We start from the raw sequence: 72,089 nt of genomic DNA on the forward strand, positions 1-72,089 counted from the left end.
TCTGCGGAGCCAGCCCTGTTGACATTTCCGGCTGCAAGTGCCCAGCCAATTGGCGAGAGCAGGCAGCGCGCTGGAGCAACGACACATGAAATATGATAATTTTCTGCTGAAGAGCCGTGGAAGGGGGAGGGAGGGAGAGAAAGTTGGAAGGGGGGGGGGGAGTACCGCTTGATTGCAATGGTTTGTCCGACAGGCTTTGCAGATCCAGGACTATACCGTTAACAGAAGCGTGGTGGGTGCTAAATGAGAGCGCCCCGGGGAGAGGCGTTTCTTCCCCCGCCGCCGAGGATGCTGCTCCTACTGCCCCTCAGGTGGGCTGGATGATGCATGTCGGCAGGGGAGAAGCGGGTAGCGGCTGGATGAATGCACGGGGCATGTGTGTCTGCAATGGATGGCAGCGATTGTTTCCCTAGAAGTACGCGGGGCGCATCAGCTGCGTTCACACGCTGAGATCCGGGGGCTGGGTTGGTTCGGGGGGTTTCTTTTTTGCTAAAAAGAACCAGGAAATGTGCTCCGGAGAGGTTTAGCTGGCGCTTCGTCTTCTTCCTTTGAAAACGAGGTATGGAAGCGAACCAGGGATGGGATGGTCCGAGCCAGTAAAATTGTGTATTAGTGGAGGGTTGGGTCTGTTCATTTATTGTTTTGTTTTGGTCAGAGTATTTTGGAAGAATGCTGTATTTCATGCCCGAAACGGCCCATTTAAAACTTTGAGCCCTCGTCCTTAGTTGTGATGGTAAGTACTTGACAGGGGCTGTTCTCTGCCTATACTTAACCCTGTCATAGCAAGTGGGGAGAGTAGCGGCTTCAGTAACTATTTGGTCCAAAGATTCAATAGCAGTAAAAATAATATCAGTAATGAGAGGCTGTATATTGAGAATTCAGTGTGTATTGTAACTAACCGCTCTTTAGTTTTGTTGTGACTATTCAGCAGCTGAATGGCAAGTTTATCAGTTTATTTTTATTACCCAAGGCAAAAATGACATTCTTAAAGTCTGTGATGATAATAACAACATTTATTCAGAAAGATCATTAGCCCAAACAATGGCTGTTCTCTCTTCTTGGGTTGTGTGGACAGGGTTTTTTGAGCACTGAGTGACAGCTCTCCTAAAGTGATAATTGGTGTACTGTATCTTTAAAAGGTTAAAACCCTTTTCAAAAAGGCCTAGACTCATAGTGGGAAAAGACAAGAGAGGCTTTGGCTGGCTGTGGATCCAGAAAACAGCTGCTGATTAGATTCTGCATCTTCAGGCTGAATTTATTACAGATTTTTCAGCAGCAGGGATTCTAGGAGGACGCTTCCGTTTGGGTTTCTTGACCATGGTTTATTTTTATTCAGAGGAATAACAGAGAAAGGATTTGTTCCGGCTGGAGCATGCTCACAACCTGCAGGATCTCCCATTATTAAACTGCCTAGTTTGGGGCTTTAATATATATGTTTTATCATTGCCATTGTTATTATTTGGCACAGTCAATCTACTAATCTTATTTTTATTTTAAAAGGAAGCTGATCTCATAATGAGCTTTTCCCTTCCTTGCTTGAAACAGGTGCTAATGAAAGAACGCAAATAGCATTGGTTGATCAGAACACTTCATAAAGAAGGGCACAATCACCAAGCCAAACAAGTACAGAATCTGCCTGCCGTCAGACAGCGAAGGTAGGCACTGGGGTTTTGCATTCTGCGTGTGTCTGCGTATGCGTGTGGGGTGGTGTAGTGTTTTTGACTATTGCTGCAGTTGGAGAACAGCACAGCGAGATTCCATTTTGCCTGCGCTTTCCTTACGAAAGGTGTCAGGTTGCTGTTGAGACAGCCGGTTGGGCTGTGCTGCTGTGTGCTGTGTCTGTGTGTGTGAGTCTGTGTGTTCCCTGGGTGGGCTGAGCTCACTGCTCTGCATGGCGTGATGGGTGAGAGCTGTGAGCCTGAAGTAACCTTAGCTGTGTCAATCAGCATACATCGAGAGTGTAACCCTATCTGTGCCACGCTGAGACATCCACACTGCTGTTTGCTCTTTTTTAATTAGCTTTGGCTGTCGCCTGAATTCATCGTCGATTGACAGCAACTTCATTTTCTCCCAGTGTAGCCATATTTTGCTCGTGGAACAGAGGAGGCCAATGTGGGTAGAAGTAAAATGCCTTGTCGGCCGGCTAAGAATAAGATTGACATACTGCTGTTTGGGGCATTTACCCCTAGCAGAGGTCCTGACCATTGCATTCAGGAAAAATGAGCATGTTGCTCTCTGGGAAGCCTCATCCTGCTAGAACCAGCGTTGTGTCACCTCTCACGGCTATGTTGAGTTGGTATGAAAAGGCCCCGTTCTGTTGTCATGTCTGGTATTCGTACTCTGTCTCTGGTGAATACTCAGAGCTACTCATTGATGTGCCATCTGATGTAAAAAAAGGGAGATTTGACCCATCCCTCATTTTCACAGGCAAATCCCTGACCATAATTGAATTTGAATTTCCTCTCTCCTACACAAAGCCTGGTCACCGGCAGTTCTACTTATACCCTGCCAGATAATATTTGGATACAGTCAGTGTTAGGATTTTCTTATCTTCATAGGTTTGCCCTTTTCTATGAGCCTTCTTAGATTTTGGCGGGCTATTCTGACATTGTTCTGCAGATGCTGTACAGCAACCTCATGCAGTACCTGGCTGCGTGTCTGGTTCATGCACTCAGTTTTCGGCTGTGTTTCACAGAACTGCAAGACTGGAATTGCAGCAGCGACTGCAGAGGGCTCTTTTGGGGCCAGATTCTGTCCTCATCTTATGTATGATCTCCTGTTGACTTCAGTGCCATGAACCTCTGAGGGCAAAAGTTAGCTCTTAGCCTGGGAATCTGGGGCTAGATCTTGATGTCTTTAGGGAGTTTTGTGAACAGTCGGGATTTTGTTCTGTGTGATAGAGAATAGCTGCCTATTGTAGAAATGGCCATTCATTTTGAACCAGGTATTCAGGAAATGGTCTGCAAGAAGTTTGCCATTGATTAATTGTAAAAGCCAAGAGCGTTCAGCGCATGACACATGGTGTTTCATAGGAACACCCTAGTGAGTCCCCTAAAAACAATTGTTGTGGATATATCTCCCCCAACTAATTACTTTAATTAGGAATTCATAGACATGGGTGAATAATGTGCATGCAGTATGATTAAAACAAATTGTTGGCTCAGTGACTGTGTTGATCTGAGACTATTCCTACAAGCCCAGTTTCTTTCTCTGAGTCATTTACCACGTGTCTGAACTGTCATTAAGTACTCTTCCGCCAGTCCTTTACCTGTGCAGCTGCTGACTCTTTGGCTAGTCGGCCCCTGGAGATTCCGAGGATTGCTTCTGCAATGTGTGTGTGCACCTCTCTCTCCCTCTCCCGTCCCTCCCCTTCCTGTCCTTTCCTGAAATGGCAACTCTATCCTGATGTGAACTTGTCACCATCCAAGTCCATACTGCGTGGAGAAAATGTAACCTGTACTTTAACAACTCTGGCATACCCCCATAGCAGACCAATACACCTCAGATCACTTAGTTATGGGGCATTGTTTCTGCAGAGATAAGAGTCTGTCTCTGGTTTTACTCTAGGAGCACGACCGTCAGTGAACCGAAGCTGTAGCGCTGCTATTTAATAGATTCTTTTCAAGATTTTGTTTCCACTTAAGGGGGCAGGAATCCTCTTGGCTGGAAGCAAACGAAGTGGGTTTATTTATTTATTTTGTTGTAGCCAGCTTGTTTGCACAGCTTGTCATGTGAAGCGCTACCATGTGAGAGACCCTGTTCATTTCCAGTCTTTGGGCTTCAGTAAATTCAGACTAGCAGGGGTTGGCAGGATGGTTGAGATACAGTATTTGGATGAGAAACCTCCAAAGAAAACTCTAGGAGCTGCAGGAAAGTGGTCTTGGTGACTCACTAGGAGCTGCTCTTCCTACTGAGTCACTTTAGAACCATTGTTCCATCATGGTGTCAGGGGGTGATGTGCTGCTGACAGGATATTAACATCAAGGGCCTCATCTCTCTGTGGTCATTAAAGATTCCATGGCTTTTTTTTTTCAAAAATAGGGAAACCTGAGTGTTCTGGCCAAATTCCAGTTGGGGTAACTTCATTGTCCCTCCCAAAATTCCCCCTGTAGTTTCATTTGGATGTAATTAACTTTACTTCCTGTTGTGAATGGTTATGTGGGATTGCTGCGTGCTTCTAAATAGCTATCTTATTCCACCCCAGAGGTGTCTGCATTCAAATGGTATATGCAGTAACTCTTGTACAATACTGTATATAGTTTCTAAAGTACTTCAGGATTTTGTGGGAATTTATGGCCCTCCATAAATGAGATTATTGTTATTCTCCAACTCCTGGGGATGGAAAGGGGAAGATAGGAGTAGAGTTAATCATTCTGAACACCTTTAGAAGCTGGGTCACAGAGTAGCACCACAATCTCATAGGAGACTACTGGTCCTTTTGGTTGTCGTGTTTGTAAAACAGCTATTAATGTAGATGTGTACACCCACACACTAAGAGATAAGTGTATAGAATAGTGGTTTACAAGATACTGAAAATTCTGAAATGTGACTTGGACCAGCCTGATAGTCTAAACTGATGCCTTGGAAAGCAGAGACCGTTCTGGGCAGATGGTCATTACTGGGTGTGGAAATCAAGGCCTTTGAAAAGAGATACCTGAGACCCCTTGAATGCCTCTGAATACACCACACTGGGCTAATGTGGTGTATGGTAATTTTTGTACTTAGCCGTAGTTAAGACCAGTGGTTTTCAAATATCCTGATACCTTTTTTGATTTTTGGAAAGAAGTATGGTTGTCCTGTTAAAAAAAAATTATGTAAATGTAAGAAATTTTCTAAGTAAAATCCAGACACTTTGTGGATGTGGCAAACATGGTGAATCCAGTTTGAAAAGCTCTGGTTTAGAGAGTGTTTTGCCTTCTCCTCATCCTGTATTTCATTTGCTTAGTTCAGGATTTGCACCTAGATTTCAGTTGGTTCAGTGATTACTATGAGTCTTAGCTCTCTTCATTCATGATGTGAAGCTGGTGAGGAATGGAACAGGGTGTGACGAAGTGAGAATTTTCTTAATGTTTTGTCTGAGTACTCTGTGTGGGCCTCAGTTTCCCCTGTGTGTTGGTGGTGTGACAAGGGTGTGTGATTTTGCAGAGACCCCTAGAGGGCAGGTGTGACTGCTGTCTAGCTCCCTGGGCCCAGACAATGGCCAAACATTCTGCATGCTGGCACGTGATGCTGGAACCCCTCTTCTGCAAGAGCCAGCCAGAGGAGTTGGAGAACTGTGAGAGAGTTGGAGGCCAGGTGACCGGTTTGTCCAAGAAACAGACAAAGGACAGAGGAGTGGCAACTGGGCGTGACTGAGTGGGGGCGGCTGGAAGCTGGTCAGTCTCTTGGTTTGGGGCTCGGGGAGGGGGCACATCCCAGGGCTCTGGGTCTCCCCAAGATGGACTTTGCTGTAACTTCCTGCTTTCTGAGCTAACGAGATCTGTTCTACATTGTGTTCCAGACAACGAATAAACCCTTCTGTTCTACGGCGCTGACTAAGAGTCATTGCTGACTAGAAGTTGGGGTGCGTGGCCCCTTTGGGGGCACATAAGACTTCGCCAGGTGTCCTGTTCAGGTGGACTTACTGTGGGGAGCTCACGGCATGAAACAGGGTGCTGAATGCTCCGAGGTCAGACCCAGGAGGTGCTGAAACCAAGGATGCTTGCCCTAGTGAGAGTGTGCCCTCAGGGGTGTCACACTACAAGAGGGTCCTGTCTGAACTTCATTCAGAGCAGTTCCAGAGCATTGAGTCTGCTCTTCCGTGACACAGGGTCAGGACAATAGTAATACAACACTGACCCAAAACTGTCATTTGTAAATGAACCAGCTGGGAGCAAGTCACTTTCCTCTGTATAGTGGTAATGAAAACAAGTCTATGCTGATTTGAGGCTAAAAACATCTGGCTGGCTCAACACAACAACTAAGCACCTACAGCTGGTATGACTGAGAAGCATGTGTGTCACCTATTAGCATGGATGTCCCAAGGACTGGGCAGGGACTCTCTTATTCTTCAGTGTTTGCCTAGCACAATGGGGCCCTGGTCTGTGACTGTGGCTCCTAGGTGCTACGGTAATACAAATAATTAGAAAGGAATCTTAAGCCCTAATGTATTCCTTTCTTTGGTGGCCTAGTCAGTGTTGCCTCTAGTTTGTTGGTAGCAAAGTGAGATTCAGACAAAGGTCAATGTGCTGCTTAACCATGTTTAAAGATTACTAATCGTACTCCCATGGAGATGTCAGAATTGATAGGTCCCAACATCTTCACCTGAATTTTTGAAAGACTCAAAATATCTGTGCTGAGGGTAGAGAGGTACCAACTGCTTAACCCATGTATTGGCTCCCCTTTGGGCTCATTGTGTAACTGCTGTGGGAGGAAGAGGTGATATGGATTTTTGTTAACATTTAGGACTCTCTCTTCTTACTCTGTGGAAAACGAGGAAGATGGGGAAATGACTTGGCCAAGATCTCAGTACGAGTTGCTGGCAGAGTTGAGAACAGAAATGAGGAGTTCCAACTGCTGTAGACTCCAGGCTTTCTATTTATTTATTTATTTATTTCATGACTGAGCATTCACCGGTCACTAGCAGCCATAAAAAAATACTTGGAGGAATGTGTTATTTTATAAATAATCCTTATGGTTACATACATAAGAGAAAACCTGGCTCATGACTGAATCATTCTGTTGTTCACGTCTTAAGTAATTTATATTACTGAGAACTGGAATAATGTTCACCAATCAGATTGCCTAACTCTTGGGCTCCCAAATATTTTCATGGCATGGACCAATATTTAGTAGATAGATTGTCTCTTGGATACTTCCACTCCCATTTATGATCTCATAACATCTGTGTGGAAACTATGGCAACTGCTTATATGGAAGAGAGGTATTTCGGAAGTGGTTAATGTATCTGTTAAAGATGTTTAGCAAGTGGAAACAAAAAGGAAGAGCAAGCACCCCATGATCCACCAGGAAGGACTCCCTGATGTACTGGTGCTTCACAGACCACAGGTTGGGGACCACCAGTCTAAGCAAATGCGTGATTCTTGATTTCACAGTGATGTCCATGAAAAATAATAGTCATCCCTAAATTAATCAAACGTGCTCCACCCATAATAACATAGATATAATCTCAGACAAAAGCCTTCCGCATTTATTTATGTTAACAAACAAAAAATGTCTTTACCTTCTTAACAGGTTACAAGTTACCCGCAGAGTTGAAACATACGCTATGTATGCCAAGGAATGTTACTGTTAAAAGAATCCTCTTTTATAGGTCTGGAAATAGTTTAGGGAAGGTTGATAAATAGTCAAATGTCCTCACAGTTCAGACAATCTCTTAAAAAATTATCATGTATAAAATATCACAGTGAGTGTTCCAGAGACAACATTAACTCTGCAAACACATCCCTTCACTGCCTCAACCAATAGATCCAAAACCCTCCTACCTCTCCCACCCTGGCTCACACACCTGTGCAATATGGGTTACAAATCCCTGCCTATCCACAGGCCATTTTCCAAGTCACTTACTCATTATGGTCACACTTCAGGGTTTCAGTCAGCCACCTGCAGGGGTCAGGAAGGGATTCCCCACCCCCTACCCCCCTCCAGCAGTGTGTTCTAGGTTTTTTGTTTCCATCCTGCTTCCTCTCATGTATCAGGGCTGTCCATGGCGGGAGATGGGACGTTGGTTGAGGTGGGCAAGGGCTCTGAGGTAGCACTGAGTATTCTATCTCTTTTGGCTGGTTGGTTCTTGCTCACATGCTCAGAGTCTAACTTGTCGCCATTTGATTGGTTGAGAAGGAATTTCCCCCCAGGTCAGGTTAGCAGGGACCTTGGGCTCTTTTTTTGTTTTGTTTTGTATTTTTGGCCTTCCTCTGCAATGTCATGTGACAGGATTATCTGGGTATATCTCCCTTAATCATTTCCCTGTCATTGCAGGGGCCTCAGGCCTGTTGCACCTCAGTCCCTCCTCTTCTCTGCCTGTGACACATAATGGTCTAGTCTCCTGTCAGCTGTGATACTTTGATCTCATTTGGGTTGTTGGGTTCAGTGTGCAGGTGCTGAGTGGTGTTGGTGGCCTGTGATATACAGGAGGTCAGACTGGACGGTCTGCTGGTGCCTTCTGGCCTTAGTGAGTCAATAGACACCAATTCCTCACTTCTCAGTCTGTATACAGATTCGCCCCCTTCCTGACTTCTCACAATGGTAAAAAGGCCACATGTATCTCACTGTAGGGGGAACATTAGTAACCACTATGGTTCAGGTTGCAGGTGTGTTTCCATTCTATTCCCCTATATTCATTTGCTTGTAACTTCCTGAAATTTTCAGTCTGTCTTTTTCCAGTCTTGGTGTACACCTGAAAGTGAATGTTATGGGAAAGTTTGTGCAAAAATGGTTCAGGTTGCTATTCAGTGGCTCCATAATCAGGTGAATTTTAATGGCCTGCAACCCCAAAACAGCTTAAACAGTTTTCTTACTGTATTTTTTTAAAAAAAAATGTTGATTTCAGTCTGCCAAGCATCTGTTGCTAGAGATGAATAAACAATATGATTGCTAATTCAAATCACATTCCTACAGAGCAGGGACAGCTCCAAAAGGCATGGACCACTACCACCTTAATTGTAATTAATCACAGTTTTAGTCAAATATATTATGATCTGTTACAACGTAATTTCTTTATATTACTTATGGGAATAATGAGCCTGATACCTGGCCAGATGGTGTTAGGTGAAGGGAGGAAGTGCTTTGTGCTCAAGGCAAGTTTGGAGGAAGGCCATTAGAGTGGCTTCATATTCTGATGTCTCTGATGGAGGTATGTCCTAATCCCACCAAGAGACAGAGTGGAGGTTTTATATGAGAAATTTAACAGTTGGATCAATGAGGCTGTCTCATTGGACAGATTGGAGAGTCATAAACTTCGGAATAGCTTTGACAGTGATGAAAAGGATGTGTTAATCTATGAAAGCAGACTGCTTCCTGGAGATCGCACATTGCCTACAGGGTGCATAGATATATGGCCAGCAGAGTTGGGAGTCCCAGGTTTGTGGAAGATGTGTCAAGAATGAATTAAAAGTGTAGCCCTGTCACTATATGTAGGCAAACCTGCACAACTATGTAATATGATTATTGGGTTTTATTTTTCCACGATGAGTCCAATGCGAAACCTATCAACACCCCTGAATTCTGGGGATGGTTAGATTCGGATCTTGATGTTTGTGGCACAGGCCCAACTGTCTTTTTGTTAGGTACGCAAAATCGTAAGGACTGAGTTTTCCAAAGCACCTGAGTGACTTTGGAGCTGAAGTCCCATTGAAAGTCATCTGTGCTCTCCAAACCCATTAACTACTAGTCACAGTTTTGGAAGGACTATTACGTTAGCTGGACTGGAATTACACATGTTTTCCAGTAGATTCATTGCATTACATGTAATAATACATAGAATAACGTCTTCTTTCAGTGATTACCACAATTTATCATCCCTGGAGAAAATACTGAGATACACTCTGCAGATGCTGGTATTCTGATTATTTCAACAGCCCCCGGGGCTTACAGACAAGGAAAACACATTGCCCCAGCCCTGGGGAGCTTACACTCCTACATAGGAATATGATTATTGTATTACTGTTATTATCGTTTGGAAAACAAAAATGTAGTCTGAAAAGGTGGAAGGATTATGGTATTGTGCTTACCAGTCTGGGACAGATCTAGATTCAATTCCTGGCTGCCACTGACAATCTGATTGACCGTGGGAAGTTACTTAATCTCTGCATCAGTTTTCTGTAAATAAAAGGGGATAATAATACATTTTTTGTCCCACCCCTCGTCTGTCTTGTGCAGTTAGATTGTTAGCTTTAGAGGGCAGGAATTGTCTGTCACTATATATGTTTGCAGTGTCTAGCACAGTAAGGCCCTGGTTTTGATTGGAGCATCTCGGCGCTACATAATACAAATACTAGATGATAATAATGGAAGGTATGTGTCGTTTAGAAAATTATACAGAGGCAATTAGCTTTCACTTATTGGACTTTCAGTCTGTAGGGAAGAAAAATGTTTGGAACCGTCTGGTAGCTGGAGGGAAGTGCACTTTTGAACTTTATCATACATCTGATGGCTTTGGCTCACAGACTTTTGCACCAGTTCCAATATCTGGCATTATTAAATGGTTCAGAAGTGGTAGTGTGTTTAGTTGTAAGGGTGTGTGTGTTGTTTTTAACCAGTACATGAAGTATGTGGAGTTGTAAGAACTTGTGTATGCCTGATTGTTTAAGTGACCATTCCAGTGGAGGTGTCGCTGGCTGATTCGAGTCACCATTTATTTCACCCCTCATTCACAGAATTTGCATTTCTGTGTTCTGATTTGTAACAGCCCATGGCAACTGGCACTGGTTAACGTTCCTTCAGGTTGACCAGTATTGCAAATGCAAATACATTATGAATGACGACATAACTCAGAAGTGTGCTAGAAAACAAACTTTTAGTGGGAACACTAGGAAAATAACTAAATCCCCAAAGTACTTAATTTAGTTGGAATGGTTTGCAAGTTTATTAACACAAGGGTGAAGCATGTCATGACAAAGCTGCAGAAAAGCTCAGTGATCTGTGCATTTTGAATTTTCATTGCTATGTTGTGTAACAGAAAAGCTGCATGAAAAAACAGCAGTAACTGCACACAAGACTCATGCTGCCGGAGATCTGCAGGTGGAACTTCCATTATCGGAGGGAAAGTTTCTAGTGGTCAGGTCAGAACTTTTGGGTTCTATTCACAGCCCTGTGACTGACTTGCTTTGTAACTAAACACTAGACGCTTCACATGTCTGTGTCTCAGAGTATAATGGTACCTATCTAACAGAGGTTTTGCAAGACTTAAGTAATTATTGTTTGGAAAATACATTTTGATCGACAAGTGCAAAGCAATGCATCAGTGGAAAGTATTATTACTTGATATTTATAGGAATTCCATACATTTTTTCGGGGTGCCACACATTCTTATGAATGTGAATGATTGCTACAGCAGTTTTTCTCTCTCCTGCCCCTTAATGAAGAAAACATAATGGATGGATCTTTGGATGGAGTGTAAGTCTTTCCTTGGATAGGTGTATACAGTAGGTATCTATAGGTACCCCTACTTCTAATACTCATTCCACAGCCATTTATATGGATGTGTGTTCCTTCATGATCATTTGTGGTTTGCTCAGCATTTGCCATTGTGAATGCTGTTCATGTACATGAGCTGTTGCTAATGAAGCATACTCCTGATTTACAGAAATGGGGTGAGGGGAAAAAGTGGGTTATCAAAAAGCCTCTTTCACTTTCCAGGACTGAATACTCTCGTCCTCAATCTGGTACCAGGCAATAACATAATACAAATTCAAACAAAGTAAGTCTGTGTTAATGCAGTGTTAAGTTTGCACAGTTAAGCAATGCAAAAGTTTAGCATGTAACCTTAATTCTTCCCCTTGTGTATCTGTTATTTCTCATTTAACATACAATATGGTGTTTTCTACAGCCTTTGGTACATATGTAGCTAAGGGCCTGTCTTCCAGGGGTGGGAACAGGAGTGCACACCAAAGTGCTGCAATGTAACTCCCCCATGTGGACACTGCAGATACAAACTTAAAGGTTCCTAGTTTACACTGTTGTAATCCTGTTTGAAGAGGATTACATTAGTGCAAACTGGGAACCTTTACATTTGCACCCACAGCATGCACATGCACTTTGGTGTGCACTGCTATTCACTCCCCCAAAGGGGGCAGTGTAGACATGCCCTAAAATAAGCCATGATCATGTAAACAGCCTTTAATTACATGATCATGGCTTATAGGGGGATGGGGGATAGTCTGGATTTATGTTTGTGTAAAAGTGAGCAGAGCATGGCTCTGTATTTTAGTGCATATATGCAAATAGATGAAATAAGACTGGATGTTCAAATGTAACTATAAACCCGAGCTAGAAGGCTTAGAAGGGTGGAACACTCTGCTCCCTCTATAGGGGAAAAGGGGGAAAACCAGTTTGCACCAGCCTCTTTTCCATGAATTACAATGTTGCTTACCCGTAGTTCTGCATCCGATGAAGTGGGTTCTAGCCCACGAAAGCTTATGCCCAGATAAATCTGTTAGTCTTTAAGGTGCCACCGGACTCCTTGTTGTTTTTATAGTTCTACATAGTGTGTTTTGTTGGGATTTGTCTGTTCTGACTGTATAAATGATAACTGTTACTGTAACCGTACCCACAAGAGGGCATAAGAATTGTAGGAGGTGAGGCCTGGAGTAGATGTCACCCTTACTTTCAGGTAGTGGTCTCTGGTTTGGGAATGAGGTTCAGGTTCATAAAGAAGAGGGGTAGAGGGCTCTGTTGTAGAGACCAGGGGCTGGGGAGTGGGGATTCTTACCAAAGGTTATGTTTTGCTCTGGATTCCCTACCCGGAGATTCTGAACCATGTATGGAGTGAGACAGAATGGGATTAGACTAGATTGGACCAGGCTAGGCTAAGCACAACTGTGGTAGTAGATCAGAGTTAGCTTTGCAGCAGAGCCAGACTGGAATGATGGTGGTGCACAGCTGACTTCCCAGCCCAACCCCAAGTTAAGAACACATATTTTTCTTGCAGTGAACATATACACACAATCCCCATCCACTTAAACCCCACTCAGGTATAATTAAGGTGACCCAACAGGTTCTATTTTGATTTCTCAGATCTAGAAGTAGCAGAATGGCTCTGGGTGGGGGGCCCAAGCTTAATTTTATTTATTTTAGAAAAGGACCCCACGACAGATTGAGCCCAGCCCTTGTCGCTGCCATTGGCACCTAGTTAGAAGGGCTGCAAAGCTGTCACATTTATTTTGTTTGCTCAACTATGCAGCCACAGTTTGGCATTAATATAGTTTTTACATTTAATTTCCCAGGTTCTTTAAAACCCATGGATAGCGAGAGAGACCAATCATGAAAGGCCAACTGATGCCAGTTGAAGTCATTAGCAAGCTGAGTATTTGTAGACTTAGCATGTCCCACTTGACCAAAGGTTGACTTTATCTTTTAGTATTGCAAGCAAAATACACTTTTATATACCTGTACACTCATATACACTTGCAAGTACACAATTAAAAAAAATATCCTTAAGGTGGCAGGAGCATCCCCAGACTCCCTGCAATTTCCCCGATTTGCTTTTTTGGGGAATGTTCCTAGCAGTTTAAACCTTTCTAAAGCTTTAAATAAGCTGCATAAGCAGCTTAAACCAATCTTAAGTCTTAGATCATTTTAAACAGGTTGTGCCAATATAAGGACTTAAGACAATCTAAATACCTTAAACAGATCTAAAGCTTTAGTATGAGGATTTGGTCAGTCTCAGCTTTGGTTGACTGGTGCATAAGTCTACTGGTGTGTGGCTTCCCAGTGACCTGATCAACACTAGTTGGCCTTTTCCATCTGATGCCTGTTAGAAGAGACCCCATTTCCATAATTCTGGTTTTCTAAAGTTGGATATTTAATCACTCAGGAATAAGGAAATATAAAAATTAAGGATGAACACACAACCTTAACTCTGCCTCCTGTTATGCCTTTGTGTTCTGATAGTCTCTAATTACTGCATGTGATCACAGTTATTGTAGACACCTATGTGCATGTGATGCAGTAGTACAATGAATGAGAGTACATTTTGGATAGGATTTGAAAGGATCCAAAGGGAGTTAAGTGCCAATTAAATTGTCAGTGCCTCACCCCTTATATGCCTTTGAAAATCCCATCCATATTATTTAAACCATGTAATTAAACACTCTTTCATATGGTCGTACATTTCATATGTTGGTACAAGGAAGAATGATTTCATGCTATGTGGCTAACATTAATGTTTACATTTTCTTAATTTTGAGTGCTATCTCTGCAGCCTTATCATTGTGCTAACATAGGGCCTAATTATCCTCTCATTCCTTCCAGTGACAACTGGAAATAACCCACTGGTTTCTGTGATAGCAGGATTGTGACACTTTTGTCTTTTACCCCCAGTTGAAAACCATGAAGTGGCAACAGCCCCTGCACCTTTTCCACCGAAGGTCGCTGGATATGCCAGCCCTAAAACTACAGTACCAGTAAAAGCAACAGTCAGGGAAATTTTCCATTCTTACCTTCTTACCTACAGGGGCCAATGCCACTTCTCCCATGTCCAGCCCTCAGATGCTGTGTTGCAGTTTGCACACCCGAGTAGATGTACGCAATCTGAGCTTTGGTCTCCAGGGCAGGGAATCAGCAGTTAAGCTATTTTAGCCATAGCACAGCAGCTCATGAGTCCCAGGCTCCCAGATTTTATTCACTTAATAAATTAACGCAGTGTATTTATTAACCAGAAAATAGCATCCGAGTATTCGTGTGAAGGGAACTGTTTTTGTTTCAATATGCTAAAGCCTGAATTCTTTTGCAGTTGTAGATAGTATCAAAAATACGTAAAACATAATAGAAAGCCTAAATGCTGTTTTAATAGCTGGCAAATCATCTGCTGGGAGAACAGAAGCCCCTGAACTCAGGTCTTGGTAGATATGTTGAGGGGGAAGTGATTTTCATTGACAGTATTTTGCATTAAAATGTATGCATTTGTCTTTTCACAATTTGCCTATATTTCTGTTAATGAATGTGACTGATTTTTTTTGAATAAAAAGCTTGTCTGTTTAGAAACAAACAGTCTACACAGAAGGAATGCCATGAGTGTCCAGAAGCACTCTGGGATTGCACAGTGCTATAGATTCAGTCATAGGTGGAGTTCTTGGACTATAGGCTATAGATGCAGGCATCTAGTTCATAGTAAAAAAATTACCCCTCCTCCTTAGAATGTCTGGTCCAAGGAGGTCAGTAGTAACTTCTCTAGCAGTGTAAAGACATTGCAGCTGGGTAAATCCCAGAGCCAGGGCAGAGAACCGCATCACCATTTTAAAACCGGTTATTTCCATTTTGACTGGAAAAATAAAAACTATGTATAAAGTGTTAGACCAGGATGTATCACTGCTTATGATACTCTTCAATAAGCATTGTAAGGCAGTGGATCTTTGCTGCTACTGACTATATGGCCTTGTCTGCACAAGCGAAAAGTGCATACCTAATCACTGTTTGGACCTCCTAGCATGCCTGTTGCTCACCATGCATCCCCATATGAAATCATTACCAGCAGTGCAGAGCCATCCTACCACCATCTGGATTGAGGCTGGGCATTGAGCTAGGCTAGCCACTGTGTCCGTCGACACTGCTGCAGTGGTCCAGCAGCTGCCCTGGCGCAGTTGGTCCTCCCCGTGGAATCCCAGAATGATCCTGCTCTCTCTATAGTGACAGCTTGGAGCCCTGGCTCTCTTACCTATCCAGCTGGCAGCATGCAGGCCTAAGAGCTATCTGGGCACTGCCAGGCCTCCAACGCCTTGTTCAAGGGAAGAATGAAGCAGCCAAAGCAGTGCCTGGCTGGTCTCAGCTTTGCCCCCCTAAAGTGACCCCTCCTTCACTGCGCAACTCCCCTGTCAACAAATGTCACAAACATAGAATGAGAACACAAACATCCTGAAACCATCCTCAGTAAAATCTAATCCTCGTCTGGGATTTCCGTAGCCACACAAAGTACACTCTGGTTAGTTGATAGGCAGGTGGACACACACATACACATAGACACATGCATATACTTCACTAGGGGTCACCATAGGTGTCCAGTTTCTGCCTCAGCAGCATCTCCCACATGCCTGAGCTCTGAAAAAGAGCCTGCAGAACATGTACATTATTTATGAAATATGCAGTTAAGCTGCCCCCGGTCCTTCATGTCCCCTGGTAAAGCAGTGGTGCTCAAGCACTCACTTATCATCCCATGCCTCCGCTGAGGACTGATACATACTGGGGGCCCAGTAAGGGGAGAGGGAAAATGGGAGCCGAGACTAGTTTAGCTGCATGAGAGGGCCCTGTGCAGTAGACGATGGTATCTCTCTTTTCTTCAGTTATGTGAAGTTGGTGCATAGGCCAGTTGCTAAAAGGGATAAGTGAAGCATTGGTAGCAACAGAGGTACTGTAAGGGCTTGTCTACACTGGCACTTTACAGGGCTGCAACTTTCTCGCTCAGGGGTGCAGCACCCCCCCGAGCACAGCAAGTTACAGTGCTGTAAAGCGCCTGTGTAGACAGGGCAGCAGTGCTGGGAGCTGCACTGGTAGCTACGCCCCTCGTGGAGTTGGGTTTTTTAGAGCCGTGACCACGCAAGCCATGTTAAAGCGCTGTTGCGGCAGTGTAGACTAGCTGTAACATTAGTAGATTTGTGTAAGGATTAGCAGAAGAATTCCCAGCTCTCAGCTGTTTGCTAAGACTCTTTAGCCCTGTTTGATCTGAGATTTAGTCAGCAATTTGGCATTTCTTCCACAATACTTAGAAAACGCTAGGTGTTGAGTGTGTCTAGGCACTTACGTATAGATAAGTATGTACTGCATAGATGTAAAGCAAGTGTATAAACCAAAGGGTCATATTCTGGCAGGATGCTCTATTTTGGCACCTGTCGGAAAATCTGTGTACCACAGGGGAACATAAAGGCAGATGGTTTCCATTATCAACTCTGGCTCCTCCACTTGATGTGAAAACTTGGGGATATGTTGCTTTGTGGGCCCTCTGTGACACGAGCTGTAAGGGGGTGTTCTGGAGTGGGTAGCTAGGTGTCAGGGACCATGGGCCAAACATTGTGTGCATAAGCCTCTTTACTAAGGCTAGTGATATCTTTGCACCTGTTTCCCTTCCCTCCCTCAGCCATACAGATTACTGTGGCAGAGGGCTTTGCGTAGGGTCGCTTCCAGCCAGAACACTAGCTCACATGAAAACTGTCTTCCATCCTTAATGTACTTCTGTTTCAGAGCCATGTGGCCTGTTTCCACACTTTGTGCCGATGGGAATGGGACTGTGCAGGGTAGGTAGACAGGGTTTTGCTCCAACAAAATTGAGCCGCTTCTGAAAAATAGGGGCAGGTGGCAATGCTGGCACCAGCTCCAGATCATGTGAGTATTGCTAGAATCAGCTCTATGACCATCATGTACAAAGTTAAAACATATGCCACAGCATAGACTATGGCTTCTTTTCTATATAAAAGGAAATTTTATAATTTTTTATAATTGGGGTAATTTATGGTTGGTACAGACACTTCAGCATATGAAATCATGTCCATTTGTCTTTGCAAAAAAAGGAGACCAAGTGGGGACCTTATTCAGGTGGTGTTAAATTCCGAAGCAAATAAACAGAACAAAATCATTTCCCTAAGTTACTGGGCCAGAATAGTAAATATGGCAGGCGACAAGCTTGGCTTAATGGTGAAATCCTAGTGGATCTTAAACATAAAAAAGAAGCTTACAAGAAGTGGAAGGTTGGACATATGACCAGGGAAGAGTATAAAAATATTGCTCGGGCATGTAGGAATGATATCAGGAGGTCCAAATCGTACCTGGAGCTGCAGCTAGCCAGAGATGTTAAGAGTAACAAGAAGGGTTTCTTCAGGTATGTTGGCAACAAGAAGAAAGCCAAGGAATGTGTGGGCCCCTTACTGAATGAGGGAGGCAACCTAGTGACAGAGGATGTGGAAAAAGCTAATGTACTCAATGCTTTTTTTGCCTCTGTTTTCACGAACAAGGTCAGCTCCCAGACTGCTGTGCTGGGCATCACAAAATGAGGAAGAGATGGCCAGCCCTCTGTGGAGATAGAGGTGGTTAGGGACTATTTAGAAAAGCTGGACGTGCACAAGTCCATGGGGCCGGATGAGTTGCATCCGAGAGTGCTGAAGGAATTGGTGGCTGTGATTGCATGGCCATTGGCCATTATCTTTGAAAACTCGTGGCGAACCGGGGAAGTCCCGGATGACTGGAAAAAGGCTAATGTAGTGCCAATCTTTAAAAAAGGGAAGAAGGAGGATCCTGGGAACTACAGGCCAGTCAGCCTCACCTCAGTCCCTGGAAAAATCATGGAGCAGGTCCTCAAAGAATCAATCCTGAAGCACTTGTATGAGAGGAAAGTGATCAGGAACAGCCAGCATGGATTCACCAAGGGAAGGTCATGCCTGACTAATCTAATCGCCTTTTATGATGAGATTACTGGTTCTGTGGATAAAGGGAAAGCAGTGGATGTATTGTTTCTTGACTTTAGCAAAGCTTTTGACACGGTCTCCAACAGTATTCTTGTCAGCAAGTTAAGGAAGTATGGGCTGGATGAATGCACTATAAGGTGGGTAGAAAGCTGGCTAGATTGTCGGGCTCAACGGGTAGTGATCAATGGCTCCATGTCTAGTTGGCAGCCGGTGTCAAGTGGAGTGCCCCAGGGGTCGGTCCTGGGGCCGGTTTTGTTCAATATCTTCATAAATGATCTGGAGGATGGTGTGGATTGCACTCTCAGCAAATTTGCGGATGATACTAAACTGGGAGGAGTGGTAGATACGCTGGAGGGGAGGGATAGGATACAGAGGGACCTAGACCAATTGGAAGATTGGGCCAAAAGGAATCTGATGAGGTTCAATAAGGATAAGTGCAGGGTCCTGCACTTAGGACGGAAGAACCCAATGCACAGCTACAGACTAGGGACCGAATGGCTAGGCAGCAGTTCTGCGGAAAAGGACCTAGGGGTGACAGTGGACGAGAAGCTGGATATGAGTCAGCAGTGTGCCCTTGTTGCCAAGAAGGCCAATGGCATTTTGGGATGTATAAGTAGGGGCATTGCCAGCAGATTGAGGGACGTGATCGTTCCCCTCTATTCGACATTGGTGAGGCCTCATGTGGAGTACTGTGTCCAGTTTTGGGCCCCACACTTCAAGAAGGATGTGGATAAATTGGAGAGAGTCCAGCGAAGGGCAACAAAAATGATTAGGGGACTGGAACAAATGAGTTATGAGGAGAGGCTGAGGGAGCTGGGATTGTTTAGCCTGCAGAAGAGAAGAATGAGGGGGGATTTGATAGCTGCTTTCAACTACCTGAGAGGTGGTTCCAAAGAGGATGGCTCTAGACTGTTCTCAATGGTAGCAGATGACAGAACGAGGAGTAATGGTCTCAAGTTGCAGTGGGGGAGGTTTGGATTGGATATTAGGAAAAACTTTTTCACTAAGAGGGTGGTGAAACACTGGAATGCGTTACCTAGGGAGGTGGTAGAATCTCCTTCCTTAGAGGTTTTTAAGGTCAGGCTTGACAAAGCCCTGGCTGGGATGATTTAACTGGGAATTGGTCCTGCTTCGAGCAGGGGGTTGGACTAGATGACCTTCTGGGGTCCCTTCCAACCCTGATATTCTATCATTCTATGGTGCCAACACCAGTGAACCATCCAGCTGGGCTTTCTGCAGTGCGTGTGGGTCATGTTGTTCCCCTAGACCAGAGCCCATGGTTCACGTAAATCCTCTCTGGCCCAGAGAGCACAGATCAAAGTCACCTCTTGAATGGAGATCTCCCAAGTCATTGTGTAGCTTGCTGCTGCTGTGGCGACAGACCAACCACACGGAGAGCAAAGCAGGCTTAACAAGAGGAGTCAGACTTTCTCCAGGAAGCTCCAAGCATTTTGTGAGATGGTAAGGTCCAGAAAAGTAACAGGGATCAAATGAGTGAAATGCAGAACCAACAAACAGCAGCAGTGTTCAGAGCCATTTCATGTGAAAAATACAATGTCCCTGGAATGGCTCAGATTGTGTAATGCCTGGACTGTGCAATTGATGAACACTGAAGCAAACCACAGAAGGAGGATGCAACCATTTATGTTCCCCATGCCCAAACCCTGAGCATGTTCCTGGTCCCGTTGAAATCAAAGGCAAAACTTCCACTGACCTGAGTAGGAAAGGATCGGACCCACTATTACTGACATTAAAAAAATAAAAGTTATTTATTGGTCCTTGTTTCTGTATAATCTTCCTTCTTGTCTCATCCTGCCTATACCAGTGGCAAACAGCTGAAGGTTCAGAGGAAGGTGAAGGTCTAATGCACCTGGCCAGCAATGCCCTCCTGTATACAAACCGGCGGGGGAAAATTCCTGCCTGGTCTTTGCAGCAACCAATTTATGCCCCAAAACACAAGATTTGAATGTGCCCATCGTTGCATGTTTAACTATAAATATTGGGCCCACTCTTAACCCCACTGAATTCAATGGGATCAGGACCAGGCTTATTACTGCAGATAAAATTAATCAGGTCCAGTTTTAAGTGGAGCCACAGCATTTGATTCTGCCCTCCTGCAGCAGCAAATCCCACACATTGGTTCTGTGCTGTGGGAAGTATTTTCTTTCACTGATTCTAAATGGACCACCCATTAATTTCTCTGAGTGACTGCTCTGTTCCAGTATTATGGGATAGCCTAAAAAGGAGGGATTGAGCAGTTTCCCTTTACACCCTTCATAATCCTAATACTCTCTAACTCTTCCCCGTCCAGATTAAATATTTGTGTGGGGAGGAAGGGGGGCTGACATAACATGTAAATCGAGTGAGACATCGACCCACTCTCTCCCTGGAGCTATCAGCTGCAACCCACATTTTGTCCTTATTTCCAAACGCTTGAGCAGTGTTCTCTAGAACAACTCTTATTAGTTGTTCCCATTGATTCCCTTAGCATTTGCTTCACACATTAACCTGCCTACAGAAACCTCTTCTCAATCTCTTACCTGCCCAACCCTTCCATAAATTTGTGGCCATTTTTTCTAGTGTTCGTTTCATAGAATCATAGAATGATAGAATATCAGGGTTGGAAGGGACCCCAGAAGGTCATCTAGTCCAACCCCCTGCTCGAAGCAGGACCAATTCCCAGTTAAATCATCCCAGCCAGGGCTTTGTCAAGCCTGACCTTAAAAACCTCTAAGGAAGGAGATTCTACCACCTCCCTAGGTAACGCATTCCAGTGTTTCACCACCCTCTTAGTGAAAAAGTTTTTCCTAATATCCAATCCAAACCTCCCCCACTGCAACTTGAGACCATTACTCCTCGTTCTGTCATCTGCTACCATTGAGAACAGTCTAGAGCCATCCTCTTTGGAACCCCCTTTCAGGTAGTTGAAAGCAGCTATCAAATCCCCCCTCATTCTTCTCTTCTGCAGACTAAACAATCCCAGCTCCCTCAGCCTCTCCTCATAACTCATGTGTTCCAGTCCCCTAATCATTTTTGTTGCCCTTCGCTGGACTCTCTCCAATTTATCCACATCCTTCTTGAAGTGTGGGGCCCAAAACTGGACACAGTACTCCACATGAGGCCTCACCAATGTCGAATAGAGGGGAACGATCACGTCCCTCGATCTGCTCGCTGTGCCCCTACTTATACATCCCAAAATGCCATTGGCCTTCTTGGCAACAAGGGCACACTGCTGACTCATATCCAGCTTCTCGTCCACTGTCACCCCTAGGTCCTTTTCCGCAGAACTGCTGCCTAGCCATTCGGTCCCTAGTCTGTAGCTGTGCATTGGGTTCTTCCGTTCTAAGTGCAGGACCCTGCACTTATCCTTATTGAACCTCATCAGATTTCTTTTGGCCCAATCCTCCAATTTGTCTAGGTCCTTCTGTATCCTATCCCTCCCCTCCAGCGTATCTACCACTCCTCCCAGTTTAGTATCATCCGCAAATTTGCTGAGAGTGCAATCCACACCATCCTCCAGATCATTTATGAAGATATTGAACAAAACCGGCCCCAGGACCGACCCCTGGGGCACTCCACTTGATACTGGCTGCCAACTAGACATGGAGCCATTGATCACTACCCGTTGAGCCCGACAATCTAGCCAGCTTTCTACCCACCTTATAGTGCATTCATCCAGCCCATACTTCCTTAACTTGCTGACAAGAATACTGTTGGAGACCGTGTCAAAAGCTTTGCTAAAGTCAAGAAACAATACATCCACTGCTTTCCCTTCATCCACAGAACCAGTAATCTCATCATAAAAGGCGATTAGATTAGTCAGGCATGACCTTCCCTTGGTGAATCCATGCTGGCTGTTCCTGATCACTTTCCTCTCATGCAAGTGCTTCAGGATTGATTCTTTGAGGACCTGCTCCATGATTTTTCCAGGGACTGAGGTGAGGCTGACTGGCCTGTAGTTCCCAGGATCCTCCTTCTTCCCTTTTTTAAAGATTGGCACCAATACTATGGCAAGTCCTGTTCAGTGGTCCACGGCCTAGGGTTGAGTTCTGCCCTGGTGAAATGGTGCTGGTAACAGAACTCGGTATGTAGAGAGAAATAGGCGAGAGGTAGCACAGGTTGCCAGCAACAATAGCTCCACCAACAGCGTTGGGAAAGACCTCTCTGACTACCCCAGCTGTGTACAGCTGGAGCTGAGCTTTCACAGCAAACAGCGAGAACAGTGACCTGCCCTAGCTGAGATTTTTTCTGTCACTTAGACTGTGTGTGTGTGTGCCATAAGTGCAGCGTCATCTAGTTGTTTCTGGAATGCCTTTAAGCAGCTTCTCTTGAGTGGTCCAGTCAAATGCTGCACAGCTAAGCAGAGCCACCCGCCGCTCCAGACACACGTCTCTAGAACTGGGCGCAGTCACTTGCACTTGCTGCAGCCCCCGCTGTGATTTCCTTCCGAGCGCCAGGGCAAAGCAGTATCGGTGATAACAGTCAGGGTTCCTGCTGGCAGTAGAAAGGTATCTTGGTGCTGTCAACGTGCAGTGCGGAAATCCTAAGGGAAACACCTGACACTCAGCTGCAAATTGGGCAGAGTTCTTTTGTTTTTTAATGGGTTAAAGGAGAGAGAGAACTGCCTTGGATATATTCACCGGTGAAATAGCACATCTAATCTTTTCATGGTTTTTGAGGTGGGGGTGTCTCGTAGAAGTTCGCACCCGCCAAAATTCCCTGTCACTGGATGAAAAGCAGCCATCAGAGTGGAAGATGGAGAACTGGGGCATGGAGAGGTGAAGTGAGCACACGGCGAGTCTGTGGCTGAGCTGGGAATTTAACTTTCATCTCCTGAGTCCCAGTTCAGTTTCTTAACAACACCCCTACCCTGCCTCTTGCTAGATGTGCACAGAGCACACAGGAGCTGGACTAGAACCGAGTGGAAGAATTCAGACCTTGCAAGACAAATAACCAGGCTTTTGTGCTGTTTGCTGTTACTTTCAGTTCCTATGGTGGATCCTATCTGAACTCTGTGCTCTCACGCAGCAGAGTGCTGCATGGGTGGACTGTACCACTTATTTCACTTGAAATAAAATCGCATTCTCCCTTCATTGGCACTGTCGAAATCATTTGCCCTTCTGCAGCCTCTGTCTTTGAGCGCTTTCCCTAGGAATGTACATACAATCCTTCATTCCATGACTGCACTACGCAGGGCAATATGACGTTATTTGGCCAGTAATACAAGATATAAGGAGCTGCACCCTTTATTTCTCTTCCAATAGGCAAATTGAATGGTGTGCTGCGCTATGTTTCACCTGTCCCTTCGCGTAAATGCATGTAGTATTTTTTATCTTTCATAAATGTTTTGTTATCATATAAGTAAATGAGTAAGTCTGAGTATGAAATGGCCATCTCAGCTGGGTGACTTCCTCCTTTGGGGATCTCCCTCATAAGGGATACTTATGATGATAAAGCTCAACAGTATGATCTCTGCTGTAAAGAAAACGGTTTTGTGTAGCTTGTATTTTCAATGTCCAGTGTGCTTTGTGGAGATAAATTGTAGGTACATTGAGAGGCAGCCCTGTAGCCTTTGATTTGTCTATGAACTGAGCCTAGAATATTCATGCTAAAGCCTCACTATTCTTGTTTATCAGTGGGAGACCCCTTGTGGTTGGTTAGTTCCAGGCAGAAAGCTGAAGCACATATGTATACAGTATTTAAAAGACGCAGTTATTATAAGACATCCTTTCCCTTTTGTTTGTGGAATGTGAATCCTGTGAATAGTTGCTATTAGTGGGTGTTGAGAGAGATGCTGACCTGTAAGTTCAGTGTTGTTTGGATTTTGTGATTGCTGCTTTCATGTTCTGTGGATCAAAAATGGTCTCCAAAGCCTTTTGGTGTTGACGTATTGTCCCTCTGGGGAGCATTTGGCTGGAAGGGGTCAGATGCCTTGTAGTGCTAGACTCAAATAGTTCAATCTATTTAGCTTAACAAAGAGAAGGTTAAGGGGTGACTTGATCACACTCTATAAGTTTCTACAAGGGGAACAAATATTTAATAATGGACTCTTCAATCTAGCAGAGAAAGGTCTAACTCAATCCAGTGACTGGAAGTTGAAGCTAGACAAATTCAGATGGGAAATAAGGCATACATTTTTTAATAGTGAGAGTAGTTAACCATTGGAACAATTTAGCAAGAGTCATGCTGGGTTCTGCATCAATGACAATATCTAAATCAAGAGTGGATGTTTTTTCTAAAAGATCTGCTCTAGGAATTATTTTGAAAAAGTTCTCTGGCCTGGGTTATACAGGAGGACAAACTAGGACGTGAGGCACATTGTTCTCTTCTGGCATTGGTATCTATGATTTCATTAGGTAAGAAGCAGTGCATTATATTCTCTGATGTTTTCAAAGGTTGGGTAGAATTTTACACCTTTCTGAATGGTACGGAAATTATTATTTACTTAATATTTATGTTGCAGTAGCACCTAAAAACCAGTGAGATTGGGGCCCCATTCTTCTAGTCACTATGACAGCCCCTACCCCAAAAAGCTTACAGTCTAAAGGATAGCAGGTGGATGAGACAGGCAGTCTGTGGTGGGAATGACAAGGTAACAAAAATAATAAGATGTGTGCAATTCTTAGCCAATCAGGAGCAGTCTGGTTGGGTCAATTGGAAGCAGGTGTAACTGCTCAGATACTGTGTTGATAAATTATATAGATGGGTATAAAAAATAACCTGAAGTGACTTGTCACATCAGAAAAGGAAGGTAGGAAGTGCTCTACCAGATAAGACTAGCTAATCTAGCTCAGTATCCTATGACAGTCGGCAGCATGGAAAGCTTAACAGAAAGTTGCAAGAAAGCCCATAGTGGACAGTTATGGAATTAGTTGCACATGGGGGTAGAGTTGGTTTAAAAACATTTTTTTTCCATGAAAATTTTTCATGCAAACAAAAAGCTTTTTGTTTTCATCGTAAAACTGAAAACAAGTAATTTTTTTTAAAAAAATCATTATTTCTGCAAAAAAAAATTAATCTAATTGATTAAAAAATTTTGGTAGAATCAAATGTTTTTGCTTGACTCACTGAAACATTTCAGTTTTCAGTTGCCAAAAAACAATTTTTTTTAAAAAATGGTTGGGTTTTCGGTTTTTCAACATAAACCTGAAAAACTTTGTATATTCCAGCAGATATTTCCATTTGACAAAATAGCCATTTTCTCCTAAAAAATTTTTGGGGAATTTTTCTGCCACAGAAGGAGTTGTTTCAATGCCAAGAAGCTAGTGATTGCTTTTTGTCCTTTATTGGTGTTTTTATCCTATGACAAGTAATGGTGGGTATTGCTTTTACTGTATTCATATTAATGTCTAATCTGCTTCTGAATCCTGTTAAACTATCGGATTCAGTTTGATCTTGTTGCAGTGATTACGTACAGGGTAATTATGCATTTTGTGAAAAAGTATTTTCTTTTTAAATGCTTAGTAGAACTTGCTGTCTCCTTGCAAGGTGAAGACTTTGAACCTAGTTCTCCAGTGTGTTGCACCATGTGTTGTCATTGACACCCATTCAACATGAAAGCAAAATAGGTACAAGCCCTGCTAAATTAGAATTAGAGTATTTTAAACACTGCACAGTTGTCGGTAATTACATAAGGTACAAGGCAGTGAAAAAGCAGGTTCTTTGTTTCTATGCTCTTATCTGATTTAGGAGTTCACAATTTTGTGGCTCTGGATATAGTGATCATTCAGATAAAATATTGGGAAGATGGAGGGATGAAAGACAAATTGACAAGTTTCCAGTGTGCTAAAGATGTTGGTGCAGGTTAAACAAATTCTATTCTGAATCCTCTTTGGATCAGTTTTTTTGGGCAAATACTTAGTCTGTCCTCCAAATTTTCAAGGCTGTGAGCTCTGAACTGGGCCTCAAAAAAAAAAAAAAAAAAAAAAAGGCACTTTGCTAAAGTGTATTTCTGGAACAACACACATTTCCTCCAAGATATAGCATGCCATGGTAGTAATTAGAAATTTTACATGCACACAAATGTGGAGCAATAGCTCAGCCTGCAGACTGTGTCTGTTACCTTCTCATGCCAGTGGGCATGAATCTCCTTCCTGGCATTGTGAGCATCTGCAGGACTAATTAGGTAGAAAACAGGCCTGGGGAAAACCCCTTTCTTTCTTTCTTTCTTTCTTTTTTTTTTCTTTTCCAGTGCAGTGAGCAGAAATTTGCAAGACAAAAGAATTTGCTTTGCATTGTTCACTTTGCTTTCTGTCTTCCGGTTACATGGAAACACACCTGCCATTTTACTGCTTCCTGCAGCAGATGCAAATAAAGCATCCTCATAGGAAAATGTTATATCCCTTAAAATAAACTGTTCTGCTCAATGGTGTGTATTGTCTCTGTTTCCCTGCTGGAATGTGTCTGCAAAAACAGAAAACCACAAGATAAAAATACAGGTGCCCACCAGTAATAGAGAGGGGTTCTGTCAAAGGTGTGGTCAGACTCACGTCTAGTAAGTTTCATTTTCCAGTGCAGCAAATGTTTTTTCTTTCTTGTCTCTCTTTTTCCTTCTCTCTCCTTCCCCCACCTCCTTTCTGTGTCTCAGAAACTGCTTCACAGGCTCTGCCCACAAACAGCACCCGCTGGGTGTGACAGTCAGCAACACTGCTCCAGGCATTTCCTTGGCACAGGATCGCTGACAATTGTGCAGCAGCAGCAGCGGGGGGTGTTCTGGTTTCTTGCTCTTTGCTCTTTCAAGGATAGAGCAGATGCAACTTTGAGCATGAATGGGTGTTGAAGTGTTTTGCTGTTTTCCCCCTTTGCTGTTATGTCTAAAAGCCCCAGTAGAAAAGAGTTACGGATTCTTAATGGGTCAGAAATCTTCTTGTTCTTGGTTCTCTCACCCCTGAGTCAGACTATGTCTGGTACACGGAGACCTTGAAACCTGTCTGATGTAGCAGTTTCATTCTCCGTCATTTAATGAAGGTCTCTCAAGAGTAAAAACACCTCACCCCCACCAAGCCCCTCCTATATGAAACTCCTGTGCCAATAATGAGTAAATTGTGTGTGTGTGTAGGGAGGTATCTATACCCTGTAGCTCTGTACATGGTAGATCCTTTAAGTGAAGATCTCAAAGCACCAGTCATTGGCTCTGCTATGCAGTAGCAAAGCAGTGCCTTTGGTGTGGTCTGAACAGCATTGCTTGGACATGGTGGCTTTACCTTTTTTAATCACTATGTTGCTACTGAACTAGGGTTGCCAGGCATCTGGTTTTCGACTGGAACGCCTGGTCAAAAAGGGGCCCTGTTGGCTCCTGTCAGCACTGCCGACCAGGCCGTTAAAAGTCCAGTTGGCGGCACAGCTGGGCCCCAGGGCTAAGGCAGGCTGCCTGCCTGCCCTAGCTCCACATGGCTCATGGAAGTGGGTGCCAGGTCCTTGTGGCTCCTAGGCACATGGGCGACCAGGAGGCTCTGTGCGCTGCCCCCGCCCCTAGTGCCAGCTGTGCAACTCCCGGTGGCCGGGAACCACGACCAATGGGAACTGTGGGGGCAGTGCCTGTGGGCACGAGGGCACTAGCGCATGGACCCTCCCTGGCTGCCCTTGTGCCTTGGGGCTGCAGGGACCTGGCGGCTGATTCCTGGGAGCCACAGTAAGTGCTGCCAGCACCCTGCACCCACCCATACCTCAACCCCCTGCCTAAGCCTAGAGCTCCCTCCCGGAGCCCGCACCCCTTGAACACTCCAACACTCTGCCTCAGTCTGGAGCTGCCTCCTTCACCCCAAACCCGTCATCTCTGACCCCACTCCAGAGCCCACACCCCAGGCTGGAGCCCGCATCCCTTACCCCTCATCCCCAGCGCAGAGCCCCCTCCTGCACTCTCAACCCCTCATTCCCGGCCCCACCCCTGAGCCCGCACCCCCCAGTCAGAGTCCTCATCCTCTCGACACCTCACCCCGCTACCCCAGCCCAGAGCCCTCTCTCTCACCCTGCACCCCTCACTTCTGGCCCACTCAGAGCCCACCCCACAGCCCATACTTCTCCCCCTCCCCGCACCACAACCCTCTGCCCAGCCTGTAGCCCTCTCCCGCACCCCAAACCCCGCATCCCTGGCCCCACCCCAGAGTCCGCACCCCCAGCCAGAGCCCTCTCTCCCCTCCCTCACCCCAACTCCCTACCCTAGCCTGGTGAAAGCGAGTGAGGGTGGGGGAGAGCGAGCGATGAAGGGAGGGGGGATGGAGCAAGCAGGGGAGGGGGCTCAGAGAAGGGTCGGGGCAGGGGTGTCGGATTTCTGTCATTAGAAAGTTGGTAACCCTAGGCTGAACCTCCACCATCCTTAATCAATACATAAGAGTTGTTCTTAGCATTGTTTCAACATGGAATGTTGAAACAGAAAATTAACATCTCCACATGAATTGTCTCCAGGGCTATTGGTTGGACTTGGTTTCAGAGAGTTGAGATGACTCTCTGTCATCAAAAGGTGAAGTAGTTGGGGGTTGCAGAGGGAAGGAAAGGCCAGTCTGAGGGTGGGCAGGGTCAGGATGGGCTCTGTGGAAGCAGCGAGGAACTGGAAAATGGAGTCTATGCAGGGGATGGTTGTGTTCAGTCTTCAGTGGGTTTGTTTCAGAGAGAACAAGGCCAATAAGAACAGGACGGGAGTGGACTCGGGGGTCTGTGCAAGGGTGGGGTAGGTTTTGGGGGAGCTGGGAGGCATAGAGTGAGGGAAGAAAGTAAAAGTAAATCAGGGACTCTGCAGGCAGGAGGAGAAAACACCTGGGGGAAGACTGTATGGGTAGTGGGAGGGAAGGAATGCATTGACACAGCCCAGATTGATGAAAGATTCAATTCGATTGATTCAAAGATTCACTGCAAGCTTCTCCTGCTAGGAAGGCGGAGGGGAGCAGAAAAATGGGCTTCCCCGGTGAATTAAAATCATGCTCCTCAGGAATAACCTGGCACTTTTGGCCCCTGGTAACATGAACTGCTTCTAAAAGAAGCCCCTTTGCTTGACTCCAGCTCCCAGAAAATGCAGGTGAAAGGAGCTTGCTATCAGTTGGTGCCGTTCTGTTTCCAGTTGATCAGTGCTGCAGAACCCTATAGAGAAAGCTGCACTAGTGTAAAACCAGTTACCTAAGAGAGTGCCCAGTTGTGACTTTCACATTTCCAGTTTTAACAACAAAAGAATTTTTTCTGGGCACACATTTTGGTGTGAGGGCATTGTACAAGGAGATGGCTCTCAGTGCTGACACGAAATAGTTCTGAAGTTTTCAAAAGTCACTTGCTTCTTGCCTGAGTTGCTATTAGAATCTTGCTGGTCTCTCCTCCATTTTCTCTCTCTCATTTTTCTTCCCGCTTGGCAGCTACTAAGTTTTACTTGTATGTGTCCCCATCACAGACAAGGGCCTGGATCCACTGAGAGCGGTAACACTGAGCCCCTGATCCATACAGGTATTTAGACAGCTAACTCCCATAGATTTCAGTGGAAATTAGGAGCCTCAATGATTTTGAGACCCTGGCCTATACTGCTTTTGGTTCTGGATTGATATGGTGTGATCTCTGCTCTGAGGCTCCCCTGTCCATAGTAAACAAAGGGGGGCAATATACATTACCGATAAGAGGCCTAGATTCTGCTCTCTTTTACACTGGTGAGAATTCAGAGAAACTAAACTGACTATAATGGAGTAACCCTGGATTTACAGTGGTGTAAGTGCGAGCAGGATCTGCCTACCGTTGTTTATTTCTATAGTGCCACAGCAGTGCATGGTGCTGTGCACTGAGCTAAGACGTCAACATTCTTGTGTGTGAGAGCTCATGTTGACCAGCTGTGTCCTTCAGGGTTGTACCTGGGCCCTCGTCCCCCACCTGAGGGCACAGAGGGTAGAGCAGGCCCACACGTCCCATGATTCCATCTCACCACCCAGGTTGCGAGATGGAACCCTTGACAGCTTCTATTTCTTTTGGGCACTGTGTGACTTAAATCCCTTTTGTGTAGGGGACAGGTTCTAGCGAGCGTCCCCTCGCAGACATCTATGGTCCAGCAGCAGAGTGGGAGCTATCCAGTTTATTGCACTGGCTGAATGCAGCAGGTATGGTTATCTGTCTTGTGGGCAAGTTGTGTATGTGTGCATTTGGTGCAAGCAACTCATGGCCCTCAGAGACCCTAGCATGGGCTTTTGAGGCTAGACTGGCTGAGCTAGAGGAGCTAAGGGAGACAGAGAGGTACACAAAGGAGACTTTCTGGGACACAGTAGAGTGGTCCCACCTCCAGTCTCACAGCCTCTGTGCTATTAAGAAGGATGAAAGTCTCAGGGAAGGAGAACATCAAGCAGGAGCAAAGGGAAACAATCTCATAGTTAAGGAGTACTTGTGGCACCTTAGAGACTAACCAATTTATTTGAGCATAAGCTTTTGTGAGCTACAGCTCACTTCATCGGATGCATGCAGTGGAAAATACAGTAGGGGGATTTTATATACACAGAGAACATGAAATAATGGGTGTTACCATACACACTGTAATGAGCGTGATCACGTAAGGTGAGCTATTAACAGCAGGAGAGAAAAAAAACCTTTTGTAGTGATAATCAAGGTGGGCCATTTCCAGCAGTTGACAAGAACGTGTGAGGAACAGTAGGGGGGAAAAATAAACACGGGGAAATAGTTTTACCCTGTGTAATGACACATCCACTCCCAGTCTTTATTCAAACCTAAGTTAATTGTGTCCAGTTTGCAAATTAATTCCAATTCAGCAGTCTCTCCTTGGAGTCTGTTTTTGAAGTTTTTTTGTTGTGATATTGCCACTTTTAGGTCTGTAATCAAGTGACCAGAGGGATTGAAGTGTTCTCCAACTGGTTTTTGATTGTTATAATTCTTGACATCTGATTTGTGTCCATTTATTCTTTTACATAGAGACTTTTTGGTTTGGCCAATGTACATGGCAGAGGGGCATTGCTGGCACATGATGGCATATATCACATTGGTAGATGCGCAGGTGAACGAGCCTCTGATAGTGTGGCTGATGTGATTAGGCCCTATGATGGTGTCTCCTGAATAGATATATGGACAGCTGGCAACGGGTTTGTTGCAAGGATAGGTTCCTGGGGTAGTGGTTTTGTTGTGTGGTATGTGGTTGCTGGTGAGTATTTGCTTCAGGTTGGGGGGCTGTCTGTAAGCAAGGACTGGCCTCTCTTCCACGATCTGTGACAGAGATGGATCCATCGGTGATCTTCCTGAAAACACCGTCCTAGCCACTATGGATGTAGAAGCCCTCTACACAACATTCCACACAAAGATGGACTACAAGCCATCAGGAACAATATCCCCGATAATGTCACGGCAAACCTGGTGGCTGAACTTTGAGACTTTGTCCTCACCCATAACTATTACACATTTGGGGACAATGTATACCTTCAAATCAGCGGCACTGTTATGTGTACCCGCATGGCCCCACAGTATACCAACATTTTTATGGCTGACTTAGAACAACGCTTCCTCAGCTCTCTTCCCTTAATGCCCCTACTCTACTTGCGCTACATTGATGACATCTTCATCATCTGGACCCATGGAAAAGAAGCCCTTGAGGAATTGCACCGATTTCAACAATTTCCATCCCACCATCAACCTCAGCCTGGTCCAGTCCACACAAGAGATCCACTTCCTGGACACTACAGTGCTAATAAACGATAGCCACATAAACACCACCCTATACCGGAAACCTACTGACCGCTGTTCCTACCTACATGCCTCCAGCTCTCACCCTGACCACACCACACAATCCATTGTCTACAGCGAAGCTCTACGATACAGCCATATTTGCTCCAACCCCTCAGACAGAGACAAACACCTACAAGATATCTATCAAGCGTTCTTACAACTACAATACCCACCTGCTGAAGTGAAGAAACAGATTGACAGAGCCAGAAGAGTACCCAGAAGTTACCTACGGCAGGACAGGCCCAACAAAGAAAATAAGAGAACGCCACTAGCCATCACTTTCAGCCTCCAACTAAAACCTCTCCAACGTATCATCAGGGATCTACAACCTATCCTGAAGGTTGACCCATCACTCTCACAGATCTTGGAAGACAGGCCAGTACTTGCTTACAGACAGCCCCCCAACCTGAAGCAAATACTCACCAGCAACCACATACCACACAACAAAACCACTAACCCAGGAACCTATCCTTGCAACAAAGCCCATTGCCAACTGTGTCCACATATCTATTCAGGAGACACCATCATAGGGCCTAATCACATCAGCCACACTATCAGAGGCTCGTTCACCTGCGCATCTACCAATGAGATATGCCATCATGTGCCATCAATGCCCCTCTGCCATGTACATTGGCCAAACCGGACAGTCTCTACATAAGAGAATAAATGGACACAAATCAGATGTCAAGAATTATAACATTCATAAACCAGTCGGAGAACACTTCAGTCTCTCTGGTCACTCGATTACCGACCTAAAAGTGGCAATATTACAACAAAAAAACTTCAAAAACAGACTCCAAGGAGAGACTGCTGAATTGGAATTAATTTGCAGACTGGACACAATTAACTTAGGTTTGAATAAAGACTGGGAGCGGATGTGTCATTACACAAAGTAAAACTATTTCCCCATGTTTATTTCCCCCCCCACACACACTGTTCCTCACATGTTCTTGTCAATTGCTGGAAATGGCCCACCTTGATTATCACTACAAAAGGTTTTTTTTCTCTCTTTTTTTTTTTTCTCAGCAGTGAGGCTACACCCTACCCTGGTAATAGCTCACCTTACGTGATCACTCTCGTTACAGTGTGTATGGTAACACCCATTGTTTCATGTTCTCTGTGTATATAAAATCCCCCTACTGTATTTTCCACTGCATTCATCCAATGAAGTGAGCTGTAGCTCACGAAAGCTTATGCTCAAATAAATTTGTTGGTCTCTAAGGTGCCACAAGTACTCCTTTTTTTTTTAAGTAAATCTGAAGCCGGAAGCCTTCCAAACTATCAGTGGGGCCACTGGACAATAAAGATGCTAAAAGAGCACTTGAGGAAGATAAGGCTTCTGAGGGGATGCAAAATGATTTCTTTGCTTTGGTCTTTACTGCACAGGGTATGGGGGAAGATCCCCATATGTGAGCCATTATTTTTAGGTGGCAGATCTGAGGAACTGTCCCAGATGCAGATGTCAATAGAGGAAGTTTTGGAACAAATTGATAAATTAACCACTAATAAGTCACCAAGACCAAATTGTATTCACCCAAGAGTTCTGAAGGAACTCAAATATGAAACTTTAGAACTGTTAGCTGTGTTATTACTCCTGAGGGCATTCTGCACCAAAAAAATTAAAATTCTGGGCACAATATTTTAAAATTCTTCAAATTTTATTTGTCAAATAAATGTGGAGGCTCCAGCATGGCATTAGGGTGCACAGGCCACTGGCTGCACGGAGGTGGGAGATCACTGTGCACCTCCCACCCAGGACACGGACTCAGCGGTTAGGCTACACCCAACCCTGACACAGTGCAAGGACTCAGCCTGTCCCAGAAACATCCCAGGACCCTGCCCCTCTGTGTGGACAGGCAGGCTCAGCAAGGCAGGATCCAAGTGTGGAGGGGCTTAATGTCGGGGAATCCAGATGTGCGTTGAGAGGGTTCTCTGTGGGCAATCTGGGAGCAGGTGGCTCAGTGGGGTATCCAGGTGCAGGGCGATCTGGATGCACAGGGGCTTGTTGGGGTGTCCAGGTGAATGTGGTTGGGGTTCAGCGGTGGGGAAGGGTCTGGGTATGGAGGGGATAGAGCTTGGTGGAGCGTCTTGGTGTGGGGGACTCAATGGGGGGCCCAGGTACAGGGGAGTGGGGCTCATCGGAGGGGGAGATTTCTGAGTGCAGGGGGCGTGAGGCTCGGCAGGATGGTCTGGGTATGAGGGGGTCTGGATGCATGGGGGTTGGGTGGATGGGGGAGTAGCTCCCTGCACAGGGATACCTCCCCCTGCAGCTGAGGAACAATGGGTGCAGGAAGTGGGAGGCGGGTGAGGGAGTTTTCAGAGCTTCCTGCAGCTGTGGGAGAAATCTGGGGGCAGGTCTGACCCAGCCCTGGATGCTGTGCAAGGGAAGAGGCAAGCCGGGACTAGCAGCTGAGCCCGGCGCAGAGTAGGAGCCACCAGCCGGGTCTTCCCTAGTCCTGCCTCCTGCCCCAGAGTGATTTACCTCTCTGCTGGCTGCCCTGGGCACCGGAAACATACTGCTGGGGAGGGTCACATGACCGCTCTTGTAGCTTCCCTTTGCTTCCCCATCAGAAAGTCATTTTTCTGTGGGGAAGCAAAGAAATCTATGGGGGACATAAATTCTGTGCATGTGCAGTGGCACAGAATTCCCCCAGAAGTATGGAATGTAATCTGTTACTTAAATCAGCCTCTGTACCATACAAGGGATAGTGCTGACCTTGCCTGGATCCTTTGTGGTAAAAACTATAGGTGCCTCTTCTCCGTGTTATGGTGGGGAGCTTACCTGGGCCACCTTCAGACCCAAGGACTTTGGACTTCCAAAGAGGCTTACCTTCACATACATGTTCTGAAGAGCAGAGGTGTTCATCTAGCCTACACAGCATTTCTTCCCATTTTGTGCAGACTGACAGCCCAAGTCTCAATGGACAACACAACAGCAATGTTTTATGTCAACAGACAGAGAAGAACGTGACTGTCCTCCCTTTGTGAAGAAGCTGTTCACCTCTGGAAATGCTGCATCTTTCATCAAATCACATCAGTAGCTCAGCATCTGCCAGGATTACAGAATATTTTATTGGACCAGTTCTTCAAGCAATTTGCAAGTGACTGAAAATGGACCATGAAGGACTCCATCCCACAGAACATATTCCACAGGTAGGGTCACCTCTTGGTAGAGCTGTTCACCACAGGCAAGAATAAAAAGTACCAAATGTTCTGGTCGAGCCCAGATTTTTGGTCAGATGCTTTCCTCATCTCATGGACTCAGTGTACATCTATCCACCAATCCCATTAACGCAGAAAGTTCTGGGGAAACTCAGAGAGGGCTCATCTGTAATGATCATGCTGGTACCAGATTGGCACAGACAGTTCTTGTATTCTGACCTAATGATCCTGTCAATTCATCCTCCAGTCACATTACCTATCGTACCTGACATAATATCCGAGAAGGGCAGATCCTGCTCCTGGACCTGATGTCATTGCATTTGACACCATGGATGATAGATGGTTAATTACCATGGAAGAATGTTGCTCCACTGCAATCCAGAATATATTAGTACACAATAGAAATGAGTCTACCATGATGATCTATACAGCCAAGTGTAAGAGATTCTCTATTTGAGCGTACAATACAACTCCTGTAGAAACTCCAGTTCCTGTTATTCTGGACTATCTGCTATCCCTAAAGAATCCAGGACTATCTCTCAGCTCTGTAAGGGTGCAGTTGAGAATGATATCAGCTCCCCATCCCCCCATTCAGGGTCACACAATATTTTCCTGCCATCCAGTTGCTAGATTCCTAAAGGGCCTTCTATTTCCCCCAGTCTGGGAGCCCTGTGAAATTGGTGAATGACAGGTACCTCCCCTTTGGCTTTGGTCTATAATAGGGGTTGTGAATGGCACAGAATATTAACGGGTGTTGTTAGAGAACTGGGACTAACTTGGTTTCTAGACTTGTAGTTTAGTGCACATTCCCTTTGGCTACATTGGGGGATTGTCTCCCCCTCTCTCTGGTTTTATTTCCCCAACATTGAGCGATGGCTGTAGATTTTCACGTCATTGGAAACTGCCTGCAGCAGGGGCCAAAGTCACATTACTTTTGATAAATGTGTGAGAGTTGGCAACGCTGTTAACAAGACCATCCTTCTTCTCTCAGATTCATTGGTTTCGTAGGGGCCGTTGTTATTTACAGCCACTCTTCTGTGGGTTGTGGATATAAGGGCATGTCTTCACTAGCAACGTTAAAGTGTTGGCCGTGGCAGCACTTTAACGTGGCTTGTGTAGTCGTGGCATAGTGCTGGGAGAGAGCTCACCCAGCGCTCTGAAAGGGGAATAGCTCCCACCGCTGGCACACTGTCTACACGGGCACTTTATAGCACAGGGCTGAAACTTGCAGCGCTCAGGGGGGTGTTTTTTTACACCCCTGAGCGAGAAAGTTGCAGCCCTATAAAGTGCCAGTGTAGACGAGCCTTTAGTCTGGAACTGGGTCATGAAGGGCAGGCACTTAGCTAATCTTCTCTGCATTTTAATACACTGTCAGGTTTGTGAGAATATGTTTGCATGGCATGGGGAGTGTTTTTCATTTGTTGAGTTAGGAGTGTATTTGCGGGCACAGGATAAAAGCAGGGTGACCATTAATCTGTGCTAAAGCTTGATTGGTTAGCTTGGGAAAGCTGTGTTTGCTGGAGGTCAGAGTATGGGTGTACGGTATCTAACCCGAACTCTGTTACGGTCATCCTACACTCCAGTTCAGCCTCTGCAGAAGGCGGAATGCCCAGTCTGGCTTCCCTGACTGTGTACAGAGCAACAGGCTGCCACTGTGCCCGTAGGCTAGCCCCAGTTGCCTGCATGTTATCTGAGTGGAGATCAAAGACATCATTTGAAGAACAAATGCAATAAATACCTCACATTTGTGTTGTTTTTTGGAGGGTAGGGGCAGGAGGTGGTGAAAACAGCTTGTCACAACAAACTCCTGTTAATCCTGTGGATTCTGCATAAAGAGCCAAGGATGTATATGTAACAGTGTTACCAGAGGTATCTCAGTTTGCATGAATCGGCATGATTTTTCTAGGATACTGTTGCCTGGTTGTGTAATTCTTAATTCCATGCCTTGGCTTTTCAGTGAGGATCTGTGTGTATTCTGTGAATACTCAATCTCTGGGTACTAGAGGAATTATGTAAATGCTGTTTTCATCACTGAAGAACTGGCTCAGAAATTAAAGTACTTTTTTTTTATTCTAGGGATTTTTTTTTAGATTTTCCTGAGAAGTTGCAAACCTGTAACACAAAAAGCAAAGAGATTCCTGTTCAGAGTCTATTAATGAAATGATTACTCAGGGTTAAGCTAGCACTTTCCTTTTAAAGGCATTTCTTTCAATATGCGGTAGATTTGTTCCATGGAAACACAGCAGGAAAATGTAATATTTTTGAGAGAAAGTAGAAATGAACTGCCACTCAGCATAAATTCCCTCCCTCTTTCAGGATCCTGTTTTCCTGCATTCTGGAACTGGGACAGTTGTTTGCAGGCAGTACAGTACGTTCTCTGTTAAAAGTACTGAGTACTTGTTTTTATATGCTGAATATTAAATTTGGTTACCAGCGTGATCAGGTAGGAGTGAGAGGGAGGGAGAGTACACATGTAATATTACATACAAAGAAAACCATGTTAAAATAACATTATGTACATTACAAACTTAAAGACTCAAAATTAGGAACCGCTAGATTTACAGACGCCCATGCCGCCTTAATTCTGCCCCCCTTGTGGCTCCATCTTGTGCACTGAAATGGAGCATGGGTGCTGGAGAAAAAATAGTACATGATTGTGTGATTAAAGACTACGTGATAATGCATATGCCTGTTGCAAGGTGCTGAGTGTCCTTAACCTCCTCTGATGCTGATGGAGAATCACAGAGGAAGTGCTGACAATGAAACTCCCAACAGCATGTGACATCTACCAACATGATGGGTGCCCCACAGTGGATTTTCAGACCAGGGAACAAGATGAAGAGAGCCCCCAGAGCACTCAAAGCTAACCCCCTCGTGGTTATAAATACAGGCAACCTCTTCATGCTCATGCTACTCGAGCTCGCTGCTACTTTTGACACAGTAGATCACAAGGTACTGCTAGACTCCCTATGTGACATGGCTGAAGTCGACAGTGCAGCACAACAATGGGTCCAAACGCTCTTTTTCAGTGGACCTCAGTGAATGGTGGTGAATAGTTGCTACACTTTTCCCTACAGTGCCTTCTCTTCTCTTCTCTTCTCTTCTCTTTCTTCAGCATCTACATGAGACCAGTTTGGAGGGTCATAAGAAATCACCTCCTGGATGAAGAGCATCTGGCTCAAACTCAACCTGGGCAAGACTGAAGCAATGCTGATTGAAAGGGGGAAACATTTTGAAGAAGTAGCCAAGATTCCCTTCCACTGCATGTGTGTACCTCCTATTTGTCAAAGTGCTGTGATCCCTCAGGGTCCTCTCTGACTATTCACTGACCCAGATGATCAGGTTTCTGCAGGTATAATAGAGAAGACCTTGGCCCTTTGTTTCTAATAGGACAGCGCCTTGATCTGGAGTACTGTTGATGGCACTCACGCCTCTCTTCAGCTACTGCTCTTCCAGCGTCTACATTTTATCCTTATCTTATCAAATTTTGCTAATTACGAAGGATTTCTTGTACAGAATTCTACTCAGATGTTCTAGAATATTTCTTTGACCTAAATGGATGTCTCCATAAGAAAGACAAATAAAAACATGGAAGTTGTATTTAGGCCAGCGGAGCTCTTATTAAAACAGATAAAACTGGTCAGTTCACGGTGATCTCTGTATGGGTAACATGGGTGGCAAGAAAGACTCTTAATTCTTTTAAACTTTTTTCATTCGTTTGTCTTTCCACATACGGTCTTGGTGGTGATTCTAACCATCTCAAAGAGTAGTGCTTTCTACCAGTTAAGGAACCAAAGATATTTAAGTCCAAGATATTGATACAAAATGTTAATAAACAGAGATTTTGTTGTTTACATATTTGAAGTACCTAATGTTTCGATAGCATTTGGATCCTGTAAATGGTTCAGAACACAATTTTATAAATATATTTTTGCAAATTTAGAAAGCAAATTCCCCGTTTCTTTGTTGGCCAAAAAACCAGCTCAGCCTTTGGTTATTTAATGAGGAATATATTACCTATTATATGTGTACCTGTAGAATGTATTGTATACCATTTAAACAGTCAGTCACGCTTATTATTTAATGTGTGGAGTTCCATTCTTAGATTCTGTATTGTCAGACTGTACTATAACCATTGGGCTATTGTGCCCCTTTTAGATCCCACTTATTCTCCTTTGTTCCCACTCTACGCACTATATTATTTTGCTAAGTTTTTAAATTATTATTATTTTCTCTGTCAAGGAGGCATTCTCTATACTTACTTAAATTGCCATGGTTATTCTTGTCAATCCTGTTGCTTTAATACCTCTTTCTTGCTGACATGCATACTTGTATTATGTATTCTTTCTGCATGAATTAACAAAACAAAAAAGTTCATAATTACAGAGTGCACTTATTACTTAGAAATTCCATTGGTGGCCCTTGGAGCAGCAAGTGTAAGCAAATCTGTACCCTGCTGTGCCACAGATCGACCTACAGCTAGTCCCTATGGGAGGAGGTGCAATGTGCTGTGTAGCCCTATTGAAGGCTGCCAGAAATCAAACATCCCAGATTATTTTGGTAGTAATCTTTCCTTTTTAATCATCTACCTTTTTCACTGGTTTCACCTCCATTAGACTGAATGACTTGATCTGAGGGCTTGTCTACACTGTGTGATAATGCACTATTGTATGTTGCAAAATCATGAAGATGGTTTCAAGGTCTATATGTGATCTACCTAGCACAGAAGAATCTTAGATCTATAAATGCTGAGTGGCTTTTCACCTATTGAAATGCCAATTTGAATCCAGGTTGAAGTCCTGAATAAAAGAAATTCTCAGCTTGTTTCAGCCTAACTCTTCCCCAGGAACAGGACAGAAATACTTACTGCGGAGCCATTGCACACAAGGTACCACAGCTAGGGGCTCTAATCTCACTTGTAAACTAAACAGTGTTAGGTCAATACTTGGTCAATACTTGGATGGGAGACATCTAGGGAAATCTCTGGTGTTGCAGGCAAGCAGTATCGATAACTCAGTGGGAAGTACTCTATACCAGCTGTGTTGAGGAAGTTGGATAATGTATAAAATGGAGTTCTTAATCACTTGTGGTCATTAAAGCTCTGGTGGCACTTTGCACAAGAGTAGGATTGTGAACCATGGCAGCCTGGCTTGATTCTAATCTGGGTATATTCTACTTGCCTAAATTCCAAGTTTTTACATAATATTTCACTTTCTAAGGATGGGATTTTCAAAAGTGCCTGTGTTACTGAGGAATACAAGTGTCACTGACCTTCATGTAGGTGCTTTCAAAAATGCCACCGTACAACTTTTGTGAAAACAGCTGTCATATTCTATCCCAGATTGCAGCATTTCATTGGGCATGAGTCGATTCTTTCTGTAGTGCAGTGGTGCTCAAACTTATTTGGTCATGCCCCCCCCACTTCTTTGTGTCTGTAGTAATTTGTGGCCCCTTGCCCTGTCACACAAGTACATATACTGTTAAAAAAGAAACCAACACGCAACTCTCACTAAATATTAAAAACAGTGAGGCAGTGATTCAAATAGAGCCAATGATCCATTGTAATAAGACCAAAAGCAAAACTGCGATTGTGGTCAATGCTTACAATTAAATGTGCATTAATGTACAGTTGGCAACGACTTTGTATAATGCTCTGCAAGCTTGTCAGAAATCCGTCAACATGCACAACGCCATCTAGAGTCGAATGTACGGCGCCTTCTGAGGACCTGGTATGTCTGGAGCAATCCGCTTTGCAAGTTATTCATTTCTGTGGGTAAAATGTGTGCAGTATGTCTTTTTCCACCTAAGCTTCTCCCGCCCCTGCCGCCCCCGAATACATTCTGTGCCCCCATTCCTCCTCCGTGGCGGTCCGCCACCCAATTTGAGAACCTCGGCTCTAACGTGTAAATTGCTTTGAGGTCCTTCAAGATGAAAGGAACTATGTAAATACATAATATTATTAATACAGAAAATTTGATATAGTAAGGCAGATGCTTGAGAGTTTGCAGTATATATACTTAATGGTTGAAAGCTGGAGTCTTTGACATTAGTTGACAGTCTTGCTGTTTATAGACTTTAAGTAGTCTCTGGATCTTAAACAAACCATTGTATAGTGAAAAAAAAAGCAGGATAAAAGGGTCACCTGTGATCATCAGAAATGTCATGTCATATATTCTGGCTGATCTGACATTGTCTATGGGGGGAGAGGGGGAAGTGTGATTTTAAAAATATAGAGCCTTTCTAAAGAAAAGCACATGCAAGTCACTACATTTGTATTAATATTTCCCAAGTGGTCCTCCTTTCAAATGTCTGTGTTTTCAGTGGTGCCTTTTTCAAATTAAAAAGGGCCTGAAAGCCTTTAAACACAGCAAGTGTCCAAAGTGTGGAAAATTCTCTTTGAACAGAGACGGTATTTAAAAAAAAATACCTAGGAAATGCTGGATAGTGTGTGCTATGAAAGAGCGGCAGGCAAGCATTGCAAAAAGAAAAGGAGTACTTGTGGCACCTTAGAGACTAACCAATTTATTTGAGCATAAGCTTTCGTGAGCTACAGCTCAGCTCATCGGATGCATAAAGTGGAAAGTACAGTGAGGAGATTTTATACATACACACAGACCATGAAAAAATATACATTGTAAGGAGAGTGATCACTTAAGATGAGCTATTACCAGCAGGATAGTGGGGTGGGGGGAGAGAAAACCTTTTGAAGTGATAATCAAGGTGGGCCATTTCCAGGAGTTAACAAGAACATCTGAGGAAGGGGGGGGGGGGGTTAGGAGAGAGATAAACAAGGGGAAATAGTTTCACTTAGTATAATGACTCAACCACTCCCAGTCTCTATTCAAGCCTAAGTTAACTGTATCCAATTTGCAAATTAATTCCAATTCAGCAGTCTCTAGTTGGAGTCTGTTTTCGAAGTTTTTTTGTTGAAGGATAGTCACTTTGAGATCAGAAATCGAGTGTCCAGAGAGATTGAAGTGTTCTCCGACTGGTTTATGAATGTTATAATTCTTGACATCTGATTGTGTCCATTTATTCTTTTACATAGAGACTGTCCAGTTTGACCAATGTACATGGCAGAGGGGCATTGCTGGCACATGATGGCATATATCCCATTGGTGGATGTGCAGGTGAACGAGCCTCTGATAGTGTGGCTGATGTGATTAGACCCTATGATGGTGTCCACTGAATAGATATGTGGACAAAGTTGGCAACGGGCTTTGTTGCAAGGATAGGTTCCTGGGTTAGTGGTTCTGATGTGTGGTGTGTGGTTGCTGATGAGTATTTGCTTCAGGTTGGGGGGCTGTCTGTAAGCAAGGACTGGCCTGTCTCCCAAGATTTGTGAGAGTGATGGGTCGTCCTTCAGGATAGGTTGTAGATCACTCTTCTTACAATGTATATTTTTTTATGGTCTCTGTGTATGTATAAAATCTCCTCACTGTAATTTCCACTTTATGCATCCGATGAAGTGAGCTGTAGCTCACGAAAGCTTATGCTCAAATAAATTGGTTAGTCTCTAAGGTGCCACAAGTACTCCTTTTCTATTTGCGAATACAGACTAACACGGCTGCTACTCTGAAACCAGGCAAGAGTTGTTTTTTTCAAACAGAGAATTTCTGATTAGACATGGGCTTAACGTTACTGGTGTTTCTCTTCACCCTGTGCTGTGTAAGACTAATACACATGTGTATTTGTTTGATCTAGACTATGTTAACCTTGTCTATTTGAGTGCATGCCCTGGATGCATCTTCTATAGTGGCTGTAGCCCTTTGGTGCTCAAAGGGTTATAATTTTATTTAGTGAACCAGATAAGGCCAGTCTTTCTCTGAAACTGTATGGCTGAAACAGAAGTGACCTGTGACCCTCTTGAACTCATGAGGAGGGAAGGGAGGAAGAGAGAAAGAAATCTAAATAAAATGTGGTAATGAAGTTTTGACAGTAGTTTCAGGTGTAACTTTATTTAAATTCTCATTTGAATGTGCATAGGCAGAAGAGTAAAAGTGCACTTTTTTCCCATAGGCATCTTACCTATAAAGTTGCTATTTTGTCATAAAACTATATCTTTAAACTTTATCTAGAATTTTATTAAATGTCTGATTCCTAATTCTTCAATGGGGCTATGAGCAGGTGCATTGGAATTGCAGGCTCGGGGTCTAGCTCACTTTTGTCAGGGTCCTTCTTTCTAAGAGATTTCCACTTTATTGCTGGAGATGAACACGCTGGTTAGAATATGCATTACATTATGGCCTGCCAAAACCAGCCATGATCTAGAGAAGTCTGTCTGTCTGTTACTACTATCCCAGCATCGATATTAAAGTTGTTGAACTGATTGATTGCTCTGAACTTTCCAGATACACCAAGGAAGATGTATACGTGCTGAATACTCATCTTTCCTAATGTTCAGTTGATTTCAGCAGAGCTTGAATATGTAGGCTCCAGCCAATAACGTGTGCTGAGATCTAGTCATATCTCACAAGCCAAACTGGTCACGGACTTGGATGGAAGGCCTCACCCTGTTCTCAGGCTAGCTTTGAACCACAGTTGCAAAAGAAAGAGCGCTTGGTGCATTATCCATTAATCTATGCTGGCCTCTATAATTTACAAGGAGATGTGCCCTTTTTAATCTATGTAAAACTTTCCTGGGAACCAGATTAAGTAGTTATTTGGAGTGTACCATTATCTGATTATCAAAATACTGATTGATGGGCAGTGAACATGGTGAACGTCCGACCCTGTAGATGCTGCAGTACATGTTATATGGAAAACTTATGTTTTAAAATGAGCCAAGGCCAACTGATCTATTTTAGCTGGCAGTTCAAAACCTCTGCAGTATCTAAGCAGCTTCCAGGATAAAATGGGACTTTTTCAGACAGTCTCTTTATTATGTTCCTGTGTGTTTGCTGTCAGGTTTTTTTTTCTTTTTCCGGCCTGTGGACTGAGTGTGCGGAAAAAGAAGCTCCCTCCCTACTTTAGATAATTCAGAACAAAGAGGTACCTTTTTAATACTAATCTTTACTCTTAAAAGAGGAGCAAGGGCAGAATTTGGTACAGTCGTGGGAGACCAGAAGCAAGTAAAATTACTGTATTTAAATTAAAATAATTTCTTTACTAGGATCTGTATGAATAAAATAATAGTTTGACTTTGCACCATCATGCCTTTTACCAAGAAGTCTGAAAGCACTCTACAAGCATGAATTCAGTCTCACAACCATATTATAATCATACACTCATGGGGAAACTGAGGCACAAAGCAGCAAAGTGACCACGGATCAAGAGGTTGGCATAGGAATGCTGATTGCTTATCCTGGCTTGGAGCTAGTTCACAGATGGGAGAGGAAGGGTGAAATTTTTGCCTATCTTGGGGCTGCAGAGTAGGGGGAAAGGAGAAATAGGCCAGTAGGGAGTATCCACTCCTTTTAATATTTCTCTTCTTGGGCTAGGACTAGCTTGTGGAATGAATAAAGTCTTCCTTAGCGTGATCATCTACTCTGCAGGACATTTACACTTGGCTTTTATTAGCTAGAATCACCAGAGCTGGGAAGCTAGAGATAGAAGAGGAGGATATTAAAGGGCGAAGGGAGGAGATGGGGAGCTCTCAGGGAGAGGGAATGGGTCCATGCCCCGCACTGCCCTCCCCTCTCTAGTGAGTCTGTGGTTTGGGTGTGCAGGGAGGTTTGGAGTTGGCGCTGGGGGACACTTTCAGCAGAGAACCTGGAATCGTACAAACCTTCCTGAGTTTGTCAAATGATGCAGTCTCACAGCCTGTTCTCTGAAAGGGTTGCTCAGATTCAGAACATTTCAAGCAAATCTGGGCACGGTTCAGAGCCCGTGCAGGACATATTCATGGTTTTGTGTTGAATTCTCATAGAAAATTGGGTTTTCCCATTGTTTGCACTTGGAGCCTAGTGACACATGGTGATTTTAGCTGAGTTTCTGGCTTTAAGTTGTTCAAACCTGAAAACTAAATTCCTGATGAGGGGGTGTGGGGGAGGAGAGAATCCACACAGGTCAAAATGGTTCAACATGTTCTGTTGTCCCCCTCATGAATTCCTCCCAGCTTGTGCCCCAGGGAGTGGAGTTGGTGGCTTCCTGAGGTATGAGCGAGAGCTTCTACTGGCTGTGCTTTGCGAGGCAGCACAATCCTTCCCTTCACCTCTCAGAGTATGCTGCTTTCTCTTCCTGGGGCTCAGAATGAAGCAGGCCATGTATAAAGAAGAAATTTGTGCTATAATGAGAATCCTTTGCTTTCATTAGTGCTATTTGCATAGGCTCAGAGCGTGGGGCAGGTAAGAGGCTTAGGCCGTTTAGTGTAGAGAAATGTAAGGTAATAATTAGGTTAAGGAAGAAACCCTTCATGGTTCTGCTGCACTACACTGGGCAGCATAAAGATCTGGGGACAAAACTCGGAAATCCCTCAGTTCAGTGATTCAGCCGCAGGAAGAATATTCACAATTCACAATATTCACATGCAAAGGATAATATCACCCTGAGGAATATCCTCCTGCTCTCTAAGACATGGAATCAACAAGGCCCAACCTGAAATTATTAGTATTAGTCTTACCATAGTGTCTAGGAGCCCCGGTCTTGGAGCAAGACCCCGTTGTACTAGGCACTGTACAGACACAGAACACATAGACAGTCCTTGAAATGCTGCCTGACTCTCAGCTTGCTCCCGTACTTAAAACATACTTCCTCTGTATTTAAAAGCCCTGGCTCGTCAATGTTCTTACTGTCTATAGAGCACGTCTCACCCTGCAGGGTGAATTCCATTGACTGTTATTGTGCTCCTGTTGGGATATTAAAGTGCCAAGTCTCTCTGTTGGGGCTACCTGAATGGAATTTTAAAAGTAATGCAGCAGGATGTTAACAGGACACTCTTGTGTTTTTACTACTTAAGAACTCAGTCCTGCAGTTGGATCCATGTGAGTGCAGGGATGTGCTCACCCAAGGCGGATTGCAGGATTGGGACCTAAATGTAGGTTTTGTTGAAAAGACAAATACAGCACAAAGAGTTAAAAGATCTGGATAGGAACATAGTTTTAGTTAGGTTAAAACTGCTTTTCCTTTTACATGTGATTCTGCTCCTTCTCTTGCAGTGGTTTTAGCTCTATATACCTGTTTTAGAAATGATGAGAAAGGAGTGGCTCAGTATGTGAGAAATGCTTTAAAATTCTACATCCCCAATAGCAACTCAGCTTCAGGATGGTTTGTGGGCCTTATTTTTCATTCTAAGCAAGTTAGAATAGTGCCTGTTGATGCTCCATACCACAGGCAGGATTTCTTGGTCACTGGTTCCACAACAGGGATAATCAATAGGCAGACTGCGGGCCAAATCTGGACCACCAGACATTTTGAATGGATCCCAAAATCTTTTTATTTACTTATTATCATCAGTATTGTTGTTATTATTTTCTCTGGAGTCTGGGCCTTGATGATACTTTAACCAAGAAATTTGGACCTTGACAAAAAATAATTGACATGATCACAGATCCCATAGTCCCGCCCCGACCCACATCCAAGTCTCTGTAGGAATAATCTTTGGCAGCAGGCAGGGCAGGGCGGGGCAGGGCCATGCGATGGCATCACATCTGGCTCCATTGCACAGGTCTTTAGTGTACTATCCGAGCCTTCATGAGTGGTTTGGAAACCAGCTGAAATTCGGTTTGTGTGACTAATACAGTTTGTTAGAAAGCCATTTACTTAAAAAGCAACTTTCTTTAGGTGCTTGAATGAGAGCCATTCCTAGGAACAGTCACATTCTCGGCATGTGGTATTATGCAAATTATTATAAACTACCACATGCCAAATATATACATTTACTAGGCAGATGGAGCACTCTGCACTGATTGGTAGAAACATGATTATTAACTAGTGATCTGCCTCCACTTTTTGTCCCAGTTGTTTTTCAATTAAACGTAAATCTGAAGTAGAGCTGCTCATTCAAGGGGACTTTTTATTCCCTTTAAAATTATAGCATTAGCCAGGACTAAACCCTGTAGCTTAGTTTGAGAAGGAATCTCTCTTAAGTGTGACTGAAAATAGGAGTTTAATTTTCTAACACATAGTTTTGATTGCCTACTGTCAGTGAATTGGCTTGAAACATTTGAGCAAAGTTCGTTCAAGTGTGTTTTGTTATGGGGGAAAATACACGATTTTACTCACTTTAGGAATTTTGCTATTCTGTTCTTGTCTAACAGACTTGTGGCTACATGCATATGGATACCATGGCTAATCAGCAGAGGTTGAATCCGGAATAGTAGTAAAAAAAGCACAAGCTCCTAGCATTTGAGTGAAAGTGTTAACACAATTAGCTGGAAGTAAACAGCAAACTGTTATAGCTACTGGGGCCAGCCACTAGAGGGAGACACAATCACATGCACTAAGCCAGTGTATTACACTAGTATGACTCAAAAATGGCTCAAGGAATCTAATTTAAAATTGGCATAAAGGTAATCCTCATTGAGGAATGGAAATTACTACGTTTTTTGGGGGGGTGGAGGGGTGAAGTTTATAAACCCTCAGTGATATTGCAAGCAGCTCTTGACTTTGACTGACTGTTAGCTAGCTTGTCAAACATTAACTATCCTCAGTTTTGACAACTGTAACTGTCAGTGTATTTACATCATTGTTACTGATAAGCTAATTGCCTCACTTTTGACATCCAGCCAATCTCTCCTTGATAGTGCATCTTCTGTCTTCCTCATCTCCGATGCTGTGCAACATCCAGCAGCATCCACTGGGATCAAAGAAAAAGAAAAGGACTATAACTTGGACACTGACAGTTTCTAGCCAGCTGCAACTTCCCAGTTGTCATTAGACTCCATCCTGCAGCTACTGGGAACTGCATGGCACATGGCAGCATCTGGAATAAAACTCAGATTCTCTTGCTCTCAAAGCAGGTGCCTTCACTACCTAACAAACGTAGAGGAGGATCTTTGTTAGCTGATCTGACTCTCAGGACTCACAGCTGAGCAGTTCTGATTCTATCCTGTGGAGGGTGGTGGTGTGTAACAGAGAGAGAGAGAGAGAGAGAGAGAGAGAATAATGTACATATTTTCACAAATACATAAGCAAAGAACAAAACATGTGACTTCCCCTTTAAGAGGAGTAATAAATAAAGTGTGTATCTATTATATTTTGTTGCTTCAATGCATTTATGATGCATCATGCTGTTTGGACAGAACTCTGCAGGGTTCCCAGAGCTGAGACAATTTCAATGTGTAAGACTTCACAAAAATGAAGAGTATGATTTTAAAGAACTCCTGGATATACAGTGCAGAATCCTTAAGCGCAAGGGTGAGATCTTTTAACATTAATCCAAAACAAGTGAGTCAAACTCCAAATGAGTGAGACTTGGCAGGGCTGACTCTGGGTATGAGCTTACATCAGAGACACTGTCATTCATTTGCTGTTTTTTGTCCTTCTGACTCAAGATTTTCCCTGTTAACTCTTTCCCCAGATGGTCCCCAGGAAGCCCCGAATAATGCCTCTTTCCCCCTTGTTTGTACCCCTCCCATTGTATTCTAGCCCTCATCCTGCAGCCACCACTCCAAGGCCGTAGTGGACTAGACAGGGATCTGTTTGGGGTCTGTCAAGCCTGCTTCATTTAACTGCCCTCAAAGGGGTGCCGTGCAGCAGTACTCCCTCCTCAGAGATGCTGAGCACATTCAACTGCTGCTGGACTGGGAATTGAGATATTTTTATATTCTCTGTTAAAAAACAAATCACATAGTGCCCATCCCAAGGTTGAGCCTGACCTGACTTAACAGCCACAGAAATAATAATAATAAAAAAAGCAAAGCCCAACACATAATAAATCCCTTAAATCCACTGCCCACATGATCCCAGTCTGATCTGGTCCCTATGTCAGTAAACCCTTATTTGGCACGCATCTCATCCCTCCCAGATGCCTAAAAAACACACAGAGTCTTGCAGCATATCTGGAAACATTTCAAGTCCATGTTCTGGCACACTAAGGGAGGGAGCCAATTAGACAAGCCTGCAGGAGTCCTCTCCTATATCAAGAGAGCCTTAGTTCAAATGCCACTACCATGGCGAAATGGCACTAATTCAGCATCCTGCATGTGAGTGTGCATGTTGTCTTCTGGGTGTAATATCTGATACAGTCTGCATTCTTCTGCCTTGTTTCCTTCCTTGTTTGTGCACTAGCATCTCAGCCATGCCAGCCCAGCCCTGGAAACAGGCCTTGTTTGTTAGTGTAGCTTCTGTCTGCTGCCTTGTGCTTCGGCAGCTGCAGAATGCAACAAATTGTAGGAACAGAGTGGCTTATTTCAGCATAACGATTATAGCTCTTTCTTTCACTGATTGCTGTGGAAACTGACATTTTCTTTATTTACATAAGAACATATGAACAGCCATACTGGGTCAGACCAACGGTCCATCTAACCCCCTATCCTGTCTTCTGACAGCAGCCGGTGCCAGATGCTTCAGAGGGAATGAATGGAACAGGCAATCATCAAGTGATCCATCCCCTGCCACCCATTCCCTGCTTTTGACAGTCAGAGATTTAGGGACATGTGGAATTTAGGATTGAGTCCCTGACCATCTTGGCTAATAGCAGTTGATGGATCTATCCTCCATCAACATAAGGAATTCTTTTCTGAATCCACGCTTAGTTTTGGCCTTCATGACATCCCTGGCAAAGAGTTCTGCGGGTTGACTGTGCGTTGTGTGAAGAAATACTTCCTTTTGTTTGTTTTAAACCTGCTGCTTATTAATTTCATTGGGTGACCCCTGGTTCTTGCGTTATGTGAAGGGTTAAATAACACTTCCTTATTCACACCAGTCATGATTTTATAGACTTTTATCACATCCTCCCCTTAGTCATCTCTTTTCTAAGATGAACAGTTCCAGTCTTTTTAATCTCTCCTCATGTGGAAGCTGTTCCATATCCTTAATAATTTTTGTTGCCCTTTTGTATACCTTTTCAAATTCCAATATCTCTTTTTTAAGATGGGATGACCAAATCTGCACACAGTATTGAAGATGTGGGCATACCATGGATTTATATAGAGGCAATATGATAGTTTGTCTTATTATCTCTCCTCTTTTCTAATGATTCCCAACATTGTTTGCTTTTTTGGCTGCCGCTGCACAATGAGTGAATGTTTTCCGAGAACTATCTACGATGACTCCAAATTCTTTTCCTTGAGTAGTAACAGCTAATTTGGATCCCATCATTTTGTATGTATAGTTGGGATTATGTTTTCCAATGTGCATTACTTTGCATTTATCACCACTGAATTTCATCTGTCATTTTGCTGCCAAATCACCCAGTTTTGGGAGACCTCTTTGTAACTCTGGGCAGTCTGCTTTGGATTTAATCCATAAAACCAGTACAGCATGGCCAATAGCAGGGCAAACTCACCCATACTGCCCTCTGCAGACAGGTACAATGTAGGTAGCAGGGGTATGAACAGTATGCCACTAGCTCCTCTCATACCTCAGTTCTGATCTCAAATGGCCACCTTTACGGGTAAGAGAGGAATTATATCCTTGAGTACTCTACTGAAAATGCCATCCTTGCTGGCAATCACTTGGTGTTTTTTATGAAAGGGACACAGTCTACACTACAATTAAAATACCGGGCTAATCCATGCCAGCTGACTCAGGGCTCAGGCTAAGGAGCCGTTTAATGGCAGTCTAGATGTGCAGCCTGAGCTCTGGAACTCTCCCACATTGCAGGGTCCTAGACTCTGGGCTCCAGCCCCAGCCTGAACATCTACCCTGCAATTAAACACCCCTTTAGCTCAAAGCCAGAGTCATCTAGCACAGGCCAGCCACAGGTGTCTAACTGCAGTGTAAACACACCCGGAGGTCTACATGCACCTGGTGTCGTCATTTACCAGTGCAAAATGAATGTCAAATGATTCCATTATGGTTTCAGTAGCATTTTATTATAGAATATCAGGCTTGGAAGGGACCTCAGGTCGTCTAGTCCAATCCCCTGCTCAAAGCAGGACCAATCCCCAACTACATCATCCCAGCCAGGGCTTTGTCAAGCCAGGCCTTAAAAACCTCTAAGGATGGAGATTCCACCACCTCCCTAGGTAACCCATTCCAGCGCTTCACCACCCTCCTAGTGAAATGGTGTTCCGACTTTGCACTGGTGTAACTGACAATACATAGTGCAGAGCAAATGAGAATCAGGCCCTTAAACCTTTCCAGACTGGGACCACAGACTTAGATGGTAACAATATTAGGGCCTGGCCTTGACCTCTGACCTTGAGGTGAAAGATTTCCGTATTTTGTAACTAATCTGCTAAGGCATTCAATCTCTATCACTTAGAACAATTCAAGGTAGATCAGATATTGGACAATGTCAGTTGTGTTTAGGTCCTTTTAAAAAAAGTGCCCTAGCTGGTAGAGGAAGCTGTGGACTGGACTCTTTTTTTTTTCTGTTCATTAAACTTGCAACTTAGTATTTTTTCAGAGGGGAAGGAGGACTGAGAGTGGTTTGCTACAATTCATTTGACCTAGTTAAGAAAAATATCAAGTTACCTCGGGCAAGTCATTAATTTACACATACTTCCTCCTGCCTGAAGCATGTTGCAGAGAATACTGGCTTGTAGACAAGTGAAGATGCTCACTTTCACAGTTCACAGGAAGTCTGCCCAGAGTTGCAGGTGCCTTGTGGTATGTTAGTAGCTAGAACTGACATCCGAAAGGAAAGGCAGCAAGTCTGCAAGAGAAGCCCATGATCTGCAAGACCTCAAAATTCACCTGGGATGGTGTGAAACCTTTCCCTTTTGCTTCCTCTTTGGCAGAAGCTATAGATCCTTCAACATTACTTTTACATTTAACTTTAGTGCTGGATTCAAGCATTGCTTTGTGGGCTGAAGTCTTTTCTGTAAAACAGCCACAGCATGGACAGAGCAAGCTTTCTACATGTGGCCCACCCAATGTACCTTAGCCTTGATCAACAGGGAAGGGGGCAGCCATATTTAGGGGAAAGACAGGAGTGAAACCTCCATGGCCCAATGAGTTCTCATCCTCTCTACTGTGAGAGTGAATGGGAGCAGCTGTGGTGGTGCTCTGCATCACCTGTTCACTGGGAATGTGCTGGGTCTCTGCAAACCCACTTAGCTGGGGCTACTTCATTGCGCCCTTTCCCAACCCCCATGCGCTTCCTTTTGAAGGTATATTTTGTATGGATTTTTAGAAATGCTGTATGTTACAGGTGTGGAGGAAGGGAGGAACAACTTTCTTTTACATAATGTTATGCCCTGTACTACATTCTAGAAGATTCAAAGGGTTTTGGTCTAGAAGTCAAAAACCCGTACTCCCCAGTCGGTGGAAAATATTTTCTTAGTACTTAAACCTCACTTTTCTGAAACTCCCTAATACTAACAGTGTAAATTCCCACATCTGTGCAAAATCTGAACTCTTCAATTATCAACATACTGTCTCCCCAATGTCATTTACCTAACACAGGTTGTTACGCAGATTGAAAACAGCCCTTGTGAAAGTTGTTTTAGCTGTGGCAGAGCAGGTGAAAACTGAAACTGGCAAATCCCAATCTCAAACTACTCAGTGGTCTAATTGTCCCTGAGTGCATCTTGGCTTCAGTGGTTTAGGAAATAGCATTTAAAAGAAAGATGAACAATGTTTTGTTGGTAACTGTGGAGGAAGAAATATGGTAACATATTGAGGAAGAAATCTTATTTGATGAGTTAGTACTGTGGTCATTTGGGCAGGTTTGATTTCTCATAGACAATGTTCTTGCAGATTCTTACGGAACAGTTTGCTCTTTAGCAGGGAGCAAGGGAATGCAACAATCAGGGAGATGAGTGGAACTGAACTCAACCTTGGCAAACGTGCAGAGAATTCACTGAATGGCTCTGCTGAACAAAACTGGGTTTTTGTCTGGTAGTGTGGAAACCACACACAACCTGGCAGGGCTTGGGGAAGTCTGGAGCAAAGTAAACTCCCGAGGGGGTTATTTATAGATGCAGAAACAGTAATGACCTGTCAAAAATAAATTAAAAAAACCACACACACAAAAGAGCCAAATTAGAAATACCTTCTATGTTGTGATCCTAAATGTTACACATCAGCAGTGTACATGTGTGTGTACTGCACTTTCTTTGTAACTCTGCCTTGGAAGACAGAGTTTTTGTCTACTACAGTATCATGCCTGGTCTCACAAAGTCATTCATTTCAGGTTCCAGTGAAGTGCGCCGCTTTAGTGCGCCTATCGAAATAGAAGAGGGAGCAATTTTATGCAGCTGATTCTTACCTGAGCTGATGTACAAAGAAGAGTTTCCATTTTTCCTAAGTGTTCTGTGTCAGAGGTACTGACTGTGTAGGAAGGCACTGAAAAAAAAAGAAAAAAGAACAGGAACAAGAATGTTATTGATGTGTAATCAGAAGAAAATGGAAGGAATATTTCTCTCATCTCCAGTTTTTACTTTCCGATCATTATATCCCATCCCCTGAGGGACCAGTCACCCTGCAGCATACATCCAAGAGCTTTGTCCTGTTTGGGTTGAAACGATTCAAGCAATGGAGCCACTCCCGTTTAGGGACTCTCAATCCAGCACATGTCACTGAGGGGGATCTGCTGGATTGGTCAGACCACGTTTTCTTTTGTTTTAATTCCATCTTGTAAAGCTGGAGGCGTGGTGGGTAAGCCATGGTGGGTAAGGCACTCAGGCACTCCAGCAATGAGAGCAGTATAAATGCTTAGGTAGCCTGGGCAGTGCTGGTCACTGCTGGCACTTAACCTGGAATAGTGCTTTTTACCTCTGTTCTCATCCAAAGTAGTTCATCTCCCTCCTGGGTGTTTATGCTCTTCACATACTTGTGGAGGGTTATTCTAGCACCCAGAGTACTTATGGGCCCGATGTTGGGAGTACAGAATTCCCCCAGCGCCCATCAAAGTCAGTGAGCATTGAGGTGTTCCGGATGCCTGTAGTGGTCATGGAGCTGCGCTGTTTTATGAAGAAATTGCAGCACCATCTCTTGGTAGAGAAGCAGCAATGAACACAATTCTCCCTGATTTGTGGATTCTGGAAAAGGGCCTGATGGGGGGAAATGACTAATATTTGTTGTCTAACAGTTTGATTGAATTATTTCAAGTTCAGATGTTGGTGAGTATGTGATTATTTTTCCTGGCCTCTTTAATTTATGCTGTGTTCTTGATGAATGTATTAACTCTAACAGTAATTGCCCTAATATGCAAAGCCCTTGGAAAGATAATGGGGTTGAATGTAACAGGAGATTAATCAAACTCCAGCATAGCTTTTGCGTGAACATTGATTGATCTCATTTTAGCACTAGGCTTAATGTTCTTGAGACCTATGGAGAAGGGACCTGGGTTCTTGTAGACCTGGGTTTTACAGGAGAATCCTTCACAGATGCTGATGACTGAGTCTGCCCTGGTTTCTTTGCTGCCATTCAGCTCCTCTTGGGCCGAACAGCCTTTAAGGGCTATAGTTGCAAGGCTCTGCCTCCTCCTTCCCCCTGCTGGCTGTTTAGCATGGCTCACTAGTGCCGTTTGACTGCGATTGCCATTGAGAACGCAGCTATTGAGCAAGCCAGGATCAAGGTTGGTGAGGGCTCATCTGGAGTACTGTGTCCAGTTTTAGGCCCCACACTACAAGAAGGATGTGGATAAATTGGAAAGAGTCCAGCGAAGGGCAACAAAAATGATTAGGGGTCTGGAACACATGACTTATGAGGAGAGGCTGAGGGAACTGGGATTGTTTAGTCTGCAGAAGAGAAGAATGAGGGGGGATTTGATAGCTGCTTTCAACTACCTGAGAGGTGGTTCCAGAGAGGATGGTTCTAGACTATTCTCAGTGGTGGAAGAGGACAGGACAAGAAGTAATGGTCTCAAGTTGCAGTGCGGGAGGTTTAGGTTGGATATTAGGAAAAACTTTTTCACTAAGAGGGTGGTGAAACACTGGAATGCGTTGCCTAGGGAGGTGGTGGAATCTCCTTCCTTAGAAGTTTAAGGTCAGGCTTGACAAAGCCCTGGCTGGGATGATTTAATTGGGGATGGGTCCTGCTTTGAGCAGGGGGTTGGACTAGATGACCTCCTGAGGTCCCTTCCAACCCTGATATTCTATGATTCTAAGAGTGGCCGATGGCAGGGAGAGGCGGAGAGCACATTGCACTGTGTAGGGATGGTACTTGCACACTGTATAGCCCAAAAGCAGGAGGGACAGACTCCATCAGAGAGGGGTGAATACAAAAAGAAAAAAGGGACAAATGGATTAGGGGAGAGCATAGTGGGAAGGAGAGAGGCAACGAGTGAGAAGGAGAGTGAGATGGAGAGAGGTGTTGCCCAGATAACAGCCAGTATAAACACAGCAAGACTACAGGAGAAAACTGGGGGGCAAGGAGGGCAGAGACTTGAGAAACTGGAGCAGAGAGAATATTGTAAATAAATAGCTTCTTAAACACAGCAATGCCAAAACTGCTTCTTTCCACTGAGATGCGCCAATGTTTCGAACCCATCACCGCCTGCAACTGTGTGTAGGGAAATTCCCCTGCCCCATCCAGAAAGTATTCTTTGTGACGTCAAAGTGAACGTCAGATGAAGAGGTTTGGTGAGAATAGACGATAACAGACTGCCAGCGTCAGTGAGAAGCCTGGCAGAGGGCGTGGGGGGAGGGGAGGAGTCCAGAGGAGGAAGTTTTTGGGGTAGAAAGAAGCTGCAATCTTCCTTAAAGGGTCTCTAAAAGGCTATCACATTAACCGGACTTCTTTCTGCGGTGTTACTCTTTTAGGGGTCCCACTTAGTGAGACCTGTCAGGATTCTTTCTTGTCCCTTGAAACAGAGAGCTGCGTGTCAGTCTTGCAGCAAAGTGCTCGTGAGTTCGCAATGCCGTTCTGGGATATTTGACAATGTGTAAAAGAGCTTTGTCTTCATATGTAGCTGAAGGCTTTTATGCAGGGCCTTTTACGCAGGCCTTTTACGCAGGCTTAGGTAGTTGGGGATAACCAAGGCAGGAAGGCCTGGGAGAGACTTCTGGCAAAAGTGTATCTATACACCCCTGTTTCTTCACTGTGTTGCCTATTGTACAGTCAGTGAACTGGTACAAGTAGGTACAAAGCATGGTCTTTGTTATATCGACACGAGCAGCGAGGGGTGTGATTCCCTTGCCTGTGGGCACATACTTGGGCTAGCTCTCATCATGCTAGGGGGAGTGTAAATCGCAGTGTAGCATGGCTAGTGAACCTGGCCCAACACACACACCCACCCACCCCACAACGGAGAGGAATGCCTCAGTCTCTCATCTCTGTTTTTGCTCGTGTACAGTGAAGGGGGGAGAGGAAAAGCACTTTCTTCTGCCTGGCACTGGTGGGTATGTACTTGGCATGGCTGTCCGCCGTTGCTGCTGCTGCGAGTGCTATTGCACCCACACTGCTGTTTCTACTCACGCTAGGTAGATGAGAGCTAATGTGAGTAGATGTACCCGAGCTGGAAATCACACCCCCACCTAGTAGTGTGGACGTAGCTTTTCTGATAGGATCAGATTTTGAACCCTTTTTTCACTTTTTGCACAGGTGTAAATGATGACCCATGGTGCAAGGCTGTGCAGAAGTAGGCTCTCCATTTTAAGAGTGTGGGCTAGATTTGCTTCAGGGCACAGGCTGGCTGCTTCCAGTGTCAGTGAGAAGCCTGGCAGAGGACGGGGGGGAGGGGGTCCAGAGCAGGAAGTTTTTGGGGCAGAAAGGAGCTGCAACCTTCTTTAAAGGGTCTCTAGAGCATCTGCTCGGCTCCTAAAGTGGAGCGTGTTGGCTGCGTTGAGCATGTGGCCAGGGAGTGCACAGATTCAGAGTCTCCTGCCCATGGAGCCTCTGACAGAGGGAGACAGCTGCTCCCCTCCAGCAGGGATCCCGGAGGAGAGCAGTGCCAATAGCGGTGCCTGCTCTGCCTCCCAAGGAGCGGGACTGACATGCTGCTATGCCGGCTCTAGGGAGCCTGGCCCAACAGACACACAGCAGCGGGGAGGAAACCGCCTCAGCCTCTCATCTCCGTTTGTACTCAAGTACAGTGAATGAGGGAGAGGAAAAGTACTTTCTTCTGCCTGTAAAGAGTTCTGTGCTATAGCTCACTGGGCCATCCTGATACCCAGCAAAGAGAATATGCCGGAAGAGCAATGAATTTAGATCCATATGGAATCCTTGATAAAAATGAAGCTGAAAATCTAAGCAGAATGTACCATTGTTCTGGGTTTTTTTAAATGACAGGTACAGTAGTTCAGCTGAGTTGAAATGAACTCCCAGTGAACTGTGTGTGTAGGCTCAGCTGAATTGCCTATTTCATTCAAATCCTTATGTCTGAAAAGAAATGTATTATGTAAAGGCAGCAAGAGGGACAGGAGCAGAGAGATTATTGCAGCTCTGTGCCTTAACTAGCTGTGATCAGGGGAGAATTGCAAACCGGGCTGGGATATTAGAAAGAGGTGGAAGTGAATTTCCCTAGTAAACCAGTAAAATGAAGACTTTGCCCATTGGAAGCAGAAGCTCCTGCCTTAGAGATGCTAATCTTTCCAGAAATATGATTGGTATATTTTTTCTGAAAAATATTCACATGGTGTTTATTGATCTGGAAAAGGCCTTTGAGTTCCAAGAGAAATCATGGTGGTACATGAAGGAGAAAATAGTATGGTAACTTTATGTGCCTTCTTAAGCTATGTAGATACGTGCAGTGTCAATAGTCAGAACTTTTCTACTGGTGAAACAGACTATTGATAAAGGTGGGAGTGCATCAGGGGTCAGCACTAAGACCCTTGTTTATCTTTGTCCTATATACCTTCACAAGGACCATAAAGGAGGAGGCAGATTGGAGTGTGCTGTTTGTAGACAATATCATTCTATGCAGTGAGGAGAAAGATAATCGAGATTCTGTTCTAGACTAATGGAGAGATGTATTAGAGAGAGACCTGGGCTCAAAATAAGCAGAGGAATAATGGAGTATATGATGTAATTTCAGTAATTTAACACTGGAGAATTATCCCTGAAACTAGATGGGCAGACAATACTGAAAACACAAAGTTTCAAGTATCTGGGTTCCAGACACCTAGAAAGTGGGAACAGGGACAACAAAATTAGAATTAGGATAAAAAATGCCTGTTTCAAATGGAGAGAGGTAAGTGGTGTAGTATGTGACAGGATGATTGCAGAAAGGTAGGGAGTCTCTCTCGAATGGGGGTCTGTCCAGTTTTAAGGTATGGCACTGAGTGTTAGGCAACAAAGGGGAAATAAGAGCAAACAATCTGTTCTGCAGAAACGCGACTACTAAGCTCGATGAGTGGTGTGAGCAAGGGAGACCAAGTGCGGAATGTGTATGTGTGAGACACGCTCAAAGTCACACCCAGAAATGAAAAAATGAGGGCATGCAGGCTCAGATGGTCTGTTCATGTAAAGTGCAGTCCTGACAACTGCGTGGGTAATGTCAAGATTGAAGGAAGAAGATTGAGGGGCCGACCCAAGGGGAAGTGGTGGGATGTCACAAAGGAAGACTTGTTAGCGTGTGGTGTGGTACAGGATGTGGCATTGAACAGAGCACTTAGGAGGGAGGGGACTCGTAGAACGGACCCCGGTTGATGGGATTAAGGCAAGGAGGAAGAAGAAGAGGAAGAAGATATTTTTCTGGAAAGTGTGAAGCAGATGAAGCATTTAGAAGCTGTGGTGATTTTAGGAAATGAGCTCTTCTCAACTTTGGGAATTTTCCTAACATATCTTGGGAACGGCATAACACAAAGGCAGCTTGGCCTACGAGCTTCAGATTTGGTTTTATAGGTTGCTCTTGGCGTGTACTGATGCCTTTCACTAGTGGTAGGGCAGCTGGCAGGAATTTTGAAGTTTTTACAGTCTGCGTTTGTACTTTGAGCATCACAGCACTCTGAATTCTGCAGGCTGACTTGTGTGTACTTTAGGAAGTATGTGCTGGTCTGATGCCAACTTCCTAGACACTGAATCAGTGCCATGCACTATTTAGGAAGCATACCTAGCCCCAGTGCAGGCTTAGTAAAATTTTTTGCAGAGAAGTATCATGGCAAGTCCCTGTGGCACTGATGCCTAAGCCTGGAAATTTGCATCAGGTTTTCCTAAAAGAGCTGCCAAAGCCACATGATCTAGTGGATTAAGTACAAGTCTGGAGCCATGAGATCCTGAGTTATGATCCCTCCAATACCACTAAGTAGCATTAATAATAGTCTGCATTTGTGTAGCCCTATAAAAACCTTATTGGATGAGGAATCACAACACCCCTCTGAAGTGCAGTAGGAAAATATTAATTAACCTCATTATGCAGATGGGGCAACTAAGGCTCAGAAAGTCTAAGGCCAATATTTTCTCAAGTGGCTTCTAATTTCTGATACTTCAATTCTTGGTGCCCAGGATAGCCACTGAGGAGCCTGATTTGAAGATGTCCAAGCTTGAGCAATGAAAATTGTAGGCACCCAAAATCAGAGGCCAGTTTTGAAAATATGGGCCTTGACCTCTGGGTCTCATTCTCTGAAATAATGGAAATAATATTACTCACCTGTCTGCCAGCAGGTGGCTGTGGACATCCTTTAGTCCTGTATGTTTTCAGATTTCATGTATGGTAAGTACCCCATTTTACAGCTGATGAGACTCAGAGACACGCTGACTTCCATGCAAGCCACTTAACCCCTCCAAGCCTTGCTTCCCCTGTGTGTAATGGGGTAATACTGACCCAACTCACAGCTAGGCCTGAGAGTTAACTAGGTAATGTTTATATAATGATGGGAAAATACAGACCCCTACTTTGTGGGGTGGTAGTGGTCTCTCAGTAGGTAAGTTTAGCTCCCTGTTACAAGCGTGTTTTTGACCCAAGTCCTTCCATGAATTTCACCAAAGTTTCTTATGTGTGGGGTAGTGAAATGGTTAGGCATGTGATTGTTTTACTGGGTGCCCCACCTGATAATCCAAATACTGCTACAGCAACAGAAAAGTCATGTCATTCAAGTGGCAGGGCTTGTACCTTTGGAACCAAAGGTCTTGGGGTCTGTCCTTGCTGACAACCATAGTGTCTGTTTGGGCTCAGGGGGCAAATGGAGACATCATAGTGGTCCTCTCCTGGAAGAGAGTTTTGTCTGAGAGACTTTGGGGTAATCTGACATGGTGTTGGGGAAAAAAACAAACAAACAATATTTGGCTCTTGGGAGAGAAAAGGTTTATGCCACTTGCAGCTCAAAACCAATATGGGCCAGAAACTCCAAGTTAGTTTTATTCTTTTGACTTTCATAAGGCCTGAGCCCTGGGACTGAGGTTATTTGATTTTAGTTTATTATGGTCTGAGAATTCCATGAGGTCTGTGTCATGGGGTTCACTCCCCGCAGGTGGCATCTCCTCCAGGGGATTAGCTCTACCAGGTGTTGCATCCTCCTCTGGTGGTGTCTTCACCCATCCTATCTCGCCCTCTAGCACCTCTCACTCCAGGAACTACAGCCTCCTCTTCGTGACTCAGCCTGCCAGCCAGGTCACCATACGTGTTCCCCTTCCTGGAGTGATGTAACAAAGTCTTTCCCAGACCAACCGTCCCAGCTGCTGCCCTGCCAGTGCCACGTCCCGAGTGGCTGGTAGGGGAACCCAGGCCCACCCGCTACTCCAGGTTCCAGCTCAGGGGCCCTCTGGACATCAGTCAAGGCCTGCAGTATCCTACCTTGCTGCTTTCCCCTGAGCCTTCTCCTACCTTTCTGGGTTCACCACTGTCCTAACTCCCTCCTCCTAGAGAGTGACTGCAACCTACTTTCCTGTAGTCCCTTTCTCCTCTCAGCTTCTGGGTTTTATACAGGTATGTCCTGTCCAGCTGAGCCTCATTTAATCAATCCCTGGTTCCTCCTCCAGGTGCAGCCAGGGGAGTTAATTGGACCACCTGCCACCTTAACCCCTTCCAAGCCTTGGACACCCTATCACAATCTGTCAAGTTGTGTGCAGCTTCATGTTTGACAATGTATGCAAATCATTTAATTAGCTACTTTGAATATTTTTTAAATTGCATCTGACCATACAGTTCACTTCAAAAGTATAAAAAGAAAAAACTCTGTAGATTTAGGGTCTGCTGAATGAAGCATGCTGCTTACCTACAGTGAAGGCTTCCTTCCACCCTCTGTATGCTGCAGCCCTGGTCTGGAGGGGTAACAGGTAGTCAGCCTCTATGGCTCATGCATTTTGAGGGCTCTCTGCTGAATTTGCCAGTTAGTGTGAAGCATGGTGGTGAGTTTCTGATGCAAGAGTAGGAACTGAGACTCTCCAAACTAATCTCATATAAAGGCCATTTAAATGTCCATTTGATGAAAACAGCTTTTAATCCCTATTGAACTGGGCTGGATTCGACTGAGCATTGAGTCCTCTAAACAGTGCTAACGTAACAGGGGGCCTAGATATATATAATTTCATACAAAAAACTCTGTTAAAAGACATGTGGGTTACTTCAGAGTTAGGAATGCTAGAATTAACCTTTAGTTCTACCTACAATGTGATACAGTCTTCAGTTAAAAGAAAAGGAGTACTTGTGGCACCTTAGAGACTAACCCATTTATTTGAGCATGAGCTTTCGTGAGCTACAGCTCACTTCATCGGATGCATGCCATGGAAACTGCAGCAGACTTTATATATACACAGAGAATATGAAACAATACCTCCTCCCACCCCACTGTCCTGCTGGTAATAGCTTATCTAAAGTGCTGGAAATGGCCCAACCTGATGATCACTTTAGATAAGCTATTACCAGCAGGACAGTGGGGTGGGAGGAGGTATTGTTTCATATTCTCTGTGTGTATATAATGTCTTCTGCAGTTTCCACGGTATGCATCCGATGAAGTGAGCTGTAGCTCACGAAAGCTCATGCTCAAATAAATTGGTTAGTCTCTAAGGTGCCACAAGTACTCCTTTTCTTTTTGCGAATACAGACTAACACGGCTGTTACTCTGAAACCAGTCTTCAGTTACATGATCATTGCTATTTTTTCCCACAAGCTGACAGCAGAATTTGAATCCAGGCTTGTTATATCCACAGCACTGGCAGCTATTGCTTGAGCTAAAGGAATACCTGGTAGTAGAAGCAGCCTATTTATTCTCTGTATGGTTCAGTGTCTCCAATGGCACATGGCTCACTGAGCACACCTGGTTGTGAGACAGCTGGGTCTGAGTGTCCTGGGTGCTGTTCCTGGCTCTGAGAGAGAAGTGTGGCTTAGTGATTAGAGAAATGGTTACAGACAGCCTAGCTGAATGCATGGATCTGGCACATTAATTCTGAAAGGGTCTTATGAAATATCTGGATTCTGTTTACAGTTCTGCCTGAAGTGACTTTGTGGAAGTTACTTTATTTCTAAATTGGGTGAATAACACTTACCTGCTTCTTAGGACAGGGATATGAGGTCCTGGTCAGTAATTAGCATTATGAATTGCACAGAAGGATTAGTAGTAGGAGAGATGAAACCCAAACCCAGGCTCTCCTGCCTTCAAAACAAAACTAAGAGCATTTTCTAGCAAAATCTGTGCTAAAGTGGAGTGTGAAAAGAGAGAGATTCTATAATGACTCAGCGACTACCCTTCCATGGGCCATCTTGGGGTCCCAACCCCCAGCTGAGTTTAAATGCTTGGGCAGTATGCAAGTGTTGTGGGAGTAGTGACTCATTTCTGGAGTCATTATCATTATGCCATATCAGTTCTGTACGGAACAATCAACATCTGAAGCTGATGGGACATTTTGTTGTTGCCATTGGTAACAATTTCTTTATTCCTAATAAATATTCTGGGAGAAAAAAACTTGTTAAAACTGAAACTTGAGCATTTTGCACAAAGTTAAAAATCCAGTAATAATTTTGTAAATATACATTTTAGTTTTGGGGGCATTTGAGGATAATAGACAGCAGTTGATCTGAAGCAAAGTGGCTCCATCTGGCTCAGAATTCTGCAGGTTTTGTTATGCCTTCCTAGTCAATTTTCTCTGTTACTACTAAAGAGCTCAATTTTATCCTTAAAATAGAATATTATATTTGCAAAAAAGGCTTAAAATCGCTGGTGGTTTCAGCATAGTTACACATTAGTGATACACTAACGTTGCAAATTGCAAACCTCTTCTTTAACAGCCTTCCATGCGGGCTTTGTGTTTTTATGAATTCTTAAAAGATGATGTTTTCTAACGTCTCATGGTATAAATGACTCATCTCACCTGACATGAATTGTGAGAAAATCGGAGCCTGCTCACCCTTCTTCTCCTCCTTTTCTTCTGATTTCAGAATGCATCATTTCTCTGCTGTGGTTAAAGCCAAAGCCTCAACATCCTCTCAATTACCCTGTAAGAATGAGGGGAGAAAAAAAAGCAATTCTAGGTGGGGTGTGTTGGGGCGGGGAAGGACTGTGTTAGTGTGGTGCTAAGCTCAGTGGAATCATTTTGAATTTTAAATCGGAATTGAGGTTTTGGAACTTCAATTTTTAAGGCACTTTGCATTTATTATTCATGCAGTCCCCCCCACCCCTGAATGTTGCCTGCCTTGAGAGTAAACCCACTTGTCCTGTGTACATTTCTTGGTCCAGTCCTGTGTCTCTTCCCTTCCCCATCATCCCAAGCTTCTTGCCATCTAAAAAGATCCCTTTTTTCTATCCTTATCCTTGTTTACTTGTTCTTTCCGTTTTTAATTGTGCTTGTCTAAGATCCAACCATTAAACCCACAAATCTTACCATAATACATAATTACATCTGAACACCAGGCTTCTTTCCAGCAACCTGGACTCTACTGCAGCCTTCATCTTCATAATGCATTTCCCACTTGCCTTTCACCTGGGAGCACAGAAAATCCTGTGAGCACACGTGGTTTTAGAAATGTCACCACCCAAGTTTTGAGCTAAAGGGGGGGCAGTAAACTCCAGAGCTAGAGGACAAAGGGGCAACTCACTTTTTGGGATCTTGCCACCCACTGGAATCCACAGCACCCAGGCTCTGATACAATGCACAGGGAGATGCATTGTTAGATGCCTAGGAATGGGATCCATACAGCCAGCATGCTGAACAGGGAGCTCCAGGAAATAAGCATTAGGCTAGAGAGAGAGAAAGAAAGACCGAGACTGACTCTATTGCCCAGGGAGGTGGGAGCCCCAGGTTCAAGCTCCCTGCTCCATATTTTATTTAATTATTTATATACAGTACAGCTTCAACATGGGAGATTGAGAGGGACCTTTTCCAGAATACCTCCTAGCCCCTCTCCAAGTTCAAATTCCTTCTGCACATCAGGCGGAGGGGGAAATTAATACAGGTCTCCCGCATCATGTGTGAATTCTCTAACCGCTGGTCTAAATGTTATAGAGGTGGGGCGGGCAGCCCCTCTATCTCTGCCTGTTTTGTGTGGGTTCACGCATGCTCTGAGAATGTCTTCTGGAAAGGGCCCTGAATGAGAGCTAGAAGGGGAAAACCTATTTTGAGGATCCTACTCTGGCTTAGCCATAAGACAGGTGTCAGGGCTAGGGTTACCACCTTTGAAATGCAAAAAAACCCGGCAACCCCCCCACAAGGCAAGCCTGCCACAACCCCAACCACAAGGCAATTCTGCACCCCCCCTTCAACAGCCACTTATAGTATGTTGAGAGATAACACATAGAGATAAGATTGATAACATCATTTTCTTACTTAAACTGTGAACGTAGGAACACTGCAGCATCTTTAGCTGGACACAGAAACTTTTAACAATAGATATCCCAGTGTATTGTGATAATAATGCAACTCTTTAGACCCATGTGAAAAAACCCGGGCATATTAAATTACTGTTCTGGCAACTGGCAAATCCATTAAAAAAATGTCCAGGCCGGTCCAATAGCAGCCAACTGGTCACCCTAGCCAGGGTGTGTATAGTGAGGCAGCAATGTACATGCTCACTGGCAGATATTTAGGTGCCTAGGGACTTTAGGCTCCTATATAGTTATGCGGTTGCTGAGCGGGAGTTTTGAGGATCTCAGTGGTGCCTAAACATTGGACCTAAAATTACCATTGGGTACTTAAGTCCTTTTGTGGATCTAGCCCATAGTCCCTTTACCAGAATGACTTACCACCAGCCCCCTTCTGATTAAATGAGGGGGCTGTTATCTCAAGCACTTGAATTAATTGTAATGCTGCAGTATCATGTGGTGAGAGGCAGCTTCTTAGGGAAGCAAGACCCAAGTCATTTAGGGTGTTATAAGTCCAAACCAACACTCCGGAATCAGCTAGAACCCATGCAAATCACAGGGTATCAGTCTGTATGAAACACTGCTTAATAAGTGGACCACCTCACTCCACATGATTGGATGCTTTGCAGGTCTGGCCTCATGTAGTAGACATGCTAGTAATCCAACCCTGAGGTGACAAAGACATGGACTGACTGCATGGCGGGGAGCTGCAGCATTGCCAACCCGTCAGCCAAATGGGCATCTCATTCTGACAGCTGCATGGCTGCGCATTTCTAAAGGACAGGGTTTGGGTTAGTGTTACTGAAATAAGCTTTAAAATTTTCACTATTGTTTACAAAGGGGTTTTTTTCATCTCGATTATTCGTAGCTCTTTAGAATGTTGCCCTTTGTAGTCTTAGGCTGCTGTAGAGAGAAATGTTATTTGGAATATTCATAACAAGTCTATCACTAATTATCACTTTACAAATGTGCTATGGAGTGTATGCCTGCAGTTGTCTGGAAAGGCTCATATGCTGTGAAACTGGGATTTGAATGCACTCTCACTAGTTGTGCACCTTTGGGGTTTGGTTTTATGTTTCATGCAGTAAAAGCAGAGATTTAACTGACAAAAGCAGGAAAGATTTGAAAGTTACCTCAGTCAATTATCCTTCCATCCTTACGGTGTTCGGTTGGCTATCTAGTCTTGTGCAGGGGTTCCCAAATTGTGGTACGCGTGCCCCTGCGGGTACATGAGACATCTCTAAGGGGTACATGGGAGAAATTGTGTCATGGTGGATTTTATTGATTAATTATTTTATTTATTGCATTTTCATAATAGACTACTCAGACAAAGCTTTAAAACTCTGTGGGAATCTGTTATATAAAATACAGTAGTTAACTTACTTCAAGATGTACCAATGAGAACACAGATCTGCAGAGACACTAACATACAGATCCCTCACTTCCAATCACTGTACAGTGCGGGTTCAGTTGCCCAGCAAATGTCCAGTCTAACTGAGCTTAGAATTTAGGGTTTTCTTCAGTTGTATATGTTGCATTATATCTGTGCATAACAGTGAAATATGGAGAGATGGCTACAGACAGGCAGTGTTAAGAACACACAAAGTCTCAGTGATGAGACGGGTAGGAGCACACAGGCAGCTGGTAGACCTGGAAGGGGGCACACCATAAGAAAAGTTTGTGAACCTCTGGTCTAGTGGCTTTGGTGAAAATAGATTCTTTTATTTTAATATTTAGTGCTTTTCTTCCCCAGGGTACAGTAAATGTTTTGGGATTCGTCCTAGGTTGTGAATTGTGTTAGTAAGGTTTGAAAAGTTTGCTTGGCACCTACCTACAAGCTCAAGGACTTGCCAGGGTGGAAAATATCTGTGGTGGCAACACCCCTACAACTCAGTGCACATCCTTTTTCAGTCTTAACCAATCCTCATCGGGTTTGGAATTTTACCAGAAACTAGGTAGCCAGAACACTAAATCAACTAGTCCAAGACCAGTATGAAAGATGGGGCCCTCACTATCCAGTCACAAAGCCCTGATGAGAAATGAAACCTCCCTTCCATCTCCCTTCCGCCTCCCCCCGTCACCCCAAACTTCTGGGAAGGGGAGAGTCCTGGGACTCCTACCACAGGGCTGTTTCTAGACCCTGCTCAGAGCCTCCATCTTTTGTGTCAGACTCCGTCTGCTAGAAGTCTGCTAAATGTGAAGATTCCCTGGTCGTCCCACCCTTTTTGACTGCTGTAAGCTTGTCTCTCTCACCAACGGAATTCACTCCAATAAAAAATATTACCTCACCCATTCTCAGTCACGTTCTCCTCTCCCAACCAGATCCTCCTGGTTGTTGTGAGGGAAATAGTGTCTAGTATTCTACCCTTCCCGCAGCCTCTACATCTAGGCATGTATCAGTTGCTCCATTGCCAGCTTTTGCTGCTGTTCAGCTTCCCCAATTAGTAGCAGAATGACATTGACCTCATCCTAGTCAGTTTCATTGGTGCCCAGTGTTCTGGTGGGCGGCCAGCATTGCTGTGGGACTGTGGCCCCTGGGAGAGGTAGGTGCTAAAATTAATTGGTTTGGGGTTGAGGGTGCAGAGTTAGTGTGGGGGGCCAGCCCGTCTAGTTCACAGACATAGCAATGCAGTGGCTAAAATAATATTTCTAATTATAAATTGGGCAATACTGTCACCCACACACATTGGTGGGGCAGGAGAAGTTTAAAAAACCAACAACCCAGAAGACAGCATAATCTCTCTAAGCTAAGGAGCTGCTTTTTGTTCTGTTTGTACAGAACGTCACCCAGAGGGGCCCTGCTCCATACCTGGGGCTCCCAAGCCCTACTGTAATAGTAATAATAATAATAAATAATAATTAATATAATTCTCTAATCTATTTTAATCATGATTTGGGGCCCAGTCTCACGATGTTTTGGGGTCTGGCTCATGATTTTTGAACTTTCAGGGGTTAGCAGTACTGCTGTAGTGACACCATACAAGAACCGTATGATCATAAATAAAATACTTTAGTGTTTGTTATCCTGGCTGTCTATTCTAGTAGCTTTGGTCCTGGGACAGATTAAACAGATTTTTAAAGATATATTAGATTTTTTTTGTTCCTTCTGCTTTTCCTCATGGCGTTACTAGAGGGGAATGTTAAAGTCTTCCGGGCTCCCTAACTGTGCATTTCCATACTTAAGCACGATTTGGTTGAATTTATTTTAAAATCAACTTTCACTCTGAATTTCCTTTATAATATATAAAGGTTTATACTACAGGGTTTTGGAATAATCACAATACCCCTGTGATGTGTTTTCCTGTTAATTACTGGTAAGTACTCTGAACCATCACTCAGTCTTAACATAGTTTTTGTCTGAGAATTTCCTTGGTTTTTTTTTAAGTATTAAAAATTTAATACATCAACACTAGCTAACAGATCCAAAGGGAATGCTGGCATGTTTGCTTTCTAACAATATGAAGATATGTAGTACAAAACTTTAAATCATTTTATTTTAAATGTTTGGGTCAGATTAACTGCTATGCTCTGGCAGCTTTACCCCTCTCTGAAGGAGCACAAAACATCTGTCTATCTTTCTGTCATCCATCTATCTAGCTGTAGTGTTGTTTATGTGAATTATTATTTTATTATTAAATATTGTACACGTGGCTAGAGCTACTAAACTAAATAAATAAAATCAACCTCAAGAGGAGTTAGACACAACCGTGCTGGTTGGTGTCTAACTGGGTATTCTGGACCTGATTTTAAACATGTAGCAGGGAGCAGCAGAGGGAAATATCAATAGAGTACATGAGCACTAAAAGGTGTCTATGTCCCCTTACTGCGGGGGGCGGGTGTGCCAGTCTGTGCCGAGGGAGTGCACAACAGAAAGTGTGGTAAGGAGGGCCAGACTGAAGAGCAGAAGGTGCTAGCTCAGGGAGTTTACTGATTAGTGCTGGGCACGGAACACCTTACACATGTTCTGCGGTTTGTAGTTTTAATGTGGACAATAGGGTAGGAGTGACACCTATAGAGAGCAATTTGGATTGTAAGTGAATGACTTTTCTGTTGTTTAGTGAGGAGTATTCTTTTGACTCTTTGGGTGGTTATTAGCGAAACCCGAAGTTTCTGGTTTGTTAGGAGGAAGGAATCAAAAGCCTGGTTATTGTGATCCTACTGGTTGTTGCAGCTACAGAATGGAGGATTAGATTAACCCTGGAGAACTGGAGCCAGGCCAAAAAAACTCCAAGTTCCATTAAAATAGGCAATAGGCCCAGAAAATCTTGTCCTAGTTTGTATTTATGCTCTGGTTAAACACAGTGTCACTGGAGCTGTGTGTGGGTAGTGCTAGAAGCAAAGCTTTAAAGCCTGTAATACACCATGCTAATCTACCTTCAACACTTCGCTACTCTGCAGTTAATGTTTAAGAAAAACACCCAGAGGTATGGGAAAGCAGAACTATTGGGTAGTTTATGTCTCATATTCGACTTTGCTAAAATGATTGGTTGGTTTGAAATATCCTCTAGGTTCTAAATATCTTCAGGATTTGGTTGTATTTTAAATCCAGCAAGGTGGTTTTCTGTTAAAACCAACCAACCAACCTCCTCCCCCCAATAATTTGTTTAATATTTTTGCTCTTCTAACAAGTATCGAGTTCTTGTCTTTTCATCTTCAAAGTGCTTTTCAAATATTCACTTGATCTCAATACCCTATAACCATTACAGGATTCCCCATAAGCACCACCCCTTTGAGTTCCCACACCCTGCTGCCGTGTGTTCCTGGAGGGAGCCCTAGTGGAGTGGTCTTGCAGGGGTCCCTCGATGTGCTTGAACTGATCCCGCCTAAGACATTAGTGCCACGTGCAGCAAAGAAACAAAACTTTAAGTACTCGCAAGAGTATATTGGATACAGTCTCAAGGGGCCAGAGAGCAACAGGGACCCACTGATAAGTGTCCTGGTGACCAGACAGCAGCCATGGACCACAAGTAAGTCAAATGGAAGTGGAAACTTTCTCTATCCCTTTTGACTACTGCATGTGGCCTGGGCCTTGTCCTTGGCCTCTCAAGACCATTGGTAAATATGGCTCTGCCTTTCAACCACCTCTTCCGTCCTTCACTTTGGCTTTTTTCTCTTCTGCCTTCCTTTTTTTGTTTGTTTGGTTTTTCAGTCAATATTGGTGCAGTGCAAGTACACTCGTTGCTATCTCTCCCCTCCACATGCTCTGGCTTTGCATTGGTGCTGGGACAATTGAGGATACAACACAACCACCAACTGCCAGGAGATATTAAAAGACTTCTTTTATGGGGAGGCTATCCTATAATTGTCCACTGTAGGATTTCATGCATCTTCCACTAGAGCAACTGATGCTAGACCCTGTCTAAGACTAGAATACTGGATTAGATGGACCGTAGATCTGATCTGGTATGGCGATTCCTATATTTCTGTGCAGCTCCTGAAAAATCAGCTCTGGACTCAGGAGAAAAGAGTAGGGGTTTTGTTTTAACTATGCATATGATTTGCTAAGAGTTAAGCCGATGAGCCAGGAGAGTTAATGCACTGCAAAAAAATACAAATGTTTGAGATGCATTTTTAATTGCTTTTTATATTTTGTCATAAAAATGCAGGATTGCCAGGAAGAAGCTGTACGTGCTACAGGACCATGTGTTTTATGTTACTGTTTTCTGATGTTAAGCAATTTGATTAAGGAATCTATAAAAATGGAGGAGTTATAAATGTACCATTTATTAGTTTGCCTTTTGCACTGGAGCGTTCAAGAATCTGATGCATGCCAGGGTACCTCTGTCTTTCATAAGAACATGTGGTCCAGGACATGCAGTCCGTGCATCCTGTGGGGATGCCAGGCATTAGCAGGCAGAGGGGGATTAGCAATTTACCCTCCCAGCCATAACAGTATAAACCCTTCCAATAACATGTATATTTCTTCTAATAAAAGAGGTATGTCTGATTAAAGAAGTCCTGCTTGAGAAATTCTCTCATCTCTACATATGGAAAATTGGGCTGTGATTGTATCTGGATGTAGAACACTCATGGGAAGTCCAAGTGGGTCAGCCCAACCCAAAAAATAGTGATGAGCAGAGAGAAGGTAGCTGGGGGATGCACTGATGCAATGCATCCTTTATCAGCCTCATCCGGTGGGGATCTTCAGGAGCCATAGCTGCAAACTAATCGTGACGAAAACCCTGAGGGAGGCTTAAAATCCATATATCTGCTAATTGCATCATGTTGTGTTGTTTGGAAACCAGATCATGTATGTATTGGGGTGACTACAGGGCCTTAGGTCCTGCTCTCCCTGGCTCAGAGAGAATCCCCTCTGGCACTCACGAGATCAGGCTAGCACAGGGAGCTGGAAAGCACATTTCCCTCCCACCAGCTGCGGTGATCCAGTCCCATGATTTTAACTAATGAACCAACAGTCAGTGAACTTAATTGCTTATAACTAAAGGCCAGACTAAAGTGCACTGTAGCACAAATGCATTGTCTAGTGTTTGAGTGGTGACTGGGAGTCAGGACTTTTGGTTTCTATTCCAGTTGTGACCCAGGGCAAGCCACATCACCTCTCTGTGCCTCACTTTCCTCATCTGTAAAATGTGGATAATAGCTTTGACCTACCAGAGATTGTTTCTGGTGTTTGGAAGGCACTTTCAGAGCCTCACTAAGAAGGTACTGGAGAAGAGCCAGGCGTTGTTGATTCTTTTACCATCCAGTGTTTTCCCTTTTACTTCCTAGCGATTGGTAATGAATGGTTGCTTAGGAAAGTACATTACGTGCTACACAAAGTCCATATAGCAGCTAATTGTATCATGTTGTATTGTTTGAAAACCAGATCATATATATATATAGGGGGGAGGGATAGCTCAGTGGTTTGAGCATTGGCCTGCTAAACCCAGGGTTGTGAGTTCAATCCTTGAGGGGGCCATTTAGGGATCTGGGGCAAAAATTGAGGATTGGTCCTGCTTTGAGCAGGGGGTTGGACAAGATGATCTCCTGAGGTCCCTTCCAACTCTGATATTCTATGATTCTATGTATTGGGGTGACTATGTGGGCCTTAGGTCCTGCCTCTTGTGCATCAACTGTATCCATTCATGAATTGCCTTTTGTTTGCCCTTTGGGTGTGACTAGCAATGGAGTGGGGAACTGGGAAAATCTGAATCTCCACAGCAGACATATTCAGCAGCCTTTAAAGTTTGTCATTTCCATGGTGAACCCCATTTTCTCTAACTTAGTTCCTGGCTGGCCCATACCAGAGTCCCTGTTACATACACTCTCTTTTATTTTGTTTTACTGAGGTTGGAACTTCTACTGGGAGGAAGAAATGAAAGCATCTGTGGCACCTGTCCTGCCAGCAAAGAGAGTGGATTTGCTGCTTTCCTTTTTGATCATAAGCTGTGTCCCTTGACTTCGTATATTGGAGTGTTACCCCAGGGATGTCTCTGAGGCCCTGACACTAGAGGCATTGTTCACATGT

The 72,089-nt window shown here is 44.1% G+C and overlaps 1 long non-coding RNA gene across 1 annotated transcript; it reads left to right on the plus strand.

The window, feature by feature from the left end:
• The first annotated feature begins 651 nt into the window (after nt 1-651).
• LOC311510211 lies at nt 652-38,644 on the plus strand. Its single transcript, XR_014709047.1, has 4 exons — nt 652-733; nt 1,546-1,655; nt 34,749-34,946; nt 38,071-38,644. It is a non-coding gene; the product is annotated as an uncharacterized lncRNA (long non-coding RNA).
• The last annotated feature ends 33,445 nt before the right edge of the window (nt 38,645-72,089 follow it).

The sequence above is a fragment of the Lepidochelys olivacea genome, assembly GCF_965140295.1.
Source record: "Lepidochelys olivacea isolate rLepOli2 genome assembly, chromosome: 19".
In the NCBI taxonomy this organism is placed as follows: domain Eukaryota; kingdom Metazoa; phylum Chordata; order Testudines; family Cheloniidae; genus Lepidochelys; species Lepidochelys olivacea.